Source organism: Lolium perenne, chromosome 5 (assembly GCF_019359855.2).
Source record: "Lolium perenne isolate Kyuss_39 chromosome 5, Kyuss_2.0, whole genome shotgun sequence".
Lineage (NCBI taxonomy): Eukaryota > Viridiplantae > Streptophyta > Magnoliopsida > Poales > Poaceae > Lolium > Lolium perenne.
In genome coordinates, this window is record NC_067248.2 from 39,634,078 (window position 1) to 39,706,166 (window position 72,089).

The 72,089-nt window shown below is 44.1% G+C and overlaps 2 protein-coding genes across 2 annotated transcripts; both read left to right on the plus strand.

Annotated features, from left to right (window-relative positions):
* The first annotated feature begins 18,763 nt into the window (after positions 1 to 18,763).
* Positions 18,764 to 26,562, plus strand: LOC127303095 (uncharacterized). The gene is made up of 19 exons (XM_051333873.1): positions 18,764 to 19,015; positions 19,120 to 19,251; positions 19,351 to 19,472; positions 19,579 to 19,635; positions 21,586 to 21,801; positions 21,965 to 22,098; positions 22,583 to 22,656; positions 22,745 to 22,855; positions 22,944 to 23,074; positions 23,166 to 23,444; positions 23,560 to 23,576; positions 23,827 to 23,906; positions 24,623 to 24,796; positions 24,878 to 25,005; positions 25,087 to 25,362; positions 25,499 to 25,620; positions 25,992 to 26,033; positions 26,125 to 26,187; positions 26,281 to 26,562. Exons 1-19 carry the CDS (start codon positions 18,943 to 18,945, stop codon positions 26,384 to 26,386), a joined length of 2,337 nt encoding a protein of 778 aa, XP_051189833.1. The 5' UTR covers positions 18,764 to 18,942; the 3' UTR covers positions 26,387 to 26,562.
* A 21,273-nt stretch (positions 26,563 to 47,835) lies between these two features.
* LOC127298537 (ubiquitin carboxyl-terminal hydrolase 8) lies at positions 47,836 to 57,034 on the plus strand. The gene is made up of 13 exons (XM_051328388.2): positions 47,836 to 48,102; positions 48,193 to 48,441; positions 49,944 to 50,079; positions 50,245 to 50,304; positions 50,383 to 50,475; positions 52,206 to 52,517; positions 52,608 to 52,748; positions 53,153 to 53,323; positions 54,513 to 54,776; positions 54,875 to 55,020; positions 55,222 to 55,779; positions 55,956 to 56,229; positions 56,372 to 57,034. The coding sequence occupies exons 1-13, from the start codon at positions 48,014 to 48,016 to the stop codon at positions 56,540 to 56,542; spliced, it is 2,664 nt and encodes an 887-aa protein (XP_051184348.1). The 5' UTR covers positions 47,836 to 48,013; the 3' UTR covers positions 56,543 to 57,034.
* Positions 57,035 to 72,089: the final 15,055 nt, after the last annotated feature.

Here is a 72,089-nt window from a genome sequence, read left to right on the forward strand (position 1 = left end):
TAAGTAACTCAGAAAATTATGTCAATTTACGTGAGTGATCCTCAGATATGTACGCAACTTTCATTCAATTTGAGCATTTTCATTTGAGCAAGTCTGGTGCCTCAATAAAATTCGTCTTTACGGACTGTTCTGTTTTGACAGATTCTGCCTTTTATTTCGCATTGCTTCTTTTGCTATGTGGGATGGATTTCTTTGTTCCATTGACTTCCAGTAGCTTTGAGCAATGTCCAGAAGTGTTAAGAATGATTGTGTCACCTCTGAACATGTGAATTTTTGATTATGCACTAACCCTCTAATGAGTTGTTTTGAGTTTGGTGTGAAGGAAGTTTTCAAGGGTCAAGAGAGGAGGATGATACAATGTGATCAAGAAGAGTGAAAGGTCTAAGCTTGGGGATGCCCCGGTGGTTCACCCCGGCATATTTCAAGAAGACTCAAGCATCTAAGCTTGGGGATGCCCAAGGCATCCCCTTCTTCATCGACAAATTATCAGGTTCCTTCTCTTGAAACTATACTTTTATTCGGTCACATCTTATGTACTTTACTTGGAGCGTCTGTATGTTTCTTGTTTTTGTTTTTGTCTGAATAAATGCTTGTGTGGGAGAGAGACACGCTCCGCTGGTTCGTATGAACACATGTGTTCTTAGCTTTTAATGTTCATGGCGAAGGTTGAAACTGCTTCGTTAATTGTTATATGGTTGGAATCGGGAAATGCTACATGTAGTAATTGGTAAAATGTCTTGAATAATTTGATACTTGGCAATTGTTGTGCTCATGTTTAAGCTCTTGCATCATATACTTTGCACCTATTAATGAAGAAATACATAGAGCTTGCTAAATTTGGTTTGCATAATTGGTCTCTCTAAGGTCTAGATAATTTCTAGTAAAGTGTTTGAACAACAAGGAAGACGGTGTAGAGTCTTATAATGTTTACAATATGTCTTTTATGTGAGTTTTGCTGCACCGGTTCATCCTTGTGTTTGTTTCAAATAAACCTTGCTAGCCTAAGCCTTGTATCGAGAGGGAATACTTCTCATGCATCCAAAATCCTTGAGCCAACCACTATGCCATTTGTGTCCACCATACCTACCTACTACATGGTATTTCTCCGCCATTCCAAAGTAAATTGCTTGAGTGCTACCTTTAAACAATTCAAAATTTATCACCTCTGGTTTGTGTCAATGTTTTATAGCTCATGAGGAAGTATGTGGTGTTTATCTTTCAATCTTGTTGGGCAACTTTCACCAATGGACTAGTGGCTTCATCCGCTTATCCAATAATTTTGCAAAAAGAGCTGGCAATGGGATTCCCAGTCCCAAATTAATTAACCTAAATAGACACTCCTCCATGGTATGTGATTGTTGGACGGCACCCGAAGTATTCGGTTAGCCATGGCTTGAGAAAGCAAAGGTGGGGAGGAGTGTCATCATAATAAAACTAAAATAAAAAGGCACTCCTTCATGGTATGAGATTGTTGGCAGGCACCCGAGGATTCGGTTAGCCATGGTTTGTGAAAGAAAGGTTGGAAGGAGTGCCACCCAAAAATAAAAATAATTCATGGGAGCCGCTCTTTGAAGGTTTGTCTGGCAAGGGGGTTAGAGTGCCCATTACCATTCGTTGACAACAACATACACCTCTCAAAACTTTATTTTTATGCTCTCTATATGTTTTCAAAACCAAAGCTCTAGCACAAATATAGCAATCGATGCTTTCCTCTTTGAAGGGCCATTCTTTTACTTTTATTGTTGAGTCCGTTCACCTATTTCTCTCCATCTTAAGAAGCAAACACTTGTGTGAACTGTGCATCGATTCCTACATACTTGCATATTGCATTTGTTATATTACTCTATGTTGACAATATCCATGGGATATACATGTTACAAGTTGAAAGCAACCGCTGAAACTTCATCTTCCTTTGTGTTGCTTCAATACCTTTACTTTGAATTATTGCTTTATGAGTTAACTCTTATGCAAGACTTATTGATGCTTGTCTTGAAGTACTATTCATGAAAAGTCTTTGCTATATGATTCATTTGTTTACTCATGTCATTTACATTGTTTTGATCGCTGCATTCATTACATATGCTTACAATGGTATGATCAAGGTTATGATGGCATGTCACTCCAGAAATTATCTTTGTTATCGTTTACCTGCTCGGGACGAGCAGAAACTAAGCTTGGGGATGCTGATACGTCTCCGACGTATCGATAATTTCTTATGTTCCATGCCACATTATTGATGATATCTACATGTTTTATGCATACTTTATGTCATATTTATGCGTTTTCCGGAACTAACCTATTGACGAGATGCCGAAGGGCCAGTTGCTTTTTTCTGCTGTTTTTGGTTTCAGAAATCCCAGTAAGGAAATATTCTCGGAATCGGACGAAATCAACGCCCAGCATCTTAGAATCCCCGGAAGCATCCAGAACACCCGAGAGTCGCCAGAGGGGGGCCACCTGGGCCCCAGGAGGTAGGCCGGCGCGGCCCAGGCCCTGGCCGCGCCGCCCTATCATCTCACCGCCTCTTCGACCCTCTGACGCCGCCTCTTCGCCTATTTAAGCCCCCTCGACCTAAAACCTCGATACGGAAAAGCCACGGTACGAGAAACCTTCCAGAGCCGCTGCCATCGCAAAGCCAAGATCTGGGGGACAGGAGTCTCTGTTCCGGCACGCCGCCGGGACGGGGAAGTGCCCCCGGAAGGCTTCTCCATCGACACCGCTGCCATCTCCACCGCCATCTTCATCAACGCTGCTGTCTCCCATGAGGAGGGAGTAGTTCTCCATCGAGGCTCGGGGCTGTACCGGTAGCTATGTGGTTAATCTCTCTCCTATGTACTTCAATACAATGATCTCATGAGCTGCTTTACATGATTGAGATTCATATGAGTTTTGTATCACAATTCATCTATGTGCTACTCTAGTGATGTTATTAAAGTATTCTATTCCTCCTGCATGGTGTAAAGTGGGCAGTGTGTGCATCATGTAGTACTTGGCGTAGTTTATGATCGTGATCTCTTGTAGATTGTGAAGTTAACTATTACTATGATGGTATTGATGTGATCTATTTGGTTATGTTGATCTATATTGCACTCTAAGGTTATTTAAATATGAACATTGAATATTGTGGAGCTTGTTAACTCCGGCATTGAGGGTTCGTGTAATCCTACGCAATGGTGTTCATCATCCAACAAGAGGGTGTAGAGTCTAGCATTTATCTATTCTGTTATGTGATCAATGTTGAGAGTGTCCACTAGTGAAAGTATGATCCCTAGGCCTTGTTCCTAAATACTGCTATCGCTACTTGTTTACTGTTTTACTGCATCTGTACTGTCCGCAATATCATCACCATCAACTACACGCCAGCAAGCACTTTTCTGGTGCCATTGCTACTGCTCATACTTATTCATACCACCTGTATTTCACTATCTCTTCGCCGAACTAGTGCACCTATTAGGTGTGTTGGGGACACAAGAGACTTCTTGCTTTGTGGTTGCAGGGTTGCATGAGAGGGATATCTTTGACCTCTTCCTCCCTGAGATCGATAAACCTTGGGTAATCCACTTAAGGGAAACTTGCTGCTGTTCTACAAACCTCTGCTCTTGGAGGCCCAACACTGTCTACAAGAATAGAAGCTCCCGTAGACATCAGCGCCCTATTGGGTAGCGAAGCTCCATGGATCAAGTCGATTTGATGCTCAATACCTCGCAATGGTGGTAGTCCTGCGGGTACCTCCTCCGGAAACACGTCGCTGATTGCAAAACATTAGAAACACTAAGAGGAAGAGGGGTCATGTCGTTAGAAACCAAAACCGTACCCCTGTATATGAGCACAAGAGGGATGGCTGTTGGATCCTCACTAAATTATCTCATATCTTGTTTGGTGGCTAATGAGACTAAGGAATTCACTCTCTCATTTTTCGTTATATCACTCACGGCATTACAATTCTCTCGCCTATCGATAGATGCATCCTCCAAGTTTACTTGAACTTTCTGACGAGATTCATTGACAATTTGCTGTGGTGACATAGGTTGTAGGTTGATTTTCTTGCCCTTGAACTCCAAGTGATATGTATTGGCACGGCCATTGTGTTGCACAGAACGGTCATAGAGCCAAGGCCGACCTAATAAAAGGTGACACACCGTCATAGGAACCACGTCAAAATCAATGGAATCCTTATACGGTCCAATTGCAAACTCAACACGCACCATGTGGTTTACCTTCATCTCACCATTGTCGCTCAACCACTGAATATAGTATGGATGCGGGTGCGGTAGATATTTCAACTTCAGCTTGGTACACAACTCCTTGCTTGCTAAATTGCGGCAACTCCCGCCATCAATAATAACCTTGCAAGCCTTGTCAGGACCAACTAAAGCTTTTGTTTGGAACAAATTGCTGCTAGGCAACACATTAAGAGCACGCTGGGATACAACAATAGTGCGGGCATCAGACGGATATGCATCTTCACCATCAGTGTCATAGTCATCATCTTCTGGAGCATTAGGATCAACATCATCTCCAGTCTCATACTCATTGTCCTCATTGATAATCATGACTTTGCGGTTAGGACAATCCCTTATGAAGTGACCCTTTCCACCACATGTATGACAAGCCATATCACGATTGCGCGCAGTAGACATGCTAGAACCACTCATACTTGCAGCAGATTCGGACTTCTTTGCATTAGACACATTGGAGACCGGCTTACTAGACGGAGTAGAGTAGGGTGCGGAGCGCGTCGATGGCACCCGTGCCGTAGGTATGGGCGCACGAGGTGTGAAACGCCCACCTCCCGTAGCACGACCTTTAACCTTTGCTTCGTCAATCATTTGTGATTCAGCTTCTCTTGCATGATGTAACAATTGATTCATATTGGTGTAAATGTAGTGACGAACAATGCCTTTGATATCATACTTCAATCCGTTGAGAAAACGCTGCATTGTCATCTCGAGAGACTCACAGACACGGCCACGCTGCATAAGCATCTCCATCTCCATGTAGTATTCATCCACAGTCTTCACACCTTGTCTCGATAGGGTCAACTTATCATAAATTGTACGCAAATAATTAGTTGGCACAAAGCGAGAATTCATCGCCTCCTTCATAGCTCTCCATGTGATAATAGGTTGCTCACCATCCTCATGTCGATTACGAACAAGTGCATCCCACCAACGCAATGCATAGCCATCAAATTCGGAAGAAGCAAGCTTGATCTTCCTATCTTCAGTGTAATTCGGATGTAAATTCCATAACTTCTCAATCTTGAGCTCCCAAGTGAGGTATTCTTCAACATCAGCACCTCCTTCAAACTTGGGTATGGAGAACTTAGGCTTACCCAATCCATCTTCTTCCTCAAATGCACGACCATGGCGTCCAAGTTCAGCCCAACCACGAGGACGATTACCACGTGGCGCACCACGAGCATTACGTGCGTCATCTTGAAGCTCAGGATCATCATCATATTCTTGTTGTTGTTGGTCAAATTCTCAACAGACATTTGCAAACTTTGAAGAGCGCGTTGGATATCCATCATTTGATCTTTCATTGTAGTGATGGTCTCATTAGTAACATCCAACTTCTGGGAGATCCCTTGGACCGTTCCCCTAAGCTCATCACCTTGAGTGCGGAATTCACGTCGCATCTCATTACGAAGAGCTTCATACTCCCTCCATGTGAAGATATCTGCAGAATCCTTGTTTTCCTGTTAACAATTTTTTGATCACTAGCAGACATGATTAGTAGTTTAGCGCACTAACTCAAAAATATATGGTGGTACTCTCACAACTCACTCAAAAACTGATAAGAAAAGGAGATCTTACTGTTCCAAAGTAAATTAGTGTTGCTTACCACTTGTAGTAATAACGAGTGCACCGATGTAGCAAAGCGAATATCAAGGGTATAAGAACAAATCACACGGTAAAGCAGGATATATGTGGGGCTGTAGGTAGGCTACCTATTTGCACCAAGAACAAGCTCTAGCGCTGAACGTAGACAACCAATGATACTCACGCAAGACGATAAATGAGGCAATGCAACTATATGGATGAAAAGGTTGCAATGCACTCGAGAGACGCTAGAAAAGCTCAATGAGACAAGCACAAGATTGCTCAACTACAGGTGCAGTAAAGTAAACTTAGGCCTTCACTTGATTCTTCTAGCACTTCACTTTTCTTTTTGGATTTTTCTTTTTGTAACACACGCAACTATGTAGCTCTTTTTACTTCTTTTCACTTTTTCTGTTTTTTTTACTCAACTCCTTGATAACACTGCCAAACAGATAATGCAAAGCACCAAAACCTAATGAGCAGCCTGTCGAGCGGTAAAACTAGTCTCTTCTGGGAAAGTTCCTAGTCACTTATATCGAAAGGCTGTGGCTATGGTTTGGACAAACACACTGTATGCTATGTGGACTCGGAGTAACAAAAACTAAAACTAGATGATAATAGAGACGCAAACTCTAACAACTAGATGGAAGAAAAAGATACGCAAAAACAACTACGAAAAGCAACTAAAACTCGAAATTAGTGCAATCTAAGGCTATGGCAAATCCTAAACCTAACTTTTTATGGCTTTTTATGGATAGGAAACACTCACAACTCAACTATGAGGTGGATTGTGGATGGCTTACCGAGGAAACGCTGAAATCTGATACCAAGATGATAAGGGGTGGCCCGATCTTCTCAGTAAGCAATGGTGGTGTTGATGAGCACGGGATGAACACAGCGGAGAATTACGGATGATGAAGTGGATGGTAACTTCTATGACACAACGAGATCTCTCGATTGGTCCCTGTCGCCAATGCAACAGCTCTCAACCCTGCAAGATATTCGCAACTCCACACACTTGCGCACGTAGCCGCCGACCACGAAGCGGTAAGTTGCAATCTACTAATTCCCAATGGAACAACAGATCACACAAGACTTTCAGATCTACACCAAATCAAGCAATATGGTGTAGGGATTCAATAGTTTTGCAAAGCAAACAACTAAGAACTAGGGTTTATCTTAAACGTGGTCTAAAGCAACTTTGGGGGCGTCCTGGGCACTTATATAGGCGTCCGGGACGACCTCAGGTCGAAAAAGTACGAAAATAACCGACCCAGAATAGATCTGGTCGAGACAGACTCGGACTCGGCCGGTCTGGGGGGCGGTCAACCGGGCCTGGGACCGATCGGTCCGGTTTGGACCGGGCCAGGGACCGGATGGTGACCGGACGCGTGGATTTCGGCTCAGTACCCCGCCCGGTCTGCATCAGCAGGCCGCCCGGTTGGCGCCGGGGTGGATCTGGCGTGTCGCCCGGTAGGACCGGGCCAGAGATCGGGCGCGCCGGCGTGGTGGCCGGTCTGACCGGGTGCTGGGCCGGCCTGGACTCTGTCTTCCCATCTCGCGCATGCCTCCCGCTCCTCCCTCGCGCGTTCATGGGGTATCTTCATGTCCAGCTCCATGTCCAGCTTCACGTCCTTCTTCATGTCCAGCTGGTCCTCTCCTCTTCATGCGATGCTTGTCTCCTCTTCATACATGATGATACATAAATAACATGATATAGGCAGTATAAAGTTCTCATCAATCAAAGTATCGTTTAGGAACAAGTTCATCTGTTGTTTCAGTAGCTTCGCACAAGCTCTTGTAATAGGTCCAATCCGAACTTCATTGGACTTGAGCTTCACAGCAGCTTCATCTTCATTTGGTAATGACGAAGGTAGTAGTGTGGTAGGGATGTCCTCATCACTTCCTGCCGCGTATGACGATATCTTAATAAGAAGAAAATTTAGCAGGGTCATGTGGAGATCTGTTTTATGAGTGCGTCCTTTTGTTTTTTTTTGAGGTAATTCTTTCTTTACATATTTATAAATAACTTGCATGCTTTATTGATTAACGTTAAAAGTTACAAGAACTGAGAAATTGCCATGGCGTTCAAGAAGCCATGAGTGGTGCCCCGGGTCTGAAGGCGAAGCAAAACAAGCCAAATCATGAGCCTCCTTGTTCAAATTTCTAGCTTCAAAAGAGAATAACACCTTTTCAAACTCTTCAACGATAGCTGCACACTGACCACCTATTAGCAAGAAACTGCTGATAATCCTCCGGAGGCTGGAAACAACCCAGCCTCCGACTCATCAGGTCGACACGTGTCCATCCTAACCACCACTCACGTTCTCTTCCCCGTAGTTCTGTTCCATGAAACCGGACACACTCGAGCAAAAAAAGACGTGGAAGAAGATGACCCTCATCCGCAGGGTACCCCTTAGCAGTCGCCGTCGTCGGAGAAGCCCCCCATGGCGGCATCCTTGCAGCAGCCACCGATGCCGAAAATTTTCACTGCGGCGGCGCCCCTTGTAGCAGTCGCCGGCGTCGGAAAATTCGCTGCGGTGGCGTTCCTTGCAGCAGTCACCGGCGGCGGAGAAGACAACCATCCCCCGCGGCCGAGCCCCGGCAGCATTCGTCTTCGTCACCGGAGAAGACAACCCCCGTAGCATGTGCAGCATCCCGATCTCCTTGTCGTCGCCGGAGAAGCTCACCCCCTTGCAGCAGGCAGAAGATCGGGCTTTGCAGCAGCCCCGACCAACCTTTGAAGCTCTAGAGGGAAGCCTTTGCAGCATTGCCATCGTTCGTTCGCAGCTCCGGCAAGCAGCTTTTGTAGCACGACCTTCCTTCATTTGCAGCTCCGGTGAGCAATCTTTGCAGCACCGCCGTCCTTCGTTCGCAGCTCCGGTGAGTAGCCTTTGCAGCACTTCCTTCTTTCATTTGAAGCTCCAATGGGAAGCCTTTGCAGCACCGGCAGGTAGCCTTTGCAGCCGCGGCAACCACTGCATGGCCTTGCAGCGCCGCCGGGCCGAGTTCTGTCGCCATGTCACCGCTTGCTGTTCGCAGCAGCGCTGACTCTCCCTTGCAGCTGCGCCTCCTGTCGCTTGCAACTGTGAGCAGTGATGTCTACGCCCCCTCCTTTTCCTGTAGACAGTGTTGGGCCTCCAAGAGCAGAGGTTTGTAGAACAACAGCAAGTTTCCCTTAAGTGGATCACCCAAGGTTTATCGATCTCAGGGAGGAAGAGGTCAAAGATATCCCTCTCATGCAACCCTGCAACCACAAAGCAAGAAGTCTCTTGTGTCCCCAACACACCTAATAGGTGCACTAGTTCGGCGAAGAGATAGTGAAATACAGGTGGTATAAATAAGTAGTAGCAACGGCACCAGAAAAGTGCTTTGCCCAGACAAGAAACAAGCGTAGTAATGCAGCAAAGAGTAACGCAAAGAAAACAAGAAACAAGCAGCGATAGCAGTATTTAGGAACAAGGCCTAGGGATCATACTTTCACTAGTGGACACTCTCAACATTGATCACATAACAGAATAGATAAATGCATACTCTACACTCTTGTTGGATGATGAACACCATTGCGTAGGATTACACGAACCCTCAATGCCGGAGTTAACAAGCTCCACAATTCAATGTTCATATTTAAATAACCTTAGAGTGCATGAAAGATCAACACGACTAAACCAAGTACTAACATAGCATGCACACTGTCACCTTCACACTATGTAGGAGGAATAGATCACATCAATACCATCATAGCAATAGTTAACTTCATAATCTACAAGAGATCATAATCATAGCATACGCCAAGTACTAACACGGATGCACACACTGTCACCATTACACCGTGCAGGAGGAATAAAACTACTTTAATAACATCACTAGAGTAGCACATAGAATAGTAGTGATACAAAACTCATATGAATCTCAATCATGTAAAGCAGCTCATGAGATTATTGTATTGAAGTACATGGGAGAGAGATGAACCACATAGCTACAGTGGAGCCCTCAGCCTCGGGGGTGGATTACTCCCTCCTCATCATGGAGGTAGCGATGGCGGTGAAGATGGCGGTGAAGACGGCGGTGGAGATGGCTCCGGGGGCAATTCCCCGTCCCGGCAGGGTGCCGGAACAGAGAGTTCTGTCCCCCGAATTGGAGTTTCGCGACGGTGGCGGCGCCCCTGGAGTCTTTCTGGAGTTTCGTCAATTGGTACCGCGTTTTTAGGTTGAAAGGGGTTTTATAGGCGAAGAGGCGGCGCAGGAGGGCTGACAGGGTGGCCTCACCCTAGGCCGGCGCGGCCAGGGTCTGGCCCGCGCGGCCCTATGGTGTGGGGCCCCTGGCTTTCCTCCGACTCTCCTTCGGTGTTCTGGAGCCTTCCGGAAAAAATAGGAGGTTTGGCGTTGATTTCGTCCAATTCCGAGAATATTGCCCGAACAGCCTTTCTGGAACCAAAAACAGCAAAAAACAGCAACTGGCCTTTCGGCATCTCGTCAATAGGTTAGTTCCAGAAAATGCATAAATATGATATAAAGTGTGCATAAAACATGTAGATATCATCAATAATGTGGCATGGAACATAAGAAATTATCGATACGTCGGAGACGTATCAGCATCCCCAAGCTTAGTTCCTGCTCGTCCCGAGTAGGTAAACGATAAACAAAGATAATTTCTGGAGTGACATGCCATCATATCCTTGATCATACTATTTGTAAGCATATGTAGTGAATGCAGCGATCAAAACAATGTATATGACATGAGTAAACAAGTGAATCATATAGCAAAGACTTTTCATGAATAGTACTTCAAGACAAGCATCAATAAGTCTTGCATAAGAGTTAACTCATAAAGCAATAATTCATAGTAGAGGTCTTGAAGCAACACAAAGGAAGATTAAGTTTCAGCGGTTGCTTTCAACTTGTAACATGTATATCTCATGGATAGTTGTCAATGCAAAGTAATATAATAAGTGCAATATGCAAATATGTAGGAATCAATGCACAGTTCACACAAGTGTTTGCTTCTTGAGGTGGAGAGGAATAGGTGAACTGACTCAACAATAAAAGTAAAAGAATGGCCCTTCAAAGAGGAAAGCATCGATTGCTATATTTGTGCTAGAGCTTTGGTTTTGAAAACAAGAAATAATTTTGTCAACGGTAGTAATAAAGCATATGTATCATGTAAATTATATCTTACAAGTTGCAAGCCTCATGCATAGTATACTAATAGTGCCCGCACCTTGTCCTAATTAGCTTGGACTACCGGGATCATCGCAATGCACATGTTTTAACCAAGTGTCACAAAGGGGTACCTCTATGCCGCCTGTACAAAGGTCTAAGGAGAAAGCTCGCATTGGATTTCTCGCTATTGATTATTCTCAACTTAGACATCCATACCGGGACAACATAGACAACAGATAATGGACTCCTCTTTTATGCATAAGCATGTAGCAACAATTATTTTTCTCATATGAGATTGAGGATATATGTCCAAAACTGAAACTTCCACCATGGATCATGGCTTGAGTTAGCGGCCCAATGTTCTTCTCTAACAATATGCATGCTCTAACCATAAGGTGGTAGATCGCCCTTACTTCAGACAAGACGAACATGCATAGCAACTCACATGAAATTCAACAAAGAGTAGTTGATGGCGTCCCCAGTGAACATGGTTATCGCACAACGAGTAACTTAATAAGAGATAAAGTGCATAAGTACATATTCAATACAACAATAGTTTTTAGGCTATTTGTCCCATGAGCTATATATTGCAAAGGTGAAGAATGGAAATTTAAAGGTAGCACTCAAGCAATTTACTTTGGAATGGCGGAGAAATACCATGTAGTAGGTAGGTATGGTGGACACAAATGGCATAGTGGTTGGCTCAAGTATTTTGGATGCATGAGAAGTGTTCCCTCTCGATACAAGGTTTAGGCTAGCAAGGCTACTTGGAACAAACACAAGGATGAACCGGTGCAGCAAAACTCACATAAAAGACATATTGAAAACACTATAAGACTCTACACCGTCTTCCTTGTTGTTCAAACTCAATACTAGAAATTATCTAGACCTTAGAGAGACCAATTATGCAAACCAAATTTTAGCATGCTCTATGTATTTCTTCATTAATGGGTGCAAAGTATATGATGCAAGAGCTTAAACATGAGCACAACAATTGCCAAGTATCACATTATCCAAGACATTATAGCAATTACTACATGTATCATTTTCCAATTCCAACCATATAACAATTTAACGAAGAAGAAACTTCGCCATGAATACTAAAAGCTAAGAACACATGTGTTCATATGAACCAGCGGAGCGTGTCTCTCTCCCACACAAGCATTTATTCAAACAAAAACAAAAACAAAAACAAACCGACGCTCCAAGTAAAGTACATAAGATGTGATGGAATAAAAATATAGTTTCAAGAGAAGGAACCTGATAATTTGTCGATGAAGAAGGGGATGCCTTGGGCATCCCCAAGCTTAGATGCTTGAGTCTTCTTGAAATATGCAGGGATGAACCACCGGGGCATCCCCAAGCTTAGAGCTTTCACTCTCCTTGATCATAGTATATCATCCTCCTCTCTTGACCCTTGAAAACTTCCTCCACACCAAACTCGAAACAAACTCATTAGAGGGTTAGTGCATAATCAAGAATTCACATGTTCAGAGGTGACACAATCATTCTTAACACTTCTGGACATTGCTCGAAGCTACTGGAAGTCAATGGAACAAAGAAATCCATCCCACATAGCAAAAGAAGCAATGCGAAATAAAAGGCAGAATCTGTCAAAACCGAACAGTCCGTAAAGACGAATTTTAAAAGGGCACCAGACTTGCTCAAATGAAAATACTCAAATTGAATGAAAGTTGCGTACATATCTGAGGATCACTCACGTAAATTGGCATAATTTTCTGAGTTACCTACAGAGAATTTTGCCCAGATTCGTGACAGCAAAGAAATCTGTTTCTGCGCAGTAATCCAAATCTAGTATGAACCTTACTATCAAAGACTTTACTTGGCACAACAAAACACTAAACTAAGATAAGGAGAGGTTGCTACAGTAGTAAACAACTTCCAAGACACAAATATAAAACAAAATTACTGTAGCAAAATAAACACATGGGTTATCTCCCAAGAAGTTCTTTCTTTATAGCCATTAAGATGGGCTCAGCAGTTTTAATGATGCACTCGCAAGAAATAGTATTGGAAGCAAAAGAGAGCATCAAGAGGCAAATTCAAAACACATTTAAGCCTAACATGCTTCCTATGCATAGGAATCTTGTAAATAAACAAGTTCATGAAGAGCAAAGTAACAAGCATAGGAAGATAAAACAGGTGTAGTTTCAAAAATTTCAGCACATAGAGAGGTATTTTAGTAACATGAAAATTTCTACAACCATATTTTCGTCTCTCATAATAACTTTCAGTAGCAACATGAGCAAACTCAACAATATAACTATCACATAAAGCATTTTTATCATGAGTCTCATGCATAAAATTATTACTCTCCACATAAGCATAGTCAATTTTATTAGTTGTAGTGGAAGCAAATTCAACAAAGTAACTATCATTATTATTCTCATCATCAAATATGGGAGGCATATTGTAATCATAATCAAATTTATCCTCCATAACAGGCGGCAACAAAAGACTACTATCATTATAATCATCATAAATAGGAAGTAAAGTATCATCAAAGAAAATTTTCTCTCCAATGCTTGCGGGACTAAAAAGATCATGCTCATCAAAACCAGCTTCCCCAAGCTTAGAATTTTCCATAGCATTAGCAACAATAGTGTTCAAAGCATTCATATTAATAACATTCCCATTAGCATGCATATAAAGTTCCATGGGTTTTTTAATTCTCTCTTCAAACACATCATGTCCTAATTCAAGATAAAGTTCATAAAGATCTCTCATATTTTTGTTGTTTTCCATTATGCCTAACTAGTGTAAACAAGAAACAAAAATATGCAATTGCAGGATCTAAAGGAAATAGCTTCGAGCACAAACACAACGGAGCTAGAAAAGTACTGTTACCTGGAACCGGAGTATGAGTGCCTTTTACCTTTCCTCCCCGGCAACGGCGCCAGAAAAGTGCTTGATGTCTACGCCCCCTCCTTTTCCTGTAGACAGTGTTGGGCCTCCAAGAGCAGAGGTTTGTAGAACAAAGAAGAAGTTTCCCTTAAGTGGATCACCCAAGGTTTATCGATCTCAGGGAGGAAGAGGTCAAAGATATCCCTCTCATGCAACCCTGCAACCACAAAGCAAGAAGTCTCTTGTGTCCCCAACACACCTAATAGGTGCACTAGTTCGGCGAAGAGATAGTGAAATACAGGTGGTATAAATAAGTAGTAGCAACGGCACCAGAAAAGTGCTTTGCCCAGACGATAAACAAGCGATAGTAACGCAGTAAAACAGTAAACAAGCAGCGATAGCAGTATTTAGGAACAAGGCCTAGGGATCATACTTTCACTAGTGGACACTCTCAACATTGATCACATAACAGAATAGATAAATGCATACTCTACACTCTTGTTGGATGATGAACACCATTGCGTAGGATTACACAAACCCTCAATGCCAGAGTTAACAAGCTCCACAATTCAATGTTCATATTTAAATAACCTTAGAGTGCATGAAAGATCAACACGACTAAACCAAGTACTAACATAGCATGCACACTGTCACCTTCACACTATGTAGGAGGAATAGATCACATCAATACCATCATAGCAATAGTTAACTTCATAATCTACAAGAGATCATAATCATAGCATACGCCAAGTACTAACACGGATGCACACACTGTCACCATTACACCGTGCAGGAGGAATAAAACTACTTTAATAACATCACTAGAGTAGCACATAGAATAGTAGTGATACAAAACTCATATGAATCTCAATCATGTAAAGCAGCTCATGAGATTATTGTATTGAAGTACATGGGAGAGAGATGAACCACATAGCTATAGCGGAGCCCTCAGCCTCGGGGGTGGATTACTCCCTCCTCATCATGGAGGTAGCGATGGCGGTGAAGATGGCGGTGAAGACGGCGGTGGAGATGGCTCCGGGGGCAATTCCCCGTCCCGGCAGGGTGCCGGAACAGATAGTTCTGTCCCCCGAATTGGAGTTTCGCGACGGTGGCGGCGCCCCTGGAGTCTTTCTGGAGTTTCGTCAATTGGTACTGCGTTTTTAGGTCGAAAGGGGTTTTATAGGCGAAGAGGCGGCGCAGGAGGGCTGACAGGGTGGCCTCACCCTAGGCCGGCGTGGCCAGGGTCTGGCCCGCGCGGCCCTATGGTGTGGGGCCCCCTGGCTCTCCTCCGACTCTCCTTCGGTGTTCTGGAGCCTTCCGGGAAAAATAGGAGGTTTGGCGTTGATTTCGTCCAATTCCGAGAATATTGCCCGAACAGCCTTTCTGGAACCAAAAACAGCAAAAAACAGCAACTGGCCTTTCGGCATCTCGTCAATAGGTTAGTTCCAGAAAATGCATAAATATGACATAAAGTGTGCATAAAACATGTAGATATCATCAATAATGTGGAATGGAACATAAGAAATTATCGATACGTCGGAGACGTATCAGCAGCGCAACAGCAGCGGACCGAGCAAAGAGACGGCGGGCTTGTACCGTGGTCGGAGCAGCAGTGGAAGGAGAGGAGTCCGCACGGAGGAGGTCGACGCCGAGCTCGATGCAGCAGCAGGAGAGGTGTGGCTGAGCTCATCATGAGGCCGAACAAAGGCGCGGTGGCGCCGGCCGCAGTAGAGACTATTGGAGAGTACCGTACGACAACCATCTATTGTATGTAATTTAGGAAATATACCAAAGTCGGTTCCTAACCGACTCAACTTGTAGCTCAAGCATATCCCTTGTACATGACTATATATATATGAATCAATGAGAGGAGGAGGTGCACGCATTGTGCAGCCAAACACAAATTCACATGGTATCAGAGCAGGCTTGATCTTGCCGCCATCTCCTCCCCAAAACCCTAGATCGATCTTCCCCAGCCTCCTCCCCCTCACCGATCCCACCCCACCATGACTCCCGATGAGATCAAAACTCTCGAGGAAGCGCTCCAGAAGCGCGAGAAGGCCCTCGCCGACCGTGAGGCCGAGCTTGATCGCCTCACCACCACCGATGGCAAGGCCGCTGACGCCGCCGCTTCCACGGCCAAACCCACCAAAACCACCCTCCCCCTCACCCTCCACCTTCGTCCACTCCATCAAAACCTACGTACCCATCACCCTAGATCTCCAGTCCTCCAACCATGCTCAATGGCGCGGGCTCTTCTCGTTGCCCTAGGCCGCTACGGCCTCACCGCCCATGTCACCGGTGATGACACCAAACACAAATTCACAGAGACAGGGGAGTTCGATGGCGCACCGGCGTTGCTCGAGAAGAAGAAGCGAGATGTGGTGCTCGCGTGAGAAGAAACTAATGAAGGAAAAATGGGTGGAAAGTATTTCACGAAGAAGATAGGAAAGAGAAGACAGTGTGGGTGAGCCCTACCGCGCATGCGTTTCTTTTCTTGCGCGGACGCGTGTCGCACGGTCGACCCGGAGGTCGCGAGCGGTGGAGCCTCCGGATGATATAAAGCATTTTCCTATTTGCAGTCACTAGCCACAGCCCACAGCCGCAGCGACTCTTCGAAGTCCGCCGCCAAAACGAGCGTAGACTTGAAGGCCCATTATATATTCATATCTGGGAAAACAAAACCCATCAAAACACGGGATCAATATAAGCCAAACCCATTCGTTTATTCTTCAAGCAAATGGGCCCAAATAGAGCGGAAGCCTGTCGTGCGATGCGCTGGGAGAGGTAGACAGATACGCTCCGCTCAATAAAAACGTAGACAGATACGTACGGCCACAACAAATACAGATACGTGTACGGATTATACTGGACTAGGAGTACGAGATATCACTACGTACGCTCTCGCTTTCCGCCGACCGCGTGAGACGTGACACCGCACGCAGCCCAACCACGCGCCGCCACGTGGCGCATTCACCTTCTCTCTCGTGGTCTCGTGCTGTATTCTCGCTAGGTAAAAAAAACTGGATGCGTATTGCACGAGTGGACTGGTGGATGGTCGTGTACGCGGCGGCAAGTCCGCTCCTCCCTTTCACGCCACCGCAGCAGCCCAACCATGTCATGCCACGTGTACGACCAGGACAATCGTATAATTTATTTTTAATTTTTTTTTAATCTCTCGTGCAGGGTTTCGTAGATTCGTCTATGCCGCTGAAAGATTGGAAAAATATCCAGTTTACCGATGCCACGCCGTGCTGCACTGAATGCAAACCAAATTCCGAACATATGAAGAGAAATGAAAAAAGACAATTTGGCCTGTAAATAGTGTCATTTGTGATTTGTGGGCTTTTACACTATTCGTGTTGAGTTTGTCATTATTTTGTCCATTTGTGTTTGGAAGTCGTAGACAAAAAATCTTGTGAACACTCACAATTATTATTGGCTTGTATTATTTTGAAACTTGAACATATAATTTTTGAGGACCGGTACCATGGTATCATCTATTGGCTTGCATCACTAGATATGTTGCAATATCGCCCCGCCTCCATAGTCCGCATCGAAGTTACTTTTGTTTTTCGAAATATCATATAGATGTAGACCCTTACATGTAGGGTGATGCTCTTACTACAGTAGTTAGGACAACCATGCTATCTACTAAAATCATACCCCTAAAAACACACGCACACACATCCTTCCTCCGTGAATTCCTTCACGGGACCGAGTCCAAGAAAAACTATTTCTACGGATCTACATTTGAAAACGAAATCTCCAATTTGTTTTTTCTCTATCTTTTCGCGTCTTGCTTGGCAAAGAGTGAATGCATGAGCTTCCGTGTGATGTATTTTTATGGTCCGAGTTGTAGATAGTCATCCACTTTTGTGGATATAAACCTTGCTTATATACTACTATGGGGGAGAGAAACAATTACAAAAAGCTTTCCAGGATACATCCTAGAAAGAAAATCACACGACGAAATACTAAAAACAAAATTGGCACGGATGGCTTAAATTATGTTTTTGTTTTCCATAAATGTGGCCAGCTAACGCGTTTGGATATGCAACTTACTACTCGATATAAATTCGTGTTGACATACTAGCATAAACAAGGGCATTCACTGCAATGAGACACCTTAACGCGTGACACTTCCCGCTAGCCTAACATCAAACATAACTTGTCGCGAGCGCACATGATCCCGCACCATGATCAAGTGGTGCAGTGCTTGGCCGCACTCAGTGGCGGAGGAGCCATTCTGGCTAGCTATGGCTGCTGCCATACCTTAATCTAGCTCAACTGTGAATGCTCATTGAGAAAACTGGATTGTACTGTTGTAATTGTGTTTCTACGTATATTCTATGGTCCATGCCAGTGATTATGCCATACCATAATTTCAACACGTCCTCCGCCACTGGCCGCACGCAAGATATAGAATGATCACACAAAAATATTCGAGAAAACAAAAGATGTCGTGTCAGAGGGAGATGAACAAAATTAGTGGCACGTGACTTAGATACTAGCATGGTATCTAAGTTCCGTCGAGTTCAATCGCCTACGTCCATCTTCTCGCAAGCATAAGCATATGCCAAATTTATACTCACGCACCATATATACGCTATAGTCATCACTTACACCGGCTGTAAATACTTGACGAAGGTTTAATAAATCTAAACACATTTTAACATACATTTGCTTAAATCTACGACAAGTATTTAGGGCTGGAATAACAACAAATTTTGCAAAAGAAAAAAAAAGGCGAACGAGGCTGGCATGCGGTCTCGGGCTGCAGTCCCCATCGGCCCATCCTCTTCTTCTTCCCTTGTGTCCCTGTGGCCGGTCGCGGACTCGCGGCCCGACTCGATCTCTTGGCCTCTTGGGCAAGCGACCCCTCGTCATCATCTGTCGGCAGTAGTACCGCCGCCTTCTCTCGGGCCTCCTCCTTCTCCACCCGCCTCTGTGCCCCCGTTCGCCCCTTCCACCTCCGATTCAATCCTTCCAAATCCAAATCAAATTCCGCCCTCAGCGTCTCTACTCTCGAAGTCAGTGTTAGTTAAATTTTGTTCCTTCCTGCTCAGGCTGGCTTGAAAAGACCGGTGATGGAAAACAAGAAGCGCCGGCTGATGAGCGACAATGAAGATCAACACCATTACAAAAGGGTAGCTAGGCCAAGTGAGTGTCCATTCTGTTTCCCTTTCCTGCAAGTACATATTCATGATAATAAATCGACGCTTCTGTTAACTGTATCGCACACGATTTTATTTTCAATTAACTAGGTTTGGATGGTAGCACCTCCGTAGCGACACCGGGCAGCGCGAGTGTATCCAGTCCCGGCGCCCTGAGTGAACTCAGCGATCAAGTAGTTTCAAGATTGCGTAGAAGTGTTGTGTCGCTTGCTTCCTTCGATGGTTGGTGATTATACTCACGGTTAATACTTTTTCATACTGCCTGTTTTTCAGTGACCAGTTATTCAGTCTGTACATGTGGCTTTTTATCTCTGTACGTAGGTGATACCAGGTTACGTGAATGCACAGGCATATGCATTGAAACCTCATGTTCTGATTCTGAAGCTACAATCCTGACAGCGGCACGGTTGATTCCGCATACTTGGCGAGCTGCAAGCTTGACGGTAACTTTTTCCCTACTCCTTTCCTGGATTATTAAATAATTATGCATATATATATATATATGTTCCAGCCACCTGTAATCATCAATTCACCTTGCGCTCATTTCAGATTAAAGTGCGCCTTCCAAATGATCGGATTGTCACTGGACGGATAGAGGACAGGAATGCTCGCGGTGTGAGGCAAGGGGACCCTCTCTCCCCGATCCTGTTCGACTTCATGGTGGATTCCCTGGCGGCCATTATCGCCAGGGCCACCGACTCTGGGCACCTCAAGGGTGTGGTGCCCCACCTGATCCCGGGAGGGATCACCCACCTACAATACGCGGACGACACCTTGATTCTGATTGAACCATCCGACACTGGGTTGGCCAACCTTAAGCTCCTGCTTCTCTGCTTCGAGAATATGTCAGGGCTTAAGATCAACTTCGCTAAGAGCGAGGTCGTCGTGACAGGGGTCACCGACCGGGAACGTCAGAGAGTGGCTGACGCTCTCAACTGCAAGCTGGGGAACTTGCCGTTACACTACCTGGGCCTACCTGTCAGCGATCGCCCCCTCTCAGTTGCGGACTGGCACTTCCTCACTGAGAAGGTTGGCCACAGGGTGGAGCCTTGGCAGGGTCTGTTCCTTGCATCAGCCGGCAGACTGGAGCTCACCAACTCCTGCCTCTCCAGCCTCCCGCTGTTCGCAATGGGTCTATATTTGCTGCATGACACGACTCATGCGGTAATGGACAAACACCGTTCCCGCTTCTTTTGGGAAGGAGTGGGCCCCAAACGGAAGTACCATATGGTTGATTGGGCCACGGTGTGCAAACCACGGGAGTTTGGAGGATTAGGGATCCTCAACACCAAGTTCATGAACATCGCCTTGATGTTAAAATGGATCTGGAAGATCTATCAGAACGAGGAAGGCCTATGGGCAGACCTTCTTAGGGCCAAGTACCTGGGGGACCACGACCTGTTCTCCCCAGCGGTACCCACCAAAGGATCACAATTCTGGAACGTCATCCAGAAGATCAAATGGTACTTCAAGTTGGGTGCGAAGCACCAGGTTCGTAATGGGCAGAGGACCTACTTCTGGCTGGACTGGTGGACGGGCACGGGGCCCCTTCGCTTTACCTTTCCTCGTCTGTTCGCCTGCTGCGACAACCACTTTGCGACCGTGCAAGGGGTTAGAGCCAACGGTGGCTGGACGATTCGTTTCCGACGCACCTTTGGCCTTGTAGAGAGGGTGGAATGGGATAACCTCTGCAGAATCTTCGACCTATTGCCGGCCTCGGAGGGCGCGGACGTGGTTCGATGGGCGCTTGAGCCATCTAGAGAGTACTCCACCTGCTCGATGTACTCCAAGTTGTCCCGGGGTGGGACGATCACTCACTTCAAGGAAATTTGGCGCACAAGGGTTCCGCCAAAAATCCGGGTTTTCCTCAGGCAACTCATCCGGGGGAGGCTCCCCTCGAGGGACCAATTAGTCAAGCGGCATGGGCCATCGAATGGGCGATGTGCCCTATGTGGCGAATGGGAAACTTGCGATCATATTTTCTTTACTTGCCACATCGCCAAATTTATGTGGGCAGGAATCAGGGATCTCCTCTCCTGCTCTTGGAACCCAGCAGGGGCTGCGGACTTCGTCGCCATTGCCAACGGCTTGTCGGGTAGACTCCGTAGGATAGCTTGGTTTACTTTCGCAGCGCAGTGTTGGGCGCTCTGGAACATTCGCAACAAGCTAGCCATCGAGGGCTCCCTCATCACCAGCCCGGCTGACGCTATCTTCAAAATGTCTATCTACATGCAGAGCTGGAGGGTACTGGTCAGACCGAGGGACCGACCGTTGCTGGACGCGGCGCTGGACGAGGTTAGGAGGCTACATGCGCGGATCCGGGCCGGAGGACACTGACGCCGTCGACGACTGCACGCTGCCTCTCCTACCCGCTCTGTGTGCTTCAGTTTCCCCTTGTATCTATGAGTTTATCTTGGGTACCAGACTTGTAGTATTTGTATTGAGGTATCAGCACTTTGGAGGTACCAGCAGGTGAGGTGTGTGTTGTATCGCTACTCTGTGGTTGCCGTGATGGCTTTATATATAAAGCCGGGCCAAGGGCCTTCTGTTTAAAAGATAGATGCTGATTTTTTCATTGTCAACATCAAGAACTTGTCTGGAGTTGATGCCGCAAGTCTTGATCATGGCATGCAGTTTGAGCCTCATACGAAGGTAGCAGCTGTATGGCGCTGTTTCAGTTCAGGAATTTTAATGGCTACAAGCGGACTAAATCTTGCCCCTCCAAGCCCTCTAACCGCTGAGACAATCCTAAGCACGTGCCGGATCCGCAAGGTGAGCTGCTTCCTACAGTTCAAATAAGTAACTGTATGATGGTGTAAATGGCTTAATAGTATATTCTCGATCTATCATTGAATTCACTGATGCATATATCCTTAGTTTCAGGCATTATGAATTGCACTTTCTCTGTTTAACTTCATTGTCACTTCTGTGCTAGGCGGGGATTGGAGGCCCCCTTGTTGATTTTAATGGGAACTTTGTTGGGATGAACTCTCATACCAAAATGGAAAAGACTACCTACTTGCGAAGGGAACGAATTCTTCGATCCTTGGCGCGTCACGAGTTGGCCAGGTATGTACACTTTCATTATTGATGAACTGCCCTTCCCTCTTTGGCTTACCCATGCATCTCTCTAACTGCATCCTATTCTACATATCCCTTCTATTTTTATTTGAATTTGTGTGCAAGGTGTATCATTCTGAAAGGCAAAGAGCAGCTTCCAAGGTTAGTTTATCCCAAAAACTGTCCCATTAGATATTTTTCTACTCATTTGTTTCCTTCCTTAAATTGTTTAGATCTGCACTTCAAATGATTAAGGTTGTTATTTCAATGCCAGCTTTAATACATATTTCTGGTATACTTAAACTTACATTTAAGAAGACCTGTGGGGAAATTGTTTAATATTTTCTTAAATTTCTCCTGTGAAATATATGTTATTTATTGGGATCCCTTCTTGTTCTAAATTTCCCTTGTTTAATAGCTCATTTTGTGTATGTGGTTGCAATATATCGCTTTTGTGGATTTATCACTTTGAGTTTTCTACGTTGCGCTGCAGTGTTAGAGTTAAGGAAGGGGTTGATGATGCTACAAGGGCAAGAATGAACAGTGAGATGAAAGCAATTAGGCCAAGTGAGTCCATTTTTTGCCTCCTTTTCCTGACTATTCCTAGTTGACCGATCTATTAACTGTATCACATGATTTTATTTCAATTAACTAGGTTTGAGTGCTAAGTCCGTAGCGAGATTGAGTAAATCCAGAAAATGCGCCTTGAGTAAGGAAGTACTTTCCAGATTAAGCATGAGTGTTGTGGCACTGGCCTCATTCGATGGTTTGTGATTATACTGTTAATAATTTCTCATTATAACTTTTTTTGGTGATCAGCTATTTAGTTTGCACTTATGACTCTCCCTCTCCAGGTAATACCAAGTTACGCGAATGCACAGGAATATGCATTGAGAGCTCATGTTCTGATGCTACATATTTACTAACATCGATAAATTTGATTCCCTATACTTGGCCTAGAAGGACGATCACTGAAAGATTGAGGGTAACGTTTTCTGGATTGTTAATTATGCTAATATATAAGCTACACCTGTAATGATTAATTCAGTACAGCCATTGCCCTGTGCTCATTTCAGATTGAAGTACGCCTTCCGAATAATAAGACTGTCAGTGGGTGGATAGAGGATCCTGAGAGATATATTGACTTTTTCATCGTCAAAATCAACAACGTTTCTGCCGCCCATCTCAGCCATCTAAGTCTTGATCGTGTCATGCAGTTTGAGCCTTATAGGAAGGTAGCAGCTATATGGCGCTACTTCGATTCAGGAAAATTAAAGACCACAGGCGGAGTAGATCTTGCCTCTGTATGTGCTCATACCGATGAGAAAATGCTAAGCACATGCCAAATCCACGAGGTGAGCTAGCTGCTTTAGTTTGTACAGTTCAAATATATAACTGTATGATGGTATGAGTGGCTTAATCTATATTCTATCATTGTATGTGCTGATGCATATCCTTCCGGTAGCCCAGCAAGCTGCATTTTCACTGTATTAGATTATGGTTGTTAGTTCAGTCTGGCGCTAATACATATTTATGCTACACTCTGAACTTGCATTAAACTAGACCCATGGTGAAATTGTGGTTGATTTTCTTAAATTTCTTTGCTGTAAAATATCTGCACCCGTTTGGCGCTCCCTTGTTCTATATTTCCCCTGTTCAATAGCTCCATTTTGTGTATGGTCTGTGATATCGTTCTTTGTTGATTTTTCACAGTGAGTTTTCTATATTGTGCTGCAGTGTTGAGGAAGATGTTGAGGATTCTGTAAGAGAAAGAATTAAAAGTCGTTATGGAGAATCATGTTTCCTCATGCCAGGACGTGAGCAAATTTATTACGTACTCCGTATGATACTAGCTGTAAGTCCAGCATGAGGCAGCCCTGAACCCAGGAGGCGCGGCTGTCCCTTTGACAGCCGTTGAACTCAGGGAGGAGGAGGAAGACAGGAAAAGTTTGATTGTGTTCCTCATACAGGCTCCATGGCCAAGCTTAACGATAGATTCCCATTTTTACGTGATAAACAACCTAACGGGGGGACTATGGGGACCCTATCCACTAACTTGGTGTGTAGTCATATAGTGTTCTTACATAGCAAAAACATACCGACTGATTAGCACTAGTATTATGTCTTCACAATTTATTTATTTGATAAGCTATTTGAATGCCTGCTTGTTGCTATGGAAATCATAGAAGTAAATTTAACCATCCATGTGGCACATCACTCTGCAAATCCATGGGCACAACTGACTTGGAGTTAGGAAAACAAGATAACATAGAAACATCGAAACTGTGCGGAATACTCATGTGACATAATTGGCAAACCCTTAAACAAGATGTGGAAATGGTGGATTCATAACCCCACCAGTCAGGGAGCCATCAGACTCCAATTTTCTTGGATTACATATTGAAACTACAATGGCCTACCGTGACCCCCCCTTGGCAGCCAATAAATTTGTACTTATTTTGCTCAGTAGTTCCTTATGTTGCACATACACACTTTAAAAACTTTATCAAACACTTTTAACTTGTGTATCTAGGCGGGCAATACATTAATCGTCTCGATGCTACATTCAAGAAGGATATCCTGAGGAAACCATTCAAATGTGCTGGTTTAGAAATGGATCGAAGTGCCTACTCACTTGCTTCAGAATCAAGCAAATGTCTCGCTTCAGAAATGAATCAAAGTGTTGTCTCACTTGCTTCATTCAATGGTGATGACTCTGTTATACAGTCCTTACTTTTCCATGTTTTAATTGATCATTGATTGGTAACTGAAATAATTCTCTCTGTAGGATTTGCAAAAAAGTTTTCTTGCACAGGTATATTTATAAAGGAGAAAGCATGCTCTGCAATAATTCTGACTTCAGCAAGTTTGGTTAGAGTTCCTGGCAGTGCACACATGATTGATGATAACTTGAGGGTTGTTACTGCTAATTGATATCAATTATTATTATCTGCCTTTTCATTTCAGATACTGGTTAATATAACCTTATAATTTCAGATTGAAGTTTGCCTTCCAGATGGATTTCGAGTCGTAGGGATATTGAAGTGTTATAATTTACACTACAATGTTGCTCTTGTTGAGATCATGGGATTCTGGCGTCCTCGGACAATAAAAATCAGTGGCGATCCAGTTACCTCGTCCATGGACGTAATATCTGTGGGTAGTCTTTTTGCGCATCGCAGACTAATGGCTGTCGAGGGCAAGGTGCTGATTGGCAAACAAAGCGAACTTGATTGCCAAGAACTCTGCGTCTCCACCTGTAAAATCACCAAGGTATTTCTTGTGGACTTCCACAATGCATTTAGCATGCCAAAATTATTAGCATTGGAATAATAACATAAGCTATCACTACATCTATGAAATGATATCTGTGCGTAACTCTTGTATGTTGGTACCTTTGTTTTGCTAGGCTGGAATTGGGGGGCCTCTTATTGACACTGATGGAAATTTTGTTGGAATTAACTTTTATGATGAGGAAGAAACCCCGTTCTTGCCGAGGGATGTTATTCGCCGCCTCTTAAATAAAAAATGGTATGTATTTTTAAAAATAAAACATTCATCTCTAAATTTCACGTTGTTCAATCATTTTCACCTAAACATTGTTTGTGCGAAATTGGTTTGAGCTGACATGACAATGTGTATGTGATATACACTTCTGTGTGCCCAAAGTGTAATAATGTGCACTGATGTAGTGATCTAATGGTAGGAGTACATGATTCCGATAACTTAATTCATCGGTGTGTTCTATTGTTATCTGCTATTATCATACCTTCATACCATACGTATCCCTATCCCCTCCCCATGCCTTCTCCTAGTCTATTTTCAATGCATTAAGCTGATGTGTCATTGGTTTAAACAAACATGTTTTCTCGTGGTAAAATTATTTTTGGTTGTACTTGCAGGAGTAGCGCAGATGATAGTATTGTTGAGGGTGTTGAAAATAGGTACTCTTTCTTAAATACGATATGCACATATTGTTTGAAATAAATTTGTTCCGTAACTCACATCCTTTCTGAAATGGATGATCAACAACAGATGGTTGTTGCCTGGCTGGACACACAGAAATGCTGATACTATTGCAGCGGTTGACGGAAACAAGTATTCCTTCTTACACATGTTAATACTATCTAGTATATGTACATTGTTTAAAATAGATATCCTTGTTGACTTGTACTTTCTTGCTCACAACAGATGGCCGTTGCCTGAGCCACGTCGTCTCTTTTGTGATGAGCTCGTGCCCGACCGTTGGCATCTTCGCAAACGGCATTTACCTCATCCCAGGCGGCATTGCTGTTAATTAGACCTTTGCCTGAGCCATGTCACGTTGGTAGAGTCGACGATCACTGCTAGTATTTCTGATGTTTTCTTGTTGGTTGGTGATGTGATCACCATTCTTAGCCGTTTGAGTACTAGTATTTATTAATGTTGCTTTCTCTGTGAAGTACCTTTTAAAAAAAATCCTGCTAGTACCTATAGTGTACTGCTCGCTAGCGCGCGCGCGCTACCGAGCACTGTTTCGCTGAAGGGAGTTTGGTTCTGGGCCGGCCCATCTGCGGAGCGTACAGAGTAAAAATCCAAAATAAACAAGCCAGAGCTGGGATTCGATACCGGGGCGTGAAAACAATGACCCGGTGGCCACTGCCGCTGGGCTAGTGTGATGTTACTGATAAACATTGCTCACCGGTGTTGTTATCTATTTCCATTCTTCTTACCATTCTTTCTTTTCTTCTTTCTTATATTAAATATCTATTTTTCTTCTTTCTTATTATACATTATTTTCTACATGTACGACTTCTTGTTATTTTATTTTATTATTTCCTACATTTTTCTTTTCTTTTCATGTTTTCATTTTTATTTCATTTCTTTTTTTCCCTCTCCATGTAGGTAGTTGTTCTCCTCAGTCTAGGCCGTTGTTCCTCTCCGTGTAGGTCGTTGTTCCTCTCCATGTAAGTCGTTGTTCCCCTCAGTCTGGGCCGTTGTTCCCCTCTATGTAGGTCGTTGTTCCCCTTCGTGTAGGTCATTGTTCTCCTCAGTCTGGGTCCCTGTTCCCCTCCATGTAGGTCGTTGTTCCCCTCCGCCTAGGTCGTTGTTCCTCTCCGTGTAGGTTATTGTTCCCCTCAGTCTGGGTCACTGTTCCCCTCCATGTAGGTCGTTGTTCCCCTCCGTCTAGGCCGTTTGTTCCTCTCCGCGTAGGTCGTTGTTCCCCTTAGTTTGGGCCGTTGTTCCCCTCCATGTAGGTTGCTGTTCCCCTCTGCCTAGGCCGTTGTTCCTATCCGTGTAGGTCACTGTTCCCCTCAGTTTGGATCACTGTTCCCCTCCATGTAGGTCGTTGTTCCCCTCCTCCTAGGCCGTTGTTCTCCTTCGTGTAGGTCGTTGTTCCCCTTCGTGTTGGTCGTTGTTCCCCTCCGCCAAGGCTTTTGTTCCCCTCCCGTCTAGGTATTGTTCCCCTCCATCTAGTTTGGTGTTCCCTTCTATCTAGGTTGTTCCCTATTGTCTAGGTTGTTGTTCCACATCATATTTCAACAAATTATTTCCTTTGTCTAGGCCATTGTTCCCCACTATGCGGTCGTTGTTCCCCTCCGTCTAGTGTGTTGTTCCCATCTGTCTAGTGTGTTGTTCCTCTCCGTCTATTTTGTTGTTCCCCTCCGTCTAGGTTGTTGTTCCCATCCGTCTAGTGTCTTGTTCCGCTCCGTATATGATGTTATTCCCCTATGTCAAGGTTGTTGTTCCCACCGTGTAATATGTTGTTCCCACCCGTCTAGGTTGTTGTTCCCATCTTTCTAGTGTGTTGTTCCCCTCCGTCTATTTTCGTTGTTCCCATCCGTCTAGGTTGTTGTTCCCATATGTCTAGTGTGTTGTTCCCCTCCGTCTAGGTTGTTGTTCCCATCCGTCTAGTGTCTTGTTCCGCTCCGTATAGGCTGTTGTTCCCCTCTGTCAAGGTTGTTGTTCCCCACCGTGTAATCTGTTGTTCCCCTCCATTTATGTTGTTGTTCCCATCCATTTAGTGTGTTGTTCCCCTCCATCTATTTTGTTGTTCCCCTTATATTTGTTTTCAATATAATTATTTTTCATAACAAAATATACTATTATTATTTTCTGATATCCTTTAATTTTTTCCTCTTTTACAATCAAGACATTGTTTTTCCCCTAGGGATTTTTTCTATAGTTCAGATGTTTCCATGTAAGTGTGCAGGTAAAAAAATTGTAGGTATTATTTTGTTATTTTGCATATTTTTTTATGACTTAATGTACAAAGTCTATTTATATCTAAGATATACGTTGCATGTTTATAAAAGGAAAGATACGTACTTTTTTTTAACAAAGAATACGTACTCTCCATGGCCATAGAGACTCACATGTACGCACATGACCACGCAACTGCAGAACAACTAGAAACATGCATGCAGCTCAGCGTGGACCCCGCATCATTAGAAAAACGCAAGTGAGCGGATTAGTGCATGGCACCAGCAGCACGCCTGCCAGCATATGGCATATGCGTGCCGTGTCGTATCGCACCTTCGAGCAGCGCCGGTTCGATACTGCAGCGTCGCGCAAGTCAATTCCGAACCAAACAATCGGTAAACATAATGGGCCGGCGAAAGAAAAGCGGAAAGCCCAGCCGCTCGATTAGTGTGTGAAGCAGAAGTCGAAAGAATAGTCCCACCTCGGAAGTTCCGACCGGTTTATATACCCAGCTACCTCCAATGTTAGCACCAGAAGCCCAAACGCGCACAAACACGGCCCACGCGTGCGGAACAAACGAGCGGGAACGAGTTGGGCCGCGAATAGAGGCCCAGTTAAGGAAATCCTTCAGCGAAGCAGAGGATAGGGGGCGCACGGGCGCGAGGGAGGAGGACCCGTTTTGTTGGTGATTGGTTGTCAGTCCTCCATTCTAAACCTTCCGTACCTTGCTGGGCCGGCACTACCAGCCGACTAGCGCGGCTCTACCGAACCGCATCGCACGGCACTGCCGGTGAATCCTATACACCGATCAGGTCGGGTATAGGGCCCAGCCCATTTTCGTTTTTTTCATTTTATTTTAGTTTCCTGTTTATTCATTTTGTTTCTTTTTTGTTTGTTTTTCTGTTTTCTTTTCTTTTCTTTTGTGTTTCTTTCTTTTCTTTTCTTTTCTTTTCTTTATTTTTTCAAATTCCGAATAAATTAAAAAATGTTTAAATTTTAAAAATGTTCAAATTTATAATTTGTACAAATTTGAAAAATGTTCAAATTTAAAATTTGTTCAAATTTAAAAATTGTTCAAATAAAAAAATTGTTCAAATTTGAAAATTGTTTAAACATAAAAATTATTCAGATTAGAAAATTGTTCAAACTTAAAAATGTTGAAACTTAAAATTGTTCAAATTTAAAATTTGTTCAAATTTGAAAATTGGTCAATTTTTTTTTAAAAAACTTAATAAAATTGTCAAATCAGAAATGCTCGATTTTAAAATTTAAAAGTTCAAATTTTAAAAATATTCAAATTATAAAAAAAATACAAAAAGAAAAGAAACCAAAAGAGAAAAACGTTTACCTGATGCTGTTGGGCCGGGCCCAGCAAGCCACGTCGGACCAGCAGAACTGAAAACAGACGGTCGGGATCGTGGGCTGGGCCCAACAACAGTCCGGGGGGTGTTCGGCTCCTCGCTCTCCACCGACTAGGTCGGTGTAAAGCAACCCCCGCACTGCCGAGCCACGTCGCGCGGTAGTACTAGGCATGTTCACTTGCTCCAGGTCGCTCGCCCGCGCACGCCCAGCGGTTGACCCACTTGCGCCTCACCCGATGGCGCTCCTGCTCGCCCACGACCCACTTGCGCTGCTTTGTTGGGATTTGAGAGAGAATGATTTAAGCATCTTTGTTGTGTTCTAGTCATTGTATTTGATGTATTGGTTGGACTTCTCCACTGTGATACGGAGGTGAAAGTTTGTGAGATATTCCTTGGATGCTTGTATTTGGAGCTTGTTCCTCTTGGGTCTTTGGATCCTAGACAGCTTAGTGATCTTTGTAGTGTTCTTGCGGCCTCCAATTAAATTGTGAAGATTTCTCAAGTGTGAGGCCTTTATGGCAGATTTCTTGGGAGCCTCCAATTTAGTTGTGGCGATTTCCCCAAGATTTATGCGGGTTTAGTGACCACCCTCAAGGTTCCATAGTGGATCGAGTACTTCTCTTTTAGTGGGAAAGCTGGAGGAGAATACGGTGAGCCCTTCGTGGCGTTTCGGGAGCCTTGTGTCTCCACACCGCTTCAACGGGGAGTAGTACTCGCAAGAGTGTGAACTTCGTGATACATCGTCATCCCCGCGCCACCTTGGTTATTCGTATACCCGAGATTTTTTACTTATGCACTTTACTTTGTGATAACCTTCGTGCTTGAATTTATATATCTTGCTATCACATAGTTTTGTTGCCTTGCTTAGCATAAGTTGTTGGTGTATATATGTGAACTCTAGTTTAGTTATATAGGTTTTGTGCTTGATAAATTAAACGTAGTTTTATTCCACATCTATTTAAGCCATTATCGTAAAAGATTTAAACCGCCTTTTCACCCTCCTCTAGGCGATATTCGTGTCCTTTCAATTTCCAATTGACCATGGGGCGCATGGTTGCAGCTGCCCACCGAACTCTATGACCACAATAATAAAATGAAGAGAATTATTTGACAATAAGCGCAAGATGGTAAGATGCCATATGCATTGACACTTAGACGCATGATTACTTACCCACGGGAAGGTGAAAGGAGGAGGAGGAACCCATTCGGCATCAAGGAAGCCATCTGGGCACTCATCACTGCATCATCTGTTGCTGTTGGGCATCAGCTGCTACTGGCTCACTAGAGCCTCCACCTCCTCACGTCGTATCCTTTCTTTGTCTACCTCATTGTACGGTGTGTCATTCGTTCTATCATGATTGTTAACATACCCGGATCTCGTCCATAGCTATGACTCAAGCTGTGGGAGGGTCTCTATAGCGGGCTAGGAGCTCGTCCTGCCCTTTCGGAGCTGGGAGAGACTAGGAATGGTCGCAGGGTCGATGGAGCCGTCACCAATCCATAAGTGCCCATTCCTCACGCCTCCTCCCGCCAGCACGACAACCTCGGGGTCAAAAGGGGCATTGCGAGGGTCGGTGGCGTCCCCGTGTACCTCCTTGAACTTGTCCACGAACTTAATACTCTGCATCTGTGCTCCTTTATTCACCCACACCGACCATGTCTTAGGATGAGGCTTCTTCATGGTATGCTTCACTTCCCAATAATCGAAAAAAGTCGAGATCCATGCCTGTCTTTTTGGTTTGTGATACGTCCAAAACGTATCTACTTTCCCGAACACTTTTGCTATTGTTTTGCCTCTAATTTGTATATTTTGGATGCAACTAACACGGACTAACGCTGTTTTCAGCGAATCGTTACAGTGTCTCGTTTTTGTGCAGAAATCCAACTTTCAGGAAAATCCTCGGAATTTATGCAGAAGGCCCTATTTTCACAGAATATTGGCGGAGCCAGAAGGACAAGCCAGGTGGAGGCCCGAGGGCCCCACACCATAGGGCGGCACGGCCCAGGGGGGCCCGCGCGGCCCTGTGGTGTGGCCCCCTCGACCGGCCTCCGACGCCCTCCTTCGGACTATATATTGCCTTCGACCTAAAAACGCAGGGGGAGGAGTCGAAGTCGCCAGAAAGCCTCCAGAACGCCGCCACATCGCGAAACTCCGTCTCGGGAGCCAGAAGTCTCCGTTCTGGCACTCCGCCGGGACGGGGAATTCGAGGAGATCATCGCCATCATCACCACCGACGCCTCTCCATCAACCAGCCATGTTTCCCCCATCCATGTGTGAGTAATTCCCCCGCTGTAGGCCGAAGGGGATGGTAGGGATTGGATGAGATTGGTCATGTAATAGCATAAGATTGTTAGGGCATAGTGCCTAATGTCCGTAATTGGTACTTTGATGATATTGTTGCAACTTGTTATGCTTAATGCTTGTCACTAGGGCCCGAGTGCCATGATCTCAGATCTGAACATGTTATTATTTCATCATGATATTCATTGTTTATGGTCTTGCCTGCAAGTTGTATACACATGTCGCTGTCCGGAACCAATGGCCCCGAAGTGACAAGAATCGGGACAACCGGAGGGGATGGTAGTGATGTGAGGATCACATGTGTTCACGGAGTGTTAATGCTTTGCTCCGGTACTCTATTAAAAGGAGTACCTTAATATCCAGTAGATTCCCTTGAGGCCCGGCTGCCACCGGCTGGTAGGACAAAAGATGTTGTGCAAGTTTCTCATTGCGAGCACGTACGACTATAATTGGAACACATGCCTATTGATTGCTTTGTATTTGGACACCGTTTTATTATTATCTGCAAATGCCCTGCTATGATTGTTACATGAGTTTCTCTCATCCATGCAACGCCCGTCATCCGTCCCCGTGCCTACAGTATTTTAATCCTGCTGTTTACTATAATCACTACTGCTGTCTGTGTTACTCTGCTGTTGTTATTTCACTACTGCTACTGCTATAAAACTGTTACTAATGATAAACTCTTGCGAGCAAGTCTGTTTCCAGTTGCAGCTGAATTGGCAACTCCGCTGTTAAGGCCTCCAAGTATTCTTTGTCTCCCCTTGTGTCGAATCAATAAATTGGGTTATACTACCCGCGAAGACCGCTGCGATCCCCTATACTTGTGGGTCATCAAGACTGTTTTTAAAGCGCCGTTGCCGGGGAGCATAGCTTTATTTGGAAGTTCACTTGGATTGATATTGTTCGCTGCAAATTCTCCATAATGGGTAAACCTCACGATTCTAAAGTCGCCATATTACCATCCACTACAAGAAAAGGTACAACTATGAGTACCTTTGCTACACTTGATTCACCATCTGTGATAAGTCAACTTGTTTCACCGCCACAAGCTTCTCTTGGTGGTACTTCTGCTGAATCTGAAAACTTTCATAATATTGATAATGTTTCTGCTGTGCTTGATGATAGTGGTTCATTGGGATCCTTTCTAGATGCCACAATTGCTAGGTCTAGACAAATTGAAAATGCTGAAACTCCTGATGAAAATGCCACTACACCTGTTAGTTCACCTGAACTTGATTATTCTAGTGATGATCCTGATGAAGATTATGTGGAGCTTAATGATGATCTTATTAATAGATGCAATGCTACTGCTGATGTAAGAAACATTAAAAAGTTTCTTACACAATATACTGTTAGACATAAGCTATTTCCTGATCCTGAATTTGCCACATCTCCTATATGCATTAAGGATAAAGATTATGATTTTTCTCTTGATCTATCTCATATAGCTATTGTAGAGAAAGCACCCTTTTGTGGTACTGAAAAAGAAAGTGCTGTAGAACACATGAATGAACTTTCTTCTATGAGTAGCTTGTTTTCTGATGATGACAAGATGCGTACTTACTTTGTCATTAAAAATTTTCCTTTCTCATTAAAGGATGATGCTAAAACTTGGTATAATAATTTGCCTCCTGGTTCTATTAAAAGTCCAACTGATTTGCGTGATGTTTTCTTTCGAAAATATTTTCCTGCTAGTGCTCAACATATTGCTTTACAGAGAATTTATAGGTTTGACCAGGGAGATGAAGAGAAATTGCCTGCGGCATGGGCAAGATTTTGTTCTCTTATCAGAGCTCGACCTGGACATGATTTAGAAAAGAATGATCTACTTGATATATTTTATAGTGGACTAACCATTGAATCTAGGGCATATTTGGATAGTTGTGCTGGTTGTGTTTTCAGGAAAAGAACTCCAAACGAAGCTGAAGAATAATTAGCTAGAATAAGCCGGAATCATGATGATTGGAATACACCTGAACCAACTCCAACGCCAATATTGAAGAAGAGGGGTTTAATTGAATTGAATGATGAAGATATGAGGGAAGCTAAGAAGTCTCTCAAGGAGAAAGGTATTAAATCCGAAGATGTGAAGAATCTACCTCCCATAGAAGATATATGTGAGATAATTCCCCCTTCATCCATGATTGAGGTAAACTCCCTTCAGCGCTTTACTAGGGAAGATATTCCGTATTCAAAACCTCCTGCGCAATGCTTAGATGAGTTTGATAATTATATTGTTAAGCAAGAAAATTTTAATATGAGAGTAGAGAATCATCTAATGGAAAATTCTCAAGCTATTAGCAATTTGCATGATATTGTGGAGAGAACCTCCAATGATGTTAAGATGCTTGTTAAACATTTTCAAATGGTTCAAACTCAAATTGATTAACTCACTAAAGTGCAAAGTGACTTGCTAAAAAATAATTCTAAAGAGAAACATGCTTATGAAGTAACAACTAGAGGTGGTGTCTCTACCCAGGATCCTCTATATCCTGAAGGGCATCCCAAAAGAATTGAACAAGATTCTCAACGAATTGAACCTAGTGCTCCTTCTAAAAAGAAAAAGAAGAAGAAACATAAAAATGTTGTAGAATCCTCTGAACCTGTTAATGATCCTAATAGTATTTCTATTTCTGATGCTGAAACTGAAAGTGGTAATGAACATGCTAATGATAATGATAAGAATGATGCTTCTGATAAAGAAGAGGTAGAAGATGAACCTGAAAAGCATGCTAAAAATAAAAAGTATACTAAAGAAGATTTTATTGCTAAGAAACATGGTAATGAAAGAGAACCTTGGGTGCAAAAGCAAATGCCTTTTCCTGCTAAGAAACTAAAATCAAAGGAAGAAGAACACTATAATAAATTTTGTGATTGGATGAAACCTTTATTCTTGCAAATCCCTTTGACTGATGCTATTAAATTGCCTCCTTATTCAAAGTATATGAAAGATATTGTTACTAACAAAAGGAAAATCCCCAATGAGGAAATTTCCACTATGCTTGCTAATTACTCTTTCAATGGCAAGGTTCCGAAGAAGTTGGGCGACCCAGGTATACCCACTATTCCTTGTTCTATTAAGAATAATTATGTTAAAACTGCTCTATGTGATTTGGGAGCCGGTGTTAGTGTTATGCCTTTTTCTCTTTATAAGAGACTCTATTTAGATAAGTTGATACCTACTGATATATCTTTGCAAATGGCTGATAAATCTACTGCTATTCATGTTGGTATATGTGAGGATGTTCCTGTTCAAGTTACTAATAACTGCTTGATATTAACTGATTTTGTTGTGTTGGAAATGCCTGAAGATGATAATATGTCTATTATTCTTGGGAGACCTTTTCTTAACACCGCAGGGGCTGTTATTGATTGCAATAAAGGAAAGGTTACTTTCAATGTTGATGATAAGGAGCATACCGTTTATTTCCCCAAGAGGATTGATAAAGTATGTGGAGTCAATACTATTTCTAATGTGAGAACTATCAAAGTTGGAACTATCGATTGTCCTATATATGAGCCTAAAGAAGGTTATCAAAATCTTATGATTGGATCCATATCAATACAATTCAAGGTTACATGATTGATTTGAGGTTTATTTCTTCATATGCTATGTAAAATTTATTCGGTGGCAAGACTTGATCAACCTTGTTAACGAATACCTTTTATATGCATAGGGGAGGTAAACAACATCTCTTTCTTCCTCCACTTGTTTTATTTGCTGTAGCACTTGTGTGTTGCAAAGCTCCTTAGTTGATTAGAGATTTCAAAAAATTTCCTGGCCAGTAATAATAAATTTAATACCCAGAAATGTGCATTTTTCAAAGTTTTCAAAAATTCACAAAAATTATACCATTGGTCCTATTTTTCGAAAATGCACCTGGGAGCACCAGAGGATGACCTGTGGGGCACCCCAGGGTGGCACACCACAGGCCGGCGCGGCCTGGAAGGGGGGCGCGCCACCCTGGCGTGTGGGGCCCCCTTTGCCCCACTTTAGCATCTCTTCCTCCCAGACTCTTCTCTCTCCCGAAAAAATCAACACCAGCTTCCTCTCACTCGCGTTTTTGCTCAAGAGCTCAGGATTTTCCGATCTCTTTGCTCAGCCCAGATTTCTGTCTGAAATTTGGCACAGTTGCTCTCCGGTATGTGACTCCTCCGATTATCCAAGTAGAATTTTGTTTGGTTGAGTATATCTTGAATATTTTGCTGCTGTAGGTAACATGTTTAGTGAGCTTGCATGCTTGTTCTAAGTTGTATAAACTAGTTTTGATGCATGATTAGTACTCTAGCAAGTTCCTATAGTAGTTCCCCTTGATTATATGTCACCAAATCAAGTTTTATATCACTTGTTGAAAAATTTCAGAAAATGGAGTGGAATAGATATCAACTAAACCAACAAGAATTGGAGGTGCAACAAGTCATGAGAGTGAACCGTGAAGAGGGAGTATACCCCTCTTACTACCCGTGCACAGATTTCATGAGAAGCGCAGGAATATTGGAAGATGTTCAGAATCTAATTTCTCGTGCAGGGTTGAATGATTTTGTTGATGGAGAACCATGCCAATATGCAAAATTCACTATGTCTGTTGTGCAGGACTTTAAGTTCAATTGGTCGCGATCTAACCCCATGGTTCAGTATAAGATTTATAATAAGACTGTCAACTTGCCATTCAATGATTTTTGTACAGCAATTAGAGTACCGCAATGGGGATCATGCGAGAAGATAAGGGGATCGCCGCGAGAGCTCTTAAGCCTCTTCGAGATGATTTGTTATGGAAGGAGTTTCTCAGAGGATGGTGGTAAAATCACTAGCATTCAACTCCCAGCTATCCGCTACTTTGCTTATTTCATTACTAAATGCGTTCTTGCTAGAAAGAGTGGTGGTAAACTATCTATCCAGGATTTAGCTTTTCTAGCTGCTGCACTGCAAGGTAGTAAGACTTATAATTTGGGGGCATTGATAGCTTATAGACTTGCTACTAACCGTGAGAAAGGTGGAATTTGTGGAGGTCTCATCGCCTCTCGTTTACTAGCTTTGCATAATGTAGAACCTCATCATCTTGATATTCAACTTTCCATAGAAAAACTTGACATAGTCTCCATGATTAAACATGAATTTGTTTCTGATTCATCTAATTTGGGTAACCTGTTTTATAAGATAACATATTACAAGAAGTCTTGGAGAACGACTAAGAAAACAAAAAAACTAGTGAGATTGCATGCGCCTGTTCTATTTAACCTTGATTCCAGGGAGGATTGGTCAGTCACAGAAGGTGCACTGAATGCACACATAGAGGGAGGAGGCCATCATGCAAGAGACAACACGGAGGAGGCCGAGGAACACCTCGACTCATCATCCGATGCAGCAAGTTCCTCGCATCAACATGTTGGGCATGTGGAGCCTCCACGTTTTTCTTCTGCACAGGAACCTTACTATGATTACGCCATGCATTATCCACCGGCGAGGAACAGCGACCCTCGTTGGGGTTGAACTCCACTTAGGCCAAAAGCCTAAGCTTGGGGGGGAGGTATACCGGCATCACTCATTCTTTGCATATTATGGTTGCTGGATACTTGTATATACTTGTTTAGTTTGTTTGAATGGTTTTCTAATGAGAGGAAGATGATATTTGGGGAAGTGCTGCCTGAAAACAGATTCTGGACTGTTACCGAAAAAATTCCCAAAAATAGCCAGAACAGTATTTTGCGAAGCCAATTTTTGTGCATGTTCCCCAGGTTGTTATCTAACTTTCATTAGTTGAACACTTTTCGATTTGAGCAGTGGAAGAATTTCTTAAAAATCGAGTACTGTACTGCTGTCAAGTTTGACGAATTTCTGCTGCTTTGTGTTTATGTGAGTTTTCTAGTTTGCCATTTTCTTGTTTTTGCTTTATTTCTTTCCCAAAACACAAAAAGACCAAAAATATTTCTATTGTTTCTCTTCATAATTTGTTTGCTTTGGTTTCTTGCATTTGTTTCGCTTTATTTGCTATTGCTAGTTTGCTATAAGAAAACCCAAAAAGATTTTGCTTTGTTTGCTTGTTTTCTTTTGTTCTTGTTTCCAATTTGAAAACACCAAAAATATTTTCTGTTCTTCTTTGGTTTGTAAAGTTCATCATGAGTTCAATGGTCTTCGGTGGCTGGAGCGTGGTTTTCATTTCATATTATCCAAGCTACACAAGTGAAAGGCAATAATGACGATCTACGACAATTGGATTGTGGTGAGAGGCTGGTGTGAACTCTATTTGTTTTTTCATTTTTGTACATATACTCATCCATGTGAGCATGCTTAGTTGGTTCATGTGAGGTATATGTCATTTGAGAAAGTCTAGTAGTTCATGATCTCTCATGTTTAGCTCCAATTTATTAATATGAGTAGCATGTCATGGATGTTTGCTTGCATTATTTTATTCATAAGTAGGTATGGTATTGTGGTATCCTCCTCTGAATAATTCATTTATATCGACTTGGCACATGCTCACGCATGCATATGACTGAACAAAAGTCAATTAAGCCTCGATGATTTATATTGCTTCAAAGTTCTTGTATCACTTTTATACCTCCGTTAATTTATTTTGCCGCAAGCATGATTATGACAGTGACTGCTCTCTTGATTTGTCGCTCCCCAGTCTATTGCTAGCCTTCACTTGTACTGAGCGGGAACGCTGCTCGTACTTCCAAACACCTGAAAACCAAGTTATTCCAAAGTGTCCACCATAAATACCTATGCATGGTATTTCAAACCATTCCAAGTAAATTCTCATGCGCTACCTTTAAAACCTTCAAAATGCTTCTCAATTTGTGTTAATGTTTCATAGCTCATGAGGAAGTATGTGGTGTTTAACTTTCAACCTTGTCATTTACTTTTGACGGACTTTCATTATGGACTAGTGGCACATCCGCTTATCCAATAATTTTGCAAAAAGAGCTGGCAATGGGATTCCCAGTCCCAAATTAATTAACTTAAATAGACACTCCTCCATGGTATGTGATCGTTGGACGGCACCCGAAGGATTCGGTTAGGCATGGCTTGTGTAAGCAAAGGTTGGGGGGAGTGTCATCATAATAAAACTAAAATAAAAAGGCACTCCTTCATGGTATGTGATTGTTGGCAGGCACCCGAGGATTCGGTTAGCCATGGTTTGTGAAAGAAAGGTTGGAAGGAGTGCCACATAAACATAAAAATAATTCATGGGAGCCGCTCTTGGAAGTCCGGTTGGCGAGGTAGTTAGTGTACCCATTACCATTCGTTGACAACAACAAACACCTCTCAAAACAATTTTATTCCTGTTTTAAAAATGAAAAGCTCTAGCGCATGTTAATCCCTGCTTCCCTCTGCGAAGGGTAAATCTTTTACTTTTATGTTGTGTCTCCATTCTTTCTTTGAGCACTATCTTGAGAGCACGACTGTCATTCTTAGTATAATATGCTTGTCTCAAAATATGATTGATTGTGGTATAACTTTGATGCTTTTATCTTTGACAATCACTACTTCTAGTCTTTCTATGAACTTCAGAGGTGCCTGGGCATTTATGTTTTGCTGATCAAATACGGGCAAGCGAGATACCACTTTATCGTACTCTCTTATGAACATTGCAATCCTGCTTATATACATGATTCATGATGCTCATTATTAATTGTTGGTACCTCTCCATGATTGACATAGCTGTTAGATGATCTTATTTGCATGCATCTTATTATGAATCGCACAGTGTTAGCCATAGCATGAGAATATATACATCATATGAGCAAAATGTGTTCGTGAAAGTTCTTTTATCACTCAGTTGTTAACTGAATTGCTTGAGGACAAGCAATAAGCTAAGCTTGGGGGGAGTTGATACGTCCAAAACGTATCTACTTTCTCGAACACTTTTGCTATTGTTTTGCCTCTAATTTGTGTATTTTGGATGCAACTAACACGGACTAACGCTGTTTTCAGCAGAACTGTTCTGGTGTCTCGTTTTTGTGCAGAAATCCAACTTCCAGGAAAATCCTCGGAATTTATGCAGAAGGCCCTATTTTCACAGAATATTGGCGGAGCCAGAAGGACAAGCCAGGTGGAGGCCCGAGGGCCCCACACCATAGTGCGGCGCGGCCCAGGGGGGCCCGCGCGGCCCTGTGGTGTGGCCCCCTCGGCCGGCCTCCGACACCCTCCTTCGGACTATATATTGCCTTCGACCTAAAAATGCAGGGGGGGAGTCGAAGTCGCCAGAAAGCCTCCAGAACGCCGCCACATCGTGAAACTCCGTCTCGGGAGCCAGAAGTCTCCATTCTGGCACTCCGCCGGGACGGGAAATTGGAGGAGATCATCGCCATCATCACCACCGACGCCTCTCCATCAACCAGCCATGTTTCCCCCATCCATGTGTGAGTAATTCCCCCGCTGTAGGCCGAAGGGGATGGTAGGGATTGGATGAGATTGGTCATGTAATAGCATAAGATTGTTAGGGCATAGTGCCTGGTGTCCGTAATTGGTACTTTGATGATATTGTTGCAACTTGTTATGCTTAATGCTTGTCACTAGGGCCCGAGTGCCATGATCTCAGATCTGAACATGTTATTATTTCATCATGATATTCATTGTTTATGGTCTTACCTGCAAGTTGTATACACATGTCGCTGTCCGGAACCAATGGCCCCGAAGTGACAAGAATCGGGACAACCGGAGGGGATGGTAGTGATGTGAGGATCACATGTGTTCACGGAGTGTTAATGCTTTGCTCCGGTACTCTATTAAAAGGAGTACCTTAATATCCATGAGATTCCCTTGAGGCCGGCTGCCATTGCAAATTTGGTAGGACAAAAGATGTTGTGCAAGTTTCTCATTGCGAGCACGTACGACTATAATTGGAACACATGCCTATTGATTGCTTTGTATTTGGACACCGTTTTATTATTATCTGCAAATGCCCTGCTATGATTGTTACATGAGTTTCTGTCATCCATGCAACGCCCGTCATCCGTCCCCGTGCCTACAGTATTTTAATCCTGCTGTTTACTATAATCACTACTTTGCGTACTGTGTTACTCTCTGCTGTTATTTCACTCTCAAGCTCTTTGCTATAAAACTGTTACTACTGATAAACTCTTGCGACCAAGTCTGTTTCCAGGTGCAGCTGAATTGACAACTCCGATGTTAAGGCCTCCAAGTATTCTTTGTCTCCCCTTGTGTCGAATCAATAAATTGGGTTATACTACCCGCGAAGACTGCTGCGATCCCCTATACTTGTGGGTCATCAGTCTGCAAAAGAGAGAGCATGAATAAAAGTGAAGGGGGCATGCAAAGTAAAGAATAATGTCGAAAGATAGAATAAAGAATTTCCGTGCTCACCTCTCTTCTCCAAGCTAGAGACCTCGAGAGGGAGGCTGCCCTAGCAGTGTGATCCACCTTCCATCACCGCTCGATGGATCTGTCCATCCTCGCGCTTCTTCTTGTACTCGTCGATTGTCCAGTAGTCCACCATCGCCGCATAGCATTTCTTGTCAAAACTCACATAGTGAGGAACCACGTGCAGAAAACACACATATTAATGAAACTAGATGCGGTCAACAAGTCAAAAATACACATATGAATGAAAATATACATACTATTACCATGTACTGCCAAGGCCCCATAAGCTTCTCTCTGGCTTGCGCCTTGCTAATGCGAACGTTTTGTTTCTCGTTGTACCAATTGCGAACGCAACTCACACACGCCTCTTGTTGGAAAATTCTAAAGCATAGTGAGAAGTGGAAGTTGATGGACCAAGAGGCTCCTCCTCCTAGCACTGGGGCAACAATTGCTTTGGGCGATGATAGTGATGATGCACTGGCTGGAGGAAGAAACAAAGGAAGGCCCGATGGACGAACCCAAGCAAAGTTAGAGGTGAAAAGAAGGGCGGAGCAAGAGAGCTTACCTCAAAGATTGAGGAGATGATGACCCACAAGCAAAAAAGATTGCCCAAGAGCAATTGCAAACTAGGAAGGAGTTGGCGGAGACCAAACACCAGAACAAGCTTAGGAAGTGGGAAGAAATTAGAGAAGATGAGAAGAGGAAGGCCGCCTTTGAGGATAGGAGGATCCGTCTAGAGGAGGAAAAAGAGGAGAACCGGGTGATGATGATGGATCCAACTACAATGGATGCTCTAACCAAAGAATGGTGGGAGATAAGAAGGGCTCAGATCTTGGAAGCAAAGAAGGCAAGAAGGGAGGCCTCGTCTGCAGCAGCAGCTACCGCCTCCGCCGCTGCGTCGATCAATTTTGGTGCCGGTGGAGCCGGACGGAAATGACCCTTCCTCTACGGTTTGAATCACCATGTGTCCGTAATCTACCATACATGCTATATATGCTATCTAGTCCGTAATCATCATGACTATGTTTATCCTACCTATACTGTTATTTTGAACTATTTGCGCTTTATTTTCGCATATCTATGATGAACACGACTTGATAGCAATTCTCGTCAAAAAAAGCCTATGCGGTTAACTCCATTCACGTTTTGCGGTACGGTGAGATGTGAATTTTTGGCAAAAGAGACCACTCTGCCCAATTTATTGACAAAAAAGACCACATGTGAGTGTAACTGGCAAAAAAGACCACCTTCTCTGTGGCGGCAGCGCCCCCAGGTGACACGTGGCACATGCCGCCACAGCATGTGGCGGCAGGAGGTTGCCGTTCTGTGTCGACCAGCGCCGTCTGTCGCCATCAACTGTGGCGGGCCATGCCACCGAAGACAGCGGCGGCAGGGTGACGTGGAGGATGCCTCCATTGAGTGTGGCGGCAGGCCTCCCCCCTTGCCAAAATTTTCCGCATCCTCATTTAGATTTACACGGCAGGAGAGCATGTGACGAATTGACATTGGAGGAGGAGCTTTTGTGTAAGTATTCACTACAGGAGTACCCATGTCCTATCTAAGACATGGCCTGCACACCGTCCTGGATCCTAGAAGTGCAAAATGAGCTGAGTTAGCTTGCTATGGTAAGGGCATCTGGCGATGTAAACGGACGTTGAGCGACTGTTTGCGTCCGCTCGACCGAAACACGCTTCAGCGGGACGACGTATAGTGATCAGGCGGTCCGCAGCGACGCAAATTCGGTGCATATTTGCGTCTGAAATGCGTCGCGGCGGATGCTGCGCGGATGCCCGAAGGGACCACTGATGTCTACGGGTGCTTCTATTCTTGTAGACAGTGTTGGGCCTCCAAGAGCAGAGGTTTGTAGAACAGCAGCAAGTTTCCCTTAAGTGGATCACCCAAGGTTTATCGAACTCAGGGAGGAAGAGGTCAAAGATATCCCTCTCATGCAACCCTGCAACCACAAAGCAAGAAGTCTCTTGTGTCCCCAACACACCTAATAGGTGCACTAGTTCGGCGAAGAGATAGTGAAATACAGGTGGTATGAATATATATGAGCAGTAGCAACAGCGCCAGAAAAGTGCTTTGCTATCCAGGACTAGCGTGTAGTTGATGGTGGTAATATTGCAGACAGTAGAAACGCAGTAAAACAATAAACAAGCAGCGATAGCAGTATTTAGGAACAAGGCCTAGGGATTATACTTTCGCTAGTGGACACTCTCAACAATGATCACATAACAGAATAAATAGATAGATGCTAGACTCTACACCCTCTTGTTGGATGATGAACACCACTAACTGTGTAGGATTACACGAACCCTCAATGCCGGAGTTAACAAGCTCCACAATATTTGATATTCATATTTAAATAACCTTAGAGTGCATGACAGATCAACACAACCAAACCAAGTACTAACATAGCATGCACACTGTCACCTTCACGCTACGAAAGGAGGCATAGATCACATCAATACCATCATAGCAATAGTTAACTTCATAATCTACAAGAGATCACAATCATAGCCTATGCCAAGTACTAACACGATGCACACACTGTCACCATTACACCGTGCAGGAGGAATAGACTACTTTAATAACATCACTAGAGTAGCACACAGATAAATTGTGATATAAAACACATTGCAATCATAAAGGGATATAAATAAGCACTTCACTATGCCATTCATAACAGTGAATAAGTATTCTGTGAAATATAGCCTAAGAGACCCACACGGTGCACACACTGTCACCTTTACACACGTGGGACAAGGAGTCTCCGGAGATCACATAAGTAAAATCCACTTGACTAGCACAATGACATCTAGATTACAAGCATCATCATATGAATCTCAATCATGTAAGGCAGCTCATGAGATTATTGTATTGAAGTACATAGGGAGAGAGATGAACCACATAGCTACCGGTACAGCCCTTAGCCTCGATGGAGAACTACTCCCTCCTCATGGGAGACATCAGCGTTGATGAAGATGACGGTGGTGTCGATGGAGAAGCCTTCCGGGGGCACTTCACCGTCCCGGCGGCGTGCCGGAACAGAGACTCCTGTCCCCCAGATCTTGGCTTCGCGATGGCGGCGGCTCTGGAAGGTTTCTCTTACCGTGGCTTTTTCCGTGTCGAGGTTTTAGGTCAGGGACCTTTTTATAGGCGAAGAGGCGGCGTCAGAAGGTCAACGAGGCGACGACACGCTAGGGGGGCGCGGGCCACCCCCAGGCCGTGCCGGCCTACCATCTGGTGGGCCTGTGGCCCCCCTCTGGCCTCTCTCGGGTGTTCTGGATGCTTCCGGGGATTATAAGATGCTGGGCGTTGATTTCGTCCGATTCCGAGAATATTTCCTTACTAGGATTTCTGAAACCAAAAACAGCAGAAACAAGACATCGGCCCTTCGGCATCTCGTCAATAGGTTAGTTCCGGAAAACGCATAAATATGACATAAAGTTTGCATAAAACATGTAGATATCATCAATAATGTGGCATGGAACATAAAAAATTATCGATACGTCGGAGACGTATCAACCACTCGCTTCTTCATCGGGCCCGCCTGGCAACGAGCCTGTATCGATGGCATCGCTTCCGCGGCCGTCGCTTCCGCGGTCAGTGATTCCACGTCTGCGCAGCGGCTACCTCTTCTACGTGCGCACTGGCGAGCAGCGGCTGGGCTTCTGCGCTGCCTTCAATGGCATTGTTTTCCGCGCGCGGTCGGCCTTAAAAGTCGACCGACATCGTTCCTGCCATCGCCCACACCTCCACTCCCACCACCACCACCGCGCGCCTACGTCATCGACTCTGACAGCTGGCGCACCTATCTCGCGTTCGAGAAGGATCCGAGGAGGAGGGCGGGCTTCCTGGATGACAGGGACTTCCCCTTTGACCGTCCACCGGTGCCTCGACGTCGAACACGGCAGGCGTCGGCGCCTGCACACGACAACGATGATGACGAGGACTAATGCGAGGCGCTGGCGTACCACAAGGAGGAGGCCAAGGATGACAGGACGACTGGCCGTGGGTGGTACCGGAGCTCGTCGTGATCAACAGCGACGACGAGAACCAGTAGGCGCATGTGTTCTTAGGGTTTTTATTTTCCTTTCTTTTACTATGTAAATTATGTTTTCATGTTATAAAAATGCAAAATAAAAAAAACGGCGTGCCGCTAGAGCCACCCCGATGCAAACGGACGCGCGGTCGATTTCGACCATTTAAACCGACACAAACGGACACGTGCAGACGTTTTCGGTGTCCGAAATGCGTCGCCCCGTTGAAGATCGCCCCAACCTTTTGCGGGCACATGCTAGCCCGAAGAAAACACACAAAAAGAGCTGCCACGGCATGCATGAGCTGATCCACGACAAAGGGCTAAAACTGCAAAAGGAATGCAGTGGTACGTACCTGCAGTAGCTAAGCTACATAGCTACTCCATGCCCAAGACAACGAGTTAATTTTGGCAAGGGGTGTGCCGCCACACTCAGCGGAGGCATCCTCCACGTTACCCTGCCGGCGGCATGGCCCATCATAGTTGACAGCGAGTGACGACGCTGCTCGACGTCTAACGTGCCGCCACAGGCTATGGCGGCATGCCACGTGTCACCTGGGGCGCTGCCGCCACAGAGAAGACAGTCTTTTTTGTCAATTACATTCACAGGTGGTCCTTTTTATCAATAAATTGAGCATGGTGGTCTCTTTTGACAAAAATTCGTGAGATGGGAGTATGCTGGAGTTGCTTTTACGTCGATTTCAAACGTGACCAATATTTCCGGGAGAGCCGTGAGGCCATATAGCTGGCCGTCGTTGTGGAAGGCGATACCCTGACCAACTCCCCGCGCCAAAGATGTGTCAACTGTCAACCACCCTCTGTCCGGTCAACCGACTCTGCACACGGCAATAAAATGTTTTCTTCACGCTACTGAAGTGCAGCGATGGTGCAGCCATTGGAGGAGTCGGGGTCATCGAAAGAAATAATTCTTGACGCTACTGAAGGTGGACGTACCGAAAAAAGGTATCGATCAAGGTGATCGTAGTACGAGTTACTTGGCGGAGAGCACTACCTCGACGCGGGTTGATTGGATCGGTGCTCGTGTACGCGACGCCACGTCCTCCGATTTCTCTCATTACGCCACGGCAGCCAGCCAATCATGATGCCACACGCATCCGACCAGAACAATTGTTAAATTTTCCTTTTTAATTTGCCCCTCGTGCTGGAATTCCTAGATTCCTTTATGCCGTTGAAAGATCGGAAGAATATCCAGTTTCCGGATGCGATGCTCCTGTACGTACTGAATACACATGCATATGCAGATGGGATCGTGCGGGCCTCAAAACCTCGGTGCTATCGCCCTGCCGCCGGGTCCAAGTGCACCTGTTTTTTCTTCTTTTGGAATATATACAAATTTCCATTTTGCTTTTCACTATCTTTGCAATTTTTTTTTTGCAAGATCGTACCTATGTTGGTATGCAGGAGCTTCTCCGTGAATGCGTGATGCATTTTGTCGTGGTATGAGCCGTAGATAGTCGGCCATTTTTGGATACAAACCAATGCTTATATGCTAATCTATGGGGGAGAAACAATAATAAAAATATTTATAGTATACACCCTAGAAGGGTAAATCGCATGACACACCAAAGACAATTTTGACATGAATGCCATACATGTTGATAGGCAACTAACCCGATGCTACCGTGTTTGATCATCCAACTTGCTCGATATAAATCCTTGTCGCCATGCTAGGCTAAAACAAGGGTCTTCACAACAATGCGACACCTTAATGCACGACACATCCCGCTTCCCACGTCATAACATTTGTCATGACGTATCACGAGCATACGCTATTCGCACATGCACCATGATCATACCACATGCTACTTAGCCACACTTGGGCCCATGATACAGAATGATAGCACATGAATATCCCTGTCAAACGAATATGCAGTGACACAAGGAGAGAAACGAAACATACTTAGATACACATTTTTTTGAAGATGTGGAGGCCTCTCATGGCATCTAAGTTGCAGCGAGTTCAAGTGCAATCGGAGGATGGGGTCATCTTCTACGGCTTCGGCCACCCCATCACCCACCAAGCATAACCCTAAACCACATTTTTTCCTCTAAATAAAAAAATAAACTACTAGTGGTTAAGAAAAGAGTGCAATGTCTGTGCTTCGGAGCTCCATTGAACTCGTATTTTCTCTAAAAAAATGAAAAAGATATTTTAAAGTTCTTTTAAAATATAATATAAATACGTGGATACATGCGCGTTTTCTCAACATATTTGTAGAGCTGTGCTATAGTACGCCATATCTTCGACTACACAAAAATCACAAAATCATGGTTTTCAAAAGGCAAAAAAAAAAAAAACAACTCTACTACCATTCTTCAAACATTTGCCAAAAAAACTTTTTCATTAAGATTTAAGAAATCAACAAGCTAGGCTGCCGGCTGTAGGAAGCACTGGACATGTTCTTCTTCTCCCTTTGTGTCCTGTCCTTGTTGCCGCGTGGTCGCGGTCCGGTTGGATCTCTTCTCTGGTCAAGCGACTCATCGTCACCATCGGTCGGCATTAATAGCCGCCTTCCTTCTCCGAGGCATCGTCTTCCTTCCTTCCTTCTCCACCCATCTCCCCTCCGTCTCCTCCGATTCAATCCAAATCCAAATCCAAACCAAATCCCTCGCTCCGCATCTCCCAATCCGCCGCCCGCCCGCCGCCTCCGCCAACCAATTTACCCGCCGGATCCCGAATGCTCGCCGCCAGCGACGCCCCGTCCACCTCCAGCCCCGGCCCCGGGGCGGGCGACGACGACGACCGCGTCTTCCTCGTCCAGCACCGGTGAGCGCGCCAAACCCTAACCAACCCCAGCCCCACCCCCCGATCCGACAGGCCCGGGCGCCATCTCACGGCGGATCGCGCGCAATGCAGGTGGTGGAAGGAGGCGCAGGACGGCGCGGGGATCGACGCGCACGGGGTGCCCTACGCGTCCACGCCCGCGGGGGGGCCCACCTCCTACGGGATGAAGGTGCTCAGCCTCATCATGAACGACTACACCGCCGCCTTCACCCTCCGCAAGGCCGACGACCTCGCCGCCGTCCTGCCCGACGCGCCCGCCAAGCCCGGGGCCAGGAGCTACGCGCTCGTCGCGGCAGACCTATTCGACAAGGCGCGCGCATGGTGAGCACACGCACGCGGATCTCTCTGCCTCAGCTGTTTCGTTGGGATCGAACCAATCCTCCTAGATGAATATGCCGCCATTGTCTGTCTAGAGCCTCATAGTGTTGTATGCATGTTTCTCATGAGCAGTGATGTTTTCTATTGAATCAGAGCGCCATGGTTGATGATGCTTAGCCAAGTACTAGCCTGCAGACCGTGTACCGCACTCTGTCCGCATTACCCTGTTCATGACTCATTGCTTGTGATTTTGGTGAATAGGCATGTTCTAGATTCCAAAGTGTTACCATACAACACCTGTGGAAACTTTTAGGGTTGCTATCCGTTACTCACTTGCACGCGTGCCGCCGACTCACTGAGATGTCCGCCAGTAGAATGAATGCACCTAGGCAGATTGATTAATCAGTCAATATGTGAACCCAGGCTTAGCCCGGTTGTTTGGATGGGCTGATGCATCCCTGCCTGCCCACGTTCGAGTCTACGTAAACACTGCACCTTGGGTTTCTTCTTCCCCTTAAAGCCAAACTTTTTTTATAATAATTATTAATCAATATTGTCGTAACGGCTTGTGTATCCAGTAGTTTGATCTAATGCTGATGTCTAGGGAGTATTAACTTTGTAGGCATGACATAATGTGCAGTTGGCGCTTCTGTAAGTTACGTGAACGGTTTATTATTGGCACACTTACTAATGATCAGTCATGGGTTATTAATTGTGCCTACACCAAATGTCAACATTATAGTACAATTACACATAGCATTCCTTTTATCGAAGCATTGTGCAACCAAGCCTGTGAGTTCTTTGGCGTCAATTTTGCATGCATGGGATAGTTGAAATTTAGCATACTGGTTCTGCTGAGGGTGGTACTGTACATGGTTTTAAAGGTGTTAAGGCGTCTTAGAGCGGTTAGGGGGCGCTCTGACGCCCAAGCGACGCCTAGGCGTCCAAAGCGGTCGATTTTCCAAGGCGGAGGGCGGGCGCCTTGACGCCTAAGAGCGACACCTTAGGGACGCCTTTAAAACCATGGTACGGTATGGTCTGTAGTTGTTGCTAGCATCGCTCTGTCTCCACCCTGTTTACCATAGATTTTCTTGGAGAAAGAAAGGATGTTCTGCTTGGTGAGTCTACCATAGGGTTTTTTTGCTTCATCTCCAGTTTGTCTACCATAGCTGATAAGAGAATTTGTTGGTTCACTTTATGCACCGTGTTTGAAGTCATTAAGATAAAGTTACATACCCAACTTTTCTCGAGTCTTTACATGATTCTGTGGGCTGGTGGATGAATGAGATCAAGAGATCTTATGCTGCGTATGGAGATGTTTTGGGTCCAAACCATTTAAACCTTTCCTTCTGTATACGCCAGAAAATATGGATGCTAATATTTGAATGTGTTGCTGCACCTAAAAGTCAAGCTACCGGTTGAGTAAATACGTGCATACCTGCCTGGTTTAGCAATGCTCAATTATCTTTATTTAACTTAATTGGTTTCTTGATTTTCTCGTCTAGGCATTTGGATTCTCTAAAGTCTAATAGCAAAAATGTATTGCTTACTGAAGAGTCATCTGTAAATATTTATCCTATCATGCTTAGAGTTTCTGTAACTCGAGGTACAAATGCACTAACGGTGAAGATCAGCAAAAAGGTATGTGTTATTTTTCCACGCCATCTTCTACCCATCCTTGTTTTGAAGAAAGATCACTATTGGTTTAGTTAAGGATCTTTATTATATGTTTTCATGGCTGAATTTTTGCTTTATAATGCATCAGAAGAAAACTGCAATGTTCTTAATTTACTTTTAACTTACCAGGACAACTCAGCCGAGAACTTCAAAAGAGCAAACAAGATTCTGATTCCGGACCCTGAGCCGGTAACTTTCTGTTTTTCTTCACTTCAATATGTAAACTCTCGTGTTTCTTTTCTTCAATAACATGCCTACTTAATTCAGGTTCACATATGGGATTTCTCTGGGCGAACAACTTTCATATTGATGAATGAATGGAACCGTATACCCCAAGATCCTCGGTCTTCTGACCAGGAGGTCATTTCTTCTCCATCGAATTTGCCATTTTATTGCTTGTGCTTTCTTACCTGCATAAGACTGTAATTCATTTCCTAGCTACTAGCTCAGTTCCATAAAATAAGGCATATATTTTTAGTCAAAAGTCAACGCATTATAAATTTGACCAATTTTATAGGCAAATATGTCAACATCTACAATATTTCATAAATACACTAAGAGAATTCTATGGTGGATCTATTGATGTCAACTTGATATTGTAGATGTTCATCAAAGTTATATGATATTGACTTTTGACTAAAAATATACGCCTTATTTTGTGGAATGGGGATTGTACCGATTTAGTGTTTTCTTTCGAATAAATACCAGTAATGCTTATCTACTACTCCCGCCGTTCCTAGATATAGGGTGTATAGTTTTTGGCACGGAAATGAAGAAACTCACATTAAAGACAAGTTACACGAGTTCAGGGCAAGATTACTCCTGAATTATTGCTTTGAGAAAATAGAGGAGTTTGCATGAGCTAAGAAAATGCAATCAAATCCGTAAAAAAATGTTCAAATGAGTGGTTCTATGCGATACACCTTATATTTTGGAGCTTTTTTCGGAAAAACTATACACCTTATATCAAGGAACGGAGGGAGTATTTTATATCAACATACTCATCACATTTTTTTCTTTTGGTGTTTGGGGCTATTGTTGTGTTCTCTGTAAGATGGTTTTTTGCAAATCGTGTAAGCAATGCAGCATGCTAGCAACATAGTCCCGAGCCAAGCTGGCAGCAGTAAGCCAGTAACATATTTTTATACCTCAATCTTTTAATCTTAGTGCTAAAATGAAGCTGGAAGTGCACATTTTGTTCAAATCATTAATTAGCCAGATCAACGCACCTCACTGTTATTTCCTCCAGCAGCATCTTAATTTTATTTGAATGAGGAACACTAGACTATTGCATTGCTGGTCTGTTGAGTAAATATTCATTGTCATATGAAAATTTTCTACTTACGTGATGTTGATTTCAAGTGCACAATAATAAACACTCGGAAGTATTAAAATGATTGAAATGGGAAGGATGCTTACTGTGTAACCCTCATGTTCTCTGGTATCCTAAATGTAAACACCCCTCAACACTAGACTATTGCATTCCTGTTCTCTTGAGTAAATATTCATTGTCCTATGAAAATTTTCTACTTAGGTGATGTTGATTTCAAGTGCGTAGCTAGTTAGTAAACACTGGGATGAAACTGATTGAAATGGGAAGGATGCTTACTGCATAACCCCGTGTTCTCTGGGTATTCTAAATGTAAACCCCCCTCAATGCTAGTAGCAAACTGGTAATTTGCATCTAAATTGGGATGATGCATGAAGATCTAGTTATAGCTACATGTTTACCCACTTGCATATTGGTACCATAAATCATGTAAAAAGGAGGTAAACTGTGCATCGCTAATACACGTGGAACCCCCTCCCCATATAATACTACCGAGGATTATCATCGATGTGGAATTGTGGATTGAGCTGGCTTCCACCAATATAGATGAGTTGGCTTGTGCTAGCTTAATCCAGACTCAGCCGACCTGCCTAATTAAGGGAACACCAGATTTTTCTTCCCTAGTTATTTGATACTAAATCTAGCAGGTAGTTTAGTTCTGAAATGAGATCATTCAACAGCCTTTATTCATACCTTCATGCGAGTAATGGAATACTTCTGTAGCATGTTGAACTTATACTCATTTTGCTCACATCTTCAGATGCCTCTGGAAATACAATTCTATGATATATCAGAACCTACAGCTAATGGTGCTTCTGGGAAAAAAGATGAGTTAGCATTAACAATGGGTAGCTCAGCTTTGAGCAATGGCAGCATGATGGACATGGATCAGGATTCATCAGGGGGAATCTGTAAGCAAGTTGGCTCTGGTTTAATAGGACTAGACAATCTTGGAAACACATGTTTCATGAACAGTGCAGTCCAGTGCTTGGCTCATACTTCAAAGCTAGTTGACTATTTTCTTGCTGATTACCACAAGGAAATAAACACCCATAACCCACTGGGGATGAAGGCATGTTAAAATTCTCGTTTCGCCATAAACATATTTCATTTATTTTCATTTTTTGTGTCCTTGCTCATTTAGACAATGTTTCTTAAATAGGGTGAGCTCGCTTATTCATTTGGAGATTTATTGAGGAAGATATGGGCTATCGATGGAACCTCATTTCCACCTCGCCAGTTTAAGACAAGACTTGCACGCTTTGCCCCCCAATTCAATGGCTTTAACCAACATGATTCACAGGTTAGTGAACTTATTTGCTTAAAGACATCTGCTCCCTCCCTCCTTATTGGAGAATGTATCTGTACTCTAAACTACCTCCCTATCCAATGAAATGAGTTGCAAAATCTTTTTTTTGTTTTCTCGAAAAAGGACTTGGACGTTCTTGGCATGGTTTGGCTATGTGTTAGCCACTTGATCCTACCATTGCCAGCTTCAGAATTAATTAACCTAAACCTACTACTTCTGTTACTTCCTGCTGTGCTTATCCTGTTAATAGTTTGACCAGAATCCTGTGAGCTTGTTTTAGTCGATTATATATTTTTAGGTGTTGCTTATGTAGCATCTAAACAAACTTGAATATTACATGAAATGACTTGTGAGTTCAAATTGATTGTTTACGAGTGACTTTCCTGTGCTGTTTATAGGAGCTTCTTGCTTTCTTATTGGATGGACTCCATGAAGATTTGAATCGTGTCAAATGTAAACCCTATTCTGAAGCAAAGGATGCAGATGGCCGTCCAGATGAAGAGGTCGCAGATGAGTACTGGGGCAACCATTTAGCCCGAAATGATTCCATTATAGTTGATACCTGCCAGGTTAGTTTTTATACGCATGTGTTTTCTTTGTTTTGGTAAGATGTGACCTCCCATATCTCGTTATAACAGAAATTGTCTACTCAATTGAGTCCTTTCTTTATCTTATGTTTTCCACATGAGTTTCGAAGTTACTGCTTATGTACTGTTAGATTCTTGCCATACGAACACATAATCTATTTCGTATTTCTGTTATGGTTTTTGCATTATGGGTGTCAGTATGAAGCTGGGTATCCCCAATACAAATAAGCACCCAAACAGCTGTAATACCATTTCCCTACCAATACCCACTTCGGCTTGAACATTGAATTGTCTATATCCCTACATGGGTGTGCAAAATAGATGAGTACATAGTATAAAATATTAGAGGAACACATTTTGCGTAACTATTCGAGTTTTAGCAAAACAAACAGTGTGCAAATATGAAAATCCCCCCTAGTCAGAGCTGGTAATGATATTCTTCAGGCACATAAGCCAACAGTTTTGTGCAGTTGTCTTTGCATTACCTAAGAGAGCGGGATCTTTGCATTGTTCACCCCCAAATTGCTTAAATCTGTAAATAATGGACGGGCTTTATGGCCTTATTAGAGAACCTTTATAACATAATCACTGCCACATCATGTCAATTCAACAAACAAGAAGAGCTCTAAGACCTTGCGCCAGGAAGCCTAGTATGTGGTTATTATGTTGATGGGCATGGTATGTCTGGGGGTAAATTAAGGGTGTGTTTGGATTGCTACCAAAGCATGCGCAGCCAATTTTCTGGTCATGGCCAAACGATTGGTTCTTGTTTCGATAGTTGCCAACTTTTTGGCTTGCCAGTGCTCCACTACCAACTCTAGTTCATTTCTTTAGCCAATGTTGGCCAACTTGAGGGCAAGGAATAGCTCAACTAAAATATTGGCTAGCCAAAATTTGGTAGGGTAATCTTGGGCACAAACCAAACACTGCTTATTTCTTTTAATTTCCCATGTAATTGGTGGAAGGCAATGTATCTTTAGTTTCTTTTCTGGCGGATACATACATGGTATGGACAAGGAAAGTAGATTCCCTTCTCAAATCCATGTAATTTGTGTGATCACACTGGTACATCCATACCCACAATTTGTGCGTGAAGTGAATGTCGGTAATGGTCAATTGTTTTTCCATATGCTTCGCCAACTTTTGATTATATTTGGTGCTTCACTGACAGGGCCAATACAAGTCCACATTAGTTTGCCCACTTTGCAAGAAAGTGTCTATAACGTTCGACCCATTTATGTATTTATCGTTGCCCCTGCCTTCAACTGCAACCACAACGAGAACAATGACTGTAACAGTCTTCAGTACTGATGGCACTACTGGGCCATGTCCTTACACTGTGAATGTGTCTCAATCTGGATATACCAAGACACTCATTGATGCATTAAGCAATGCTTGTTCTCTGAGAGACGATGAGCGCCTCCTGGTTGCTGAGGTATTACCCTTTCCTGCATACGAGCATATCATTCTCATGGCAAAAGCTACTATATAAGCCATGCATCGCTTCCTTAAATTTTGATGGTCTACATGTAGGTTTACAATGGTTCTCTTATCCGGTACTTGGAGGAACCTTCTGAAGTCATCTCCTTGATTAGAGATGGAGATCGCTTGGTTGCATATCGACTTCCGAAAGGCAGTGAAGATGCTCCTATAGTGGTGTTCAAAAACGAACGTATGGAGTAAGTAGAACCGCCCTGTCTATTATATCGTGCTGTCAAAGTTGGATATCGGTTTTTCTTGCTGAAAGTCGTAAAGATGGATATCAGATACCTGACAGTAGAAAATAATTTACACCTTCATGGTCTTCGCTCATAGGTTTTCCTTTCTGTTTAAGTAGATAGAGAAACCTTCTTACGGCGAAATCTTCCTTTTATGTACAGGTCCTCCCTCTCTAGCTTCGGTAGGAAGTCTTGGAAGAGTTTTGGCACTCCTCTTGTGTCAAATCTTCCTGAGACAATCAATGGGCGTACAATCTATGATCTTTTCCTAAAGGTTCTGACTCCATTCGGAGCATTAAAAGATGATATGTCAGATGCTGATCAAATAACTGGCAAAAGCAGCCCTGTTAATGTAACTTCAGACATCGAGATGAGCTCTGATGCTGCAGAGTGCTCCAGCATAAATAATAATGCTGGTGAGGATGACATAATGACTGAAGGTGGCATGGAGTTTTTCTTGAATAGTGATAGGTTTCCAAACCCACGCATGAAAATAGAAATGGATCAAACTGTTACAGTTTCAAACCCGAAGAAACGTTTGCTTGTGTCTGTGAGTTGGCAGGATAATGGTCTGAAGCAATACAACCTTGATTCTTTGGATTCTCTTCCAGAGGTTTGCAAGGCTGTGCTATTTGCAAGGAGACCACAGGAAACCTGTTCTCTATATGCATGCCTTGAAGCATTTATAAAGGAGGAACCATTGGGCCCAGAGGACATGTGGTAAATATTTTTCATGGATAATGTCATGTATCAGTGTTCAATAGTCTCTTGCTTTGTGTAGCCACCAAATTTCTCACTTTAAATGATGTAGAAATAGTTTGGAGGGAAAACCTGAATTTAAAAGCATGTGTAACATAAATAAAGCTTATTCATGTTTCCTTTCTCTTATTTCACAGGTATTGCCCAGGTTGTAAAGAACATCGGCAAGCTAGTAAGAAACTAGACCTCTGGAGGTTACCAGAAATCCTGATAATACACCTGAAAAGATTCTCATACAGTCGGTACACAAAGAACAAGCTAGATACATTTGTGGACTTCCCAATTCATGATCTTGACTTGTCGAGGTATATCCGCGACAGAAGTGGGCAGATGTTGAATCACTATCAACTGTATGCTGTTAGTAACCACTATGGAGGCATGGGAGGAGGTCACTACACTGCGTATGTTTATGTAAGTCTTCTTTTCTCACTGATGACGTGTTGTTATGCATGAGCTTAAGCTGCCAAGCAACATATATGTACAGGCTTACATCTCATTGCAAGCTCAAGTTCAGATCCTCACATGATGTACCTTTTTTTTTTTATGTTTGCAGCATGAGGGAAAAAAGAAGTGGTATGACTTTGACGACCGTTGTGTCCAGGGTCTTGAAAAGGAGGATAATATAAAGACTTCGGCGGCTTATGTTCTTTTCTATAGGAGGGTAAAGGGTGGTAGTAGCTTAGATACAGAAACAACAACAATAGAATCTGATTGCACAACATGAGGAGTAGCACTTGGATTACTTTTGAAGAGCCTGGACATTGTATAGCTGATCGGTTGGGACCTGGGGCCAAGATCCAGTGCAGTTGATCTTTGCTAATGTAGCAAATGACAGCTGCAGGAGCATCGTTTATTGCGCTGATGGGAAGGTGAAGGAACCAAGATAGTTACAGATGGAACTGAAGAGGTTGCGATTCTTTTCAACACCCTGACTTGACGGTGGATCTACATGTAGGAGAACCTGATATAACGGCAGATATACAGATATACAGGCATGCTGATGGTTCTTATTTTGTTACTGCTATGTTCGTTTCTCACCCATGATTTTCTAGGGTCGAGGAACTGGGGAGGTAGATAACTTATACTGCTGCCGTTCCCTCGGTTGTTTCTGAACATGCAATGTAAACTCTCAGGCCAATATTTGGCTAGTGCTGTCAAGCAAGGCAGCCCAGTTTCATTTATATACAGCTGCAACCACAGATGAGTAACTTTTTCAGTTCTTGTTGTCGTTGTTGAGACTAGCAAGTAAAGTCAAGAGCGACATGACTTTGCTCTGTATTGTCACGCGCGCACCAGTGGGGTTTCTCCCATTTGCTTTCAGAATTAACACGTTAGTTTATTTCCTTGTATATCTCTATCTACTACTGTAGCTAGGGTAGCACGAGGTTGAGCTATCGGCACCAATAGTTTACAGGCCTACAGTGGTTGTGTTCTATCATACGGTCAGTCTGGTCGACGCCACGTACCTGGGATCAACAGTGCTCGCTATGGCTTTCGGCAACTTCGCCATCACCATCGATCATCATCATCAAATTCGATGTCTACATATCACGCTGCTCGTTATAGTCAGATGGCCTACCACGTACAATATCATGTGAGCTACATATCGGAGAGCCGTACACTGTAAATACTGGCTACTGCTTCATTCGATTCAGGGAATAAAAGAGCATCGTTACTGTGATTTTTCCTGTGTGCCTAGTAGTGCAATGCCAAGTTCTGAACTTATATGCTTGCTGCATGCACGGTCATTTCTGTCGCCAACAATTTTCATGTTTCCTGGTCACAGACCTAGAAATAAACTAGGAGTATTGTGCATTACAATAGGTCAAACTAAGTCTGTGTTCTCAAGCTCATGCCATGGTTCTGGATGATATTTCGAAACGAGATGGTAGCTGACAACGTACAAAGATCCGTTTGTGTCGACACAAACCATCTCGACACGAGAGTCGATTGACTTCAGTTGCTGCACCGAAAACAGAACTTCTAAAATTTTCACCACAATATCTAGGCATCAATGTGTGTAACGTCGTCTTTTTTATTGGTCGATAGTTAACACCTTGGCAGTTAGAAGTCGCTGTCCTGGAAGACAAGGGAGGAGCTAGCACTAGCTTATACTAGTAGGTCTCTATCGGAATGTGCTTACCTCAAGATTCTTCTCCGACACTCCCGGGAAGGAAAAAAAAAACCGAAATGAAGCACTTATTACCTCAAGATCAAAGGCATGTATCCGTGAAAAAGAAGATTAAAGGCCTGTACAATAGTCCTACATCAGCGTCTGTAACATAAGCCACCTAGGACTTTTGTTGAGTTGGATGGAAAAGAAAGAGCAGAAAATGTAGTCGTTGTAATTCTCTAGACGCTGGAATAGTGTGAAATTCCCTTGCTAATCGGCAGGGCCAGCTCTATATTTTGTGAGGCCTTAGGACAAAGTCAACAAGAGGAACCTCAAAGCTAATATATGTACGCATAACTACATATAAAGACAAATATGTGCCTACTTTCACTTACAAAAAATTAAGATTTAAAATCCGCATTTTTTTAGCCTGAGATGTCTATAAATAATTATAAGCACATACTGAATGTCATATTACGATAGAAAGAGTAAAAAAGAATAGTAAAATATAACAAGTATTCTCTTCTACTCTCACTGGTTCAGTTTATAAGGCACGTACATAGTTTTAGAAAAACTTTGACCAATAATTTGATCAACAAAATTGAAATTTATGTCTTTGAAATTATACCATTGGAAACTTATTTTAAATATGAATCCAATGGTGTAACTTTTCTGGCATATATCTCAAATATGTGATCAATATTTTTGTTAGACGAGGCGCATGTCTTATAAACTGAACCGGAGGGAGTAGTACGATTATCTCAAATAAAAACCAAATTCCAATGAGTCCATTGATAGTTATGTTGCAGTGCTTCAAAAAAAGATTATTCGCGCATTTTTAGATGCAAAATTATTGAGGACAATATCAAAACCAATATTGTTCAAGATAATCTTCTCAGTATAACACATAGCTAAACCATTCAATCTGTCTCACAATCAGATTCAAGAACGATTGAATGTACCAGCTGCCATGCCACCAGGGGCTGTGACAAGCAGGGCCGTGAGGAGCTGGATGAGGCGCAGATGGATTCCTCAATTCACTTGATTAACTCCCTATAGGCGATGGCGATCTTTATGTTAGAACCAAAACATTATGCCTAGTATAGGATCACAAATTGCAGCATGTAGAACACCTAATGAACATTAACCGAGAGGGTGTATGTGATTATTACGAGGAGCTGATGATCCCATTTGATACCTGCGTGAGGCAAGCTTGATGAAGCATTGGTGTAGATGAATCAGACGATCTGAAGGTCCTCCCGACCCCCTCCGATCTCTAGCGGCACTGCCCTGGCACCGACGGAGTGTAGGTTGATCTTTCCGTCCCTGTTGTGCCTCTCTAGATCAGTACGGGTGTGGGGATGTAGGAGGCAGCAGATCGTGAACACAGTCAAATCCATCGCTGTCAGAGCTTCCACCTTTTATATGGCGCAGGCGACAGGGGCACCAAAACGTCCATCGAGTTGGTTTTGGTGCCCCTGATCAGACTGCGTGCATTGCTGTAACATCCCAAAATTTCAAATAAAGGAAGAAGAACATTTCCAAGTATCCAAAATTCAGAACCAACAAAAAACTTTTACTTTGCATATAGTATCATGCATAGGACTTGTGCATTTTGAGTGATATGCCATGATGATTGTTACTTGGTGTATGTGATGAATCCCAAAACCCTAGAGTGAGCAAGTGATCATCATAAACCAAATCCATCAAAAAGAGAAAGAAATCAAATATTAGAAAAACCCTAAAAACCCTAACATATGGTCTATGGCATTTTTGTAAATTTGACCCTAGGACCATTTGATCTTCACCAATAGTTGTAATATGATATTAATAAGTAATTACAACTTTGAGAATCAAAGATATATCAATTTAATCAAAGTTAGAATTAAAAATAGGACCACATATGATAATGGTCATTTTTGAGTTTTATAGTCTGGTCACCACTTTGAGCCTCTCTATTTCAAAATTTCTAAACTAAACAAATCCAACTCTTTGCATGTCATCCAAGTACTCAACAAGGTGAACAACTTTTGTAAAGATCATGGTATCAAATTCATTAAGGATCAATGGTAATGATCAAGAGAAGATGAGACATTGAAACATATGTAAGATTCCCAAATTTGAAAATGTGATCAAACCTGGCCAAACCTTGACCAATACTTGACCTAGCACTACTCCCCAGACCTAAACCTACCTAGCCCATGCAAAAGATCGACATGGACACGACCAGAACATGGCTGGCCATGGCCATGCCGACCCCGTTCCACCTCGACACCCTCCCCTCTCATCTCTACTTCTCCCGACCACGCCACCTTGCCAAATCGCTCGCCCCTGATCTCAGGAGCTCGCCAGTACCCGCCGTTGGTCGGATGGACGCCGACACGCCCCGGACGACGCGCGCCCAAGACGTCCTGTGCACGCCGCGAGCGGCATGGGCGACGCCATCGGCGCACGGACGCGCGCGACACGGCCACGCGGCGCCCGCCAAATCCTGCCGTACCCCGACCATATCCGCGCGCCGTAGTACCTCCCTCGCCACGCGGAGCTCGCCGGACAAGCTGACGTCCTGCCTTGGCGACCACGGCCGCCGGAGAGGACGAACGCGCCCGCCACGGCCGCGACAGTACACCCGCCCGCCCGACCATCGTACGCCGCCATTAACCACGCCGTTGACGCTCCAAGGACCGCGGTGACGTCGTGAACACGACCGCGTCGCCGCCTAGCTCCCTAGACCCCCGGAGAAGCCGCGCCCTTGTCGACTTCGCCGCAGCACCCCGGCCACCATCGCGCCTATAAAAGGAGGCCTCGCCTCGACCATCTTTTCACACCACCATCCTCCCCTCTTCTTCCTCGACCTCCCCAGCACCTCACCATGCTCGATTAGCCACTGCCGCCGCCCAATCGACGCATCACCGCCGCGGAAGCCCTGCAGCAATCGCCGGAGAAGGAGGCCGCCCCTGACGACGCCACTGCTACCAGGAGCCTCGCCGTCATCTACAATCTCGTCGAGCATACTGCCAACCCTAGCTGGAGCCACCGTAAGCCCTCCGACCCCCTACCTGCGCCGCCGGCGAGCCTCTCTCTCCCCGTCGACGACGATGCCTGTGCACCGTTAGATCCTGTTCTAATCCAACGCACCGCATCGCTCGTACCGCTTCGGGCGTTATGAGTGACTGACGGGTGGAGCCCACTGTCAGGCGGCCCGCGCGTGCACAGATGCGTGGTGGGCTGGCCTTGGGCTGTTTTAAACGTTTGGGCCCAGTTAGCTTTCCCGCGTAGCCCAGTAATTCAAATTCGAATTTTCCAAATCCATTTAAGTTCAATACTGGTTCCAACTTTGAAAATCCATAGCGTCTGTTTGGCCTGGCCAAATTTAACAAACTTTATATTTTTAGAAAGCTATGGAAAAGTTCTACAACTTGGCACTGGTTTCACCTTGAGATCTGTTGTAGAAATAATGTGACAAAAAGATCAAGCCAGAGACTTTTGCACATTCAAACAATTCTTAAAAATCAACTAAAATAGATATTAAGTTAGTTCCAACTCCTATAGCTCACATTTGACTTACACTAATTGTTTCTGCAAGAAAATGGTGTGGTCACTTTGCATGATCATGCTCTAGTTTAATTAATGGACAATAGGGCTAGTTTAGTTAAGTGATATTGTCCAAAACTATTATGTAAATCTCATGAAGTATTTTTACTTCATTTAAATCTTGGTCTCAAATGAATTCATGTGATGTTTGCACCTCTGGTTCAAACTCTCCTATATGAACATTTGGAGATTTAAATCATTTGAAGAGTTTCTTAAATGATATGAGGTGGTCTACCTCATTTAAATCATTTTCTCAAATAATGATAATGAATGTTTGACTTAGGTCAATATGAATTCATGTATGATTATTTGAGAAGTTAAATCTTAAGAAGATTTCAATGAGAGGAAATTATTTCTCTCAAGGACTAAATAGAAATCTATTAACTACATATGCCATGAAAGGAAATCACTTTTCTTTAACAAAGAAAACCAATACACCTAATTATTTCATGTGTGTGCCTAGCCTAGTTTGTGTGAAGTAATGATGTGCTTAGTATAGCTTTTGAGCTTGCTTAGTGATTATACCTCGTATTCAAATTTAGACGCTAGCACTGGAGATTACCAAGAGGAAGGAGAATTCTACCCAGAAGAGGAAGAAGAAAACTTAGAGAACTACCAAGGCAAGCTAATACCCTTGCAAAGTGCAAAGCCCTCCTTGGGCAAGGCACCATGATTCTTATCTTTATTCATTACCATCTTATTCTACCTTTATACTAAACAAGTTTTACTTGTTGGTTTTCACTAAGTTGATATCAAATGGTATAGTGAATATAACTACAAGAGTAGCAAAGTTAGCAAAGCAATGTAGCACCCCTCATGATTAGTGCTAGTGCTAAATACTAAAAGTTGACTACTCTAGATGGGACATATGACCTGTTGAAACTTTGGAATGGTGAAGCATTCCATTGAATGATGTGAAGTTGATGGTGAACACGAGAAGATAGTGATTTTTGATAAAACCCTGATATTGGTTTGAATGCGATACCTTTCCAATTTTTGAGTACCTCCACAATACCTGATTATGGGTAGGGCTTAACTGCAAGTTTATAGATTTTAGTATGAGTTCCCTCTGAACACACATCATAGGGGTTATGCCGAGGCTGCCTCCGTTGTTAAGATATGATGTGAATTGAGGTGAAAATTGTACGGCCAAGCCCTGTGCAGTTCCCAGGTCAACAGTTGGTTTTCACTGGGAGGCCAAGCTCATGGGGAGAGGTGCTCATACTAGGATGTGTAAGTGAAAGGTTACGGTTGATGATCCGCGTACTGTGTTACGGTGACTCGGAGTTATTCCAACGGATGAAATCAAATGTTGTGGCACAAGTGTGCAACCTCTGCAGAGTGTAAATCTATTCGAATAGCCGTGTCCACGGTTACGGACGGTTGGAAGGGCCATACAGTTTCCGGTGTCAGATTTTTGAAAGCTTTAGTAAATATGAATGATGACTTGGTGACTTGTTGGGAAATTCAACCAATGATGTGGGAATGACACTAATGTTCCCATTTATGTTAGTTAGCACATGATCCAAGGTTGTGAACTAAAATTTGGCTTATGCAAGTTAAACTAGAGTTTAGTACCTTTAAATTGCATCTTGCAATAGTATTAGTTTGCAAGTACTTGAAGTACTTACGGCTTTGTCCCTGGCTATTCAAATGGCCAGAGTACGAGGAGGAACAGAACTATCACGAGGATGATCAGCAGGACGCCTACGACAACTAGGAGTTTCTGACGTCAAATGTTGGCCTGTGGACTAGAGAGTCCCGTTATTATTACGCTTCCGCTATGTATGAACTTGTGTATGTTGTTGATTGAAAGATCAACTATTTGTGCAAGATGAATCATGTGATTCAAGATTGTAAGACATTATGGCTTGTAATAAATAATGACTGTGATATTCGACTATTATGCCTCGCAACAACATTATCCTGGGATTGCGATGAATGACATAATAGGCATCTGAACTTAAAAATCCGGGTGTTGACAAGTTGGTATCAGAGCCATTATTTGACCTTAGAAAACCTTAGTTAGAATGGGCGTTCATAAAAACATAACTTTGAGATCCAAATGAAAAGGTTATTTATGAAAAATTATTCGTATTCTTGTCTTGGAGGTTTTTTCGAAATTTAATGAATCATGCTCTCTTTTATGTCTACTTAAAAATTTTGCCACACTTGTTCAAATCTCTAACTTACCCTCCCAACTCACTTTCAGATGGAGCCCAACGCACCCGTCAACACCAAGTTTTACCAACTTGGTAACGGAGGCAGCTTGATCTTTGAGCATGATCTCACTGCGGTCTCGAACTTTCTGGGGCGCCTCCAGCCCGAGTTCCATGGGATCCAGATGGATGATCAGCCTGGCGGAGAGCTGCAATGGATCATTACTGCGGATCTAAGGGGAAACATGGAGTCTCCTACCACCGAGAGGATCCTGTTCTCTTTTCGTGAGAGCAACTGGCTCGACGGGCTTGCTCGAGGCCTGCAGGAGGCACTGGCACGCCTCTGCGGACAGAACGCGGTACGCCTGCTGGCGTCCTGTTTCGCTCACCTAGTGAAGCGTGATGCCGCGGGAGTACCCATGGCTCTGCAGTCCCACCCTGAGCTGAGGCATCACGCCGAGCATCTAGACTTCATGCTGTATCATACTCAGCTGGATCTGGATAACGCCCGGATGTATGCGAACCCGACTCACCTCGCCTGGCCACCCATGGCGATGCTATCAAGATGCTGTCCAGGGATCGCAACAAGCTTCGCACGAGGTGCGCGAAGAAGGATGTCACTATCACGCGCCTTCGCGCCCAGATATCGTCACTTGAGGCCACAGTGAAGGCTCAGGAGGAGCAGATCCAGGAGATGGAGGAGGACGAAGCCGGTATCGATATTCAGGGAGGAGGAGCCTTCCTGAGTGACGATGACGACTTCGAGGAGGACGAGTTCACTGAGGAGGAGGACTACGCGTTTCTGGAGCCAGGCCCTGATGACGTCGTTCCTATCAACGTTAAGGATGAGGGTAGCTGCACTTGAGCACTGATGTAGGCATGAGTTGTATCCCGACCTTTGTATCGTAGCATGTGAAATGGTTCTTAAAACCATTGGAGTGTTGAACTATTAGTTTGTAATGTGTTATGTGGCATGAATGAATGAATGAATGTTTGTGTGTGTCATCCAAAGCATTCAAGTTTTTACAAGTTTTAAAACTTATTCAAAATAAACCATAGAATTTCCCCCTTATCTTATAATCTTATGTATATCCAGATGGCCCCACCTAATCGCAACAACAACGGTGCCATGATGCAACTGCAAACCCTGTTGGCAGACCGGGAGACTGAAAGAGCTGAACGTCAAGCCAACATCACCGCCCTGCAAAACCTCGCAAACCAAGGCCATGGAAATCATGATCATCCCGGATCCAAGCTCAAGAACTTTCAGAATACCAACCTTCCGATGTTCAGCAAGACGGAGGAACCCCTCGATGCCGATGACTGGCTTCAAACCATGGAGAACAACTTGGAAGTAGCTGGAGTGGAAGCCAATGAGATGGTCCTGTTTGCAACCCATTACCTCGCTGGACCAGCCCGAGCATGGTGGACTAGCACCCGTGCCATGAACGGAGGTCAGTTCATGACTTGGGCAGATTTCAAGCTCAAGTTCAGCAAGTACCATGTACCCCCGGGTCTTATCAAGAAGATGAGGGATGAGTTCCGTGAACTGAAGCAAGGTCGCATGACGGTGGTAGAATACCGCGACAGGTTCCTTACCTTGTCAAGGTACGTCCCCGATGAGACCGACACCACTGAGAAGAGGCAGGAGAGATTCCTGAACGGACTGCATGATGAGATGCAGACGGTTCTCGTCAACATCCCTTTTGCCGATCTTGAAGCCCTTGTTGACTCCGCCATCCAGATGGAAGGCAAGGCCCAGATCGAGGCCAATGAGAACCGCAAACGCCGCATGATGCACCAGAGTGGGCCTAGCAATGTTCCGAAGTATCATCCCAGCCCAAGTGGAAGTTTCACCCCAAGGAACAACAACAAGCCCCCCATGCAGAATTCGCGCCCCGGTTATCAGAACCGGAGTGGAGGAAACTCCAGGCCAGGAGGCCACAACACCAACAACCACAACAACAACAACCACAACTTCAACCGCGCTCCGCCCAGAGCCCCCAACCCCAACCACAACAATATCAACACTGCCCCCAGAACCGGAAGCAACGCCGTCCCCGTCGCCCCCAAGGACAAGTCTACCATCACCTGCTATGAGTGTGGAGTGGTGGGACACTACTCCAACGAGTGTCCCAAGAGACTCGCCAAGCTCGCCGGCAACACCGCTGCACCTGCTCAGCAGCAACGCCGTGTGTCCACCGGAAAGAAGTTCGCCCCTAACAACCCCAATAACCGCAACGGCCGTCTCTTCCACATGAACGCCGAAGAAGCTCAGGAAGCACCAGATGTTGTACTGGGTATGTTTCCTGTCAACTCAAATTACTGCCGTAGTGTTTTGTTTGATTCTGGAGCATCTCATTCTTTTATCACCGAAGACTTTGCATCAACAAGTAAAATTCAACCTCTCAGTTTGAAACATGTCATGATAGTTCAAATCCCCGGATCAACTACCAAAGCCAGAAAATTTTGCAAAAATGTACCCATCGTAATCCATGAAGTAGAGTTCCATGCCAACCTGATAATTTTGGGAACCAAAGGTTTGGAAGTAGTGCTGGGAATGGATTGGATGGCAAAACATCATGGAATGATTGACTGTGCCAAGAAAGCCATCACCATGACCAGTAGCACCGGTATCTTAGTAGAACATGTCTCTGAACTGCTACCTAGAAAATTTACCTGCAACCAAGGTGTAGTCAAGCCAACTCTGGATCAAATCAGGGTCGTTTGTCGATATCCTGATGTGTTTCCCGATGGTTTACCCGGTATGCCCCCAGACCGGGATATCGAGTTTATCATTGAGTTAATCCCTGGAATCGGACCTATAGCCCAGAGAGCCTATAGCATGAACCCAGCAGAACTAGTGGAGCTGAAGAAGCAACTGGATGAACTGCTAGCCAAAGGTCCATTCGACCAAGTGCGTCGCCTTGGAGATCCCGATTTGTTTGTGGATAAGAAGGACGGTGCCAGTCGTTTATGTACGGATTACCGTAAGCTTAACGATGTGACCATCAAAAACAAATACCCCTTGCCGAAGATAGAAGATTTGTTTGACCAGCTGACCGGTGCCGTAGTTTTCTCAAAAATTTACCTCGGGATCGGATACCACCAGTTAAAGATTCGTGCATCGGACATTCCTAAGACTGCCTTTACCACTGCATATGGATTGTACGAGTACAATGTCATGTCATTTGGATTGACCAATGCCCCCGCTTATTTCATGAACCTCATGAATAAGATCTTCATGAACTTTCTGGATAAGTTTGTTGTCGTTTTCATCGACGACATTCTCATCTACTCCAAGTCTGAGGAAGAACATGAACAACACCTAGAAGCTGTCCTGGAGACCCTTAGAGAGCATCAGCTGTATGCTAAGTTTAGCAAATGTGAGTTTTGGTTAAAGGAAGTTGGATTCCTGGGACATATCTTGTCGGCAGGAGGAATTGCTGTAGATCCCGCCAAGATCAAGACTGTTGCAGAATGGAAAGCCCCAACCACCCAGACCGAGGTCCGCGCTTTTCTTGGATTAGCCGGATATTACCGCCGATTTGTAGAAGGCTTTTCGAGTATCGCTCGACCAATGACCCAACTGCTGAAGAAGGACAAGAAGTTCGAATGGACTGACAAATGTGAGGAGAGTTTCCAACAACTCAAGCTTAGACTAACCTCAGCCCCAATTCTGATCATGCCGGACATCACCAAACCCTTCGACGTTTACTGCGATGCATCCAAGATTGGTCTCGGATGTGTGCTTATGCAAGAAGGCAAAGTGATCTCTTATCTGTCCCGGCAACTGAAGCAGCATGAGCAGAACTACCCCACCCATGACCTCGAGCTCGCAGCCGTAGTTTTTGCACTGAAGGTGTGGCGTCATTACCTCATGGGTAATCGCTGCGAGATCTATTCAGATCATAAGAGCCTGAAATATATCTTTACCCAGAAGGAGCTGAACATGAGGCAAAGAAGATGGTTAGAACTGATTAAGGATTATGATATGGAGATCCACTACCACCCCGGCAAGGCCAACGTGGTAGCGGATGCGTTGAGTAGACTGCCGTGTCAGTTGAACTCAATGATAGCAGAAGAACAACCCAGCTTGTATCAGGAGTTTGAGCAATTTAGAATGGAGTTAGTCAGTGAAGGATTCCTAGCCAGCAGGGAGCTACAACCCACCTTGATTGGTCAAATCAAGGAAGCTCAGAAGGGAAACGCCAGCATTGATGGAATCAAGAACCAGATAGTCGCAGGAAAAGCACCAGGATTCACCGTAGATGAAGCCGGAGTTCTTTGGTATAAAGGACGTCTCTGCGTACCATCGGACTCGGACTTAAAACAAGTCATTCTGAAGGAAGCCCATGACACCCTATATTCTATTCACCCCGGAGGTACCAAGATGTACCAAGATCTGAAGGAACAATTTTGGTGGCATGGAATGAAGAGAGAGATCGGAAGCTACATCGCCAAGTGTGATATCTCGGCGAGTCAAGGCGTAACATCGGCGACCCGCAGATCAGCTGCAGCCCCTACAGATTCCGGAATGGAAGTGGGACTCTGTAGGAATGGACTTTATCACAGGTTTGCCCAAATCCAGCAAAGGCAACGATTCTATATGGGTAGTGGTGGATAGGTTGACCAAGGTAGCCCATTTCATCGCTGTCAAGACCACCTACCAAGGACCAAAGTTAGCTGAACTGTACATCTCCAGAATAGTCGCCCTGCACGGAACCCCGAAGTCTATAGTGTCGATAGAGGATCACGGTTCACCTCAAGATTACGCGAGAAGGTGCACGAAGGACTAGGAACCCGTCTGAATTTCAGCACCGCCTATCACCCCCAGACTGATGGACAGACCGAGAGAGTCAATCAAATATTGGAAGACATGCTGAGATCATGTGTACTGGAGTACGGATCCAAGTGGGAAGATTGTCTGCCTTATGCAGAATTCTCCTACAACAACAGTTACCAAGCCAGCTTGCAGATGGCCCCTTTTGAAGCTTTGTACGGAAGGAAGTGCCGTACCCCCCTGAACTGGTCGGAAGTCGGAGAAAGCCAAGTCTTTGGACCTGATGTTCTTCGTGAAGCCGAAGAGAAAGTGCACAAGATTCACGAGTACATCAAGACAACGCAATCAAGGCAAAAGAGTTACGCTGACAAGAGACGCCGTGAGATGACCTTCGAGATTGGAGATTTTGTCTATCTTAAAGTATCCCCCCTGAAAGGAATGCAGAGATTCCAATTGAAAGGAAAGCTTGCACCCCGATATGTCGAACCCTTCAAAGTTCTGAGTCGCCGAGGCGAAGTATCCTATCAACTGGAGTTACCTGAAGAAATGTCGGCTGTGCACGACGTGTTTCACATCTCACTCCTTCGGAAGTGTCTGGAAGTCCCCGAGAAGACGGAAGTGTTCAAGAACATCGATCACCGTTCGGTGGATATCAACCAAGACCTGACATACCGCGAAGTACCGATTCGCATCCTGGAAGAAGCATACAGAACCACCCGCACCCGAAGCATCAAGTTTCTGAAGATACAGTGGAGCAATCATACCGAAGATGAAGCCACCTGGGAACGAGAGGAAGATATGAAGAAGGAGTACCCAGATCTCTTTAGTACCTAATTTTCTTTAAGATCTCGGGACGAGATCTTTTGTAAGGGGGAAGGGTTTGTAACATCCCAAAATTTCAAATAAAGGAAGAAGAACATTTCCAAGTATCCAAAATTCAGAACCAACAAAAAACTTTTACTTTGCATATAGTATCATGCATAGGACTTGTGCATTTTGAGTGATATGCCATGATGATTGTTACTTGGTGTATGTGATGAATCCCAAAACCCTAGAGTGAGCAAGTGATCATCATAAACCAAATCCATCAAAAAGAGAAAGAAATCAAATATTAGAAAAACCCGAAAAACCCTAACATATGGTCTATGGCATTTTTGTAAATTTGACCCTAGGACCATTTGATCTTCACCAATAGTTGTAATATGATATTAATAAGTAATTACAACTTTGAGAATCAAAGATATATCAATTTAATCAAAGTTAGAATTAAAAATAGGACCACATATGATAATGGTCATTTTTGAGTTTTATAGTCTGGTCACCACTTTGAGCCTCTCTATTTCAAAATTTCTAAACTAAACAAATCCAACTCTTTGCATGTCATCCAAGTACTCAACAAGGTGAACAACTTTTGTAAAGATCATGGTATCAAATTCATTAAGGATCAATGGTAATGATCAAGAGAAGATGAGACATTGAAACATATGTAAGATTCCCAAATTTGAAAATGTGATCAAACCTGGACAAACCTTGACCAATACTTGACCTAGCACTACTCCCCAGACCTAAACCTACCTAGCCCATGCAAAAGATCGACATGGACACGACCAGAACATGGCTGGCCATGGCCATGCCGACCCCGTTCCACCTCGACACCCTCCCCTCTCATCTCTACTTCTCCCGACCACGCCACCTTGCCAAATCGCTCGCCCCTGATCTCAGGAGCTCGCCAGTACCCGCCGTTGGTCGGATGGACGCCGACACGCCCCGGACGACACGCGCCCAGTACGTCCCAGGTACGCCGCGAGCGGCATGGGCGACGTCACTGGCGCACGGACGCGCGCGACACGGCCACGCGGCGCCCGCCAAATCCTGCCGTACCCCGACCATATCCGCGCGCCGTAGTACCTCCCTCGCCACGCGGAGCTTGCCGGACAAGCTGACGTCCTGCCTTGGCGACCACGGCCGCCGGAGAGGACGAACGCGCCCGCCACGGCCGCGACAGTACACCCGCCCGCCCGACCATCGTACGCCGCCATTAACCACGCCGTTGACGCTCCAAGGACCGCGGTGACGTCGTGAACACGACCGCGTCGCCGCCTAGCTCCCTAGACCCCCGGAGAAGCCGCGCCCTTGTCGACTTCGCCGCAGCACCCCGGCCACCATCGCGCCTATAAAAGGAGGCCTCGCCTCGACCATCTCTTCACACCACCATCCTCCCCTCTTCTTCCTCGACCTCCCCAGCACCTCGCCATGCTCGATTAGCCACTGCCGCCGCCCAATCGACGCATCACCGCCGCGGAAGCCCTGCAGCAATCGCCGGAGAAGGAGGCCGCCCCTGACGACGCCACTGCTACCAGGAGCCTCGCCATCATCTACAACCTCGTCGAGCATACTGCCAACCCTAGCTGGAGCCACCGTAAGCCCTCCGACCCCCTACCTGCGCCGCCGGCAAGCCTCTCTCTCGCCGTCGACGATGATGCCTGTGCACCGTTAGATCCTGTTCTAATCCAACGCACCGCATCGCTCGTACCGCTTCAGGCGTTATGAGTGACTGACGGGTGGAGCCCACTGTCAGGCGGCCCGCGCGTGCACAGATGCGTGGTGGGCTGGCCTTGGGCTGTTTTAAACGTTTGGGCCCAGTTAGCTTTCCCGCGTAGCCCAGTAATTCAAATTCGAATTTTCCAAATCCATTTAAGTTCAATACTGGTTCCAACTTTGAAAATCCATAGCGTCTGTTTGGCCTGGCCAAATTTAACAAACTTTATATTTTTAGAAAGCTATGGAAAAGTTCTACAACTTGGCACTGGTCTCACCTTGAGATCTGTTGTAGAAATAATGTGACAAAAAGATCAAGCCAGAGACTTTTGCACATTCAAACAATTCTTAAAAATCAACTAAAATAGATATTAAGTTAGTTCCAACTCCTATAGCTCACATTTGACTTACACTAATTGTTTCTGCAAGAAAATGGTGTGGTCACTTTGCATGATCATGCTCTAGTTTAATTAATGGACAATAGGGCTAGTTTAGTTAAGTGATATTGTCCAAAACTATTATGTAAATCTCATGAAGTATTTTTACTTCATTTAAATCTTGGTCTCAAATGAATTCATGTGATGTTTGCACCTCTGGTTCAAACTCTCCTATATGAACATTTGGAGATTTAAATCATTTGAAGAGTTTCTTAAATGATATGAGGTGGTCTACCTCATTTAAATCATTTTCTCAAATAATGATAATGAATGTTTGACTTAGGTCAATATGAATTCATGTATGATTATTTGAGAAGTTAAATCTTAAGAAGATTTCAATGAGAGGAAATTATTTCTCTCAAGGACTAAATAGAAATCTATTAACTACATATGCCATGAAAGGAAATCACTTTTCTTTAACAAAGAAAACCAATACACCTAATTATTTCATGTGTGTGCCTAGCCTAGTTTGTGTGAAGTAATGATGTGCTTAGTATAGCTTTTGATCTTGCTTAGTGATTATACCTCGTATTCAAATCGCTAGCACTGGAGATTACCAAGAGGAAGGAGAATTCTACCCAGAAGAGGAAGAAGAAAACTTAGAGAACTACCAAGGCAAGCTAATACCCTTGCAAAGTGCAAAGCCC

Coding starts and splice junctions, on each gene's coding strand:
- LOC127298537 (XM_051328388.2), top strand. CDS start 48,014: ATGCTCGCCGCCAGCGACGCCCCGTCCACCTCCAGCCCCGGCCCCGGG. Junction 48,442..49,943: donor TTCGACAAGGCGCGCGCATG/GTGAGCACACGC, acceptor TTTCTCGTCTAG/GCATTTGGATTCTCTAAAGT. Junction 53,324..54,512: donor TTATAGTTGATACCTGCCAG/GTTAGTTTTTAT, acceptor CTTCACTGACAG/GGCCAATACAAGTCCACATT.
- LOC127303095 (XM_051333873.1), top strand. CDS start 18,943: ATGGAAAACAAGAAGCGCCGGCTGATGAGCGACAATGAAGATCAACAC. Junction 19,016..19,119: donor CAAAAGGGTAGCTAGGCCAA/GTGAGTGTCCAT, acceptor TCAATTAACTAG/GTTTGGATGGTAGCACCTCC. Junction 22,856..22,943: donor GGCACTGGCCTCATTCGATG/GTTTGTGATTAT, acceptor CTCCCTCTCCAG/GTAATACCAAGTTACGCGAA.